Source organism: Pleuronectes platessa, chromosome 9 (assembly GCF_947347685.1).
Source record: "Pleuronectes platessa chromosome 9, fPlePla1.1, whole genome shotgun sequence".
Taxonomy (NCBI): Eukaryota; Metazoa; Chordata; class Actinopteri; order Pleuronectiformes; family Pleuronectidae; genus Pleuronectes; species Pleuronectes platessa.
The window spans coordinates 2,214,403-2,275,350 of NC_070634.1; the positions used below are offsets into that span (position 1 = coordinate 2,214,403).

A 60,948-nucleotide genomic window follows, 5' to 3' on the forward strand; every position below is an offset into this window, starting at 1 on the left:
ATGATTAACACCAAGCAGCAACGGTTATTAAAAGTAATTTGTGTGAAGGCCATATATCTGGCCAAAACTGCTCCTGCTCCCACCCTCCTTTCATTTGTTTAGAGTTTCAGTTCCATAAACATCTTCACAGACACAGACACAGAAAGAAGCTACAATTTAAAATCCCAACACAGCTCACTAATGAAGGGTGTGCTGACTTTTGTTGCAGTGGTTGTTTCTGTGGCTTTCACTGCCCTTGAATTTATGAGCTTCGGGTAAATAAGTTAAGAATTATCAGAGCTGAGCTGACAACAGTGCATTAACCAAGGATGTAAAACGCTGCTTTAGCTTTTTAGCATTGCTTTTGGTGTCATCAGTTCATCTTGAAGATACATCTTTAAACATTTCGACCAAGTCCTTCATTTCATTAAATAACATTTGGACCTTTATGTAAGAATAACACATGCTTCGAAGTTTTCGGTGCAGATTGTCAGACTACTTTCTTTTTCCTTTTATTGTTTTAAATAAGCTGGACATACCATTTGGATTTAAAAACAGCATTTGAGTTGGTACATTATTTTTACAAACAGAGATTAAACAACTATTCCTAATCCTTCAAAAAATCGTTCTTTTCAAAACACAGTTTTGGTGATTTTATCCGTAATGAACCAAAAGTACTTCCTCCTCGCCAGCAGGGGACACTGTTGTACACATTTAGCAGAAAAGTCTTCCGGGTCAGCTCGTGTATTACCCCGCCTCGCTCGTTCTGCAGTCCTTCCGGCCTGACCGCCATCACAGACAGCAGGTAGGATTGTAGTGTCGAGAACTATCTGCACAAACCCATCTTTAATCTCTGCCATCCGTTACTTTCTTCTTATTAAACTGAATGTATCGCAGCCTGTTAAGTTCGCTAAACGTATACCTCCAGTATTGTGGCACATAAGGTAACATAATAAATGAAAACATGTAGCTGCATTGGTGGCTAACCAGTACCTGGTCTGTTCGTGTGTAAAACGCTGCTTCAGTTATTATCAGCTGGGATTTGTTCCGGTCTTCACTTAGTCACAGAGCAGTTTATTCTGTAATGTTGAATACATGAACCAGAGCTTTAGTCTTTGTAGCATCACTGGTTTTGCATGTAGCATGAAGCTAAGCCAGTAGCTAGAAGCTGGACGCTGTCGGCGGCCATAGATTTACTGACACACTGTACGAGATCTCGGTCTCTACTTGTCTTTTCCTGAATAATTTCCACCAGCTGCAACTTCCCTATCCTACGTTGTTGGTGGGACCAAAGCAGCTCAGTGTAGCGTTGAAGCGGTCATTGGTGAACATCATCACGCCTTATTACAATTCAGTGTAATGAGCACTGCCAATGGATGTCTCCTGGAAACCCACAAGACTAATTTACTGGTTGGAAGTAAAACGGGCTTCGTCACTGGCAGGGTTCCAAGATAACTACTTAACACTGAGCAAAATGTGACCATGAAATGAATTGTTCAATAATAGCGACAGGTTTGTCTAACAAGTAAAAGTCTCAGTGGTCCAGTCAAACCTGCGCTTCCAGGCACAACTTTCTTATCAAGGGGGCGTGTTTGTATCTGAGTAGTTTAAACATGTCTGATAACTTGGTAGGGAGGTGGGAAGTCCCCACTGCATCTGGTTAAGCTTCTAAATTATAACATCGGTCGACTCTTGAACTAATTTGTGTGTGCTCTTTAACAGACATGGCTATTCGCTACCCTATGGCCGTTGGCCTGAACAAAGGCCACCCAGTTACCAAGAATGTAACTGCTCCAAAGCACAGCCGCCGGCGTGGGGTGAGTACCTGCTGTTGGGTGACCACAGTGAAAAGAAGTGTAGTACAACCATGGAGTATGTTTCTGAAGTATTAAATCAGTAAATATTGTTTGTTGACCTTTAGCCTAATACCACAAACATTGTTTACATGTTTCAGTATCATCTAATTTGTCTTATTAAAAATTGGTTTGACACACAACCAACTTGTAGTTTCTTGTTGTCATGTGATTCATTATATAATGTAGAACATGGTACAAACTTTGAACAGCTACAACATACGCCTAATTTCTTTTAAGCCAAAATGATCATGTCAGTCATTGTGTCATGTGAGAACTTTCACATATCATAGTTGAGTTTTGTTTCAAATCTGTTGTCAGGACTATTATAAAGTTAAAAAGTTTGGGCAAGGTCATCACGATGACCAGAATTTGTAATATCAAAGAATAAACGGCTGAGGCCTCTCAGACACGGTTACCATGTATGTAAGCTATGTTGTAACATTTGTCTTTCCTGTGCAGCGTCTGACCAAACACAGCAAGTTTGTTCGTGACATGATCCGCGAGGTGTGTGGTTTTGCTCCCTACGAGAGGAGAGCCATGGAGCTGCTGAAGGTGTCCAAGGACAAGAGAGCTCTCAAGTTTATCAAGAAGAGGGTGAGTATTTGATTTCTATCAGAACTCGCATCTCAACTGACAGTGGTGTTCCCCTCATTTGTTAACCATGAGAGTGGAAAATAGACTAGTGCATATGTACACAATTTGAGTTGTTTTGCTGTATACTCAACTATACACTTTTTTCAAGTGCAGATTGTGCATTTGTTTCTGCCTTTGTATCTAAAAAAAGTTGTAGCTGTCTGAGCCTGGCAGGTTTTTTTGAGTATCATTTTTAATGCTTTCACATCGACAACTGCTACGAGAGAAGGCTCAGTCTAAACATTGCTGAATTGAGTTTGTCTAATGCTGCTGTGTTTCCTCCTCAGATTGGCACTCACATTCGCGCCAAGAGAAAGAGAGAGGAGCTGAGCAACGTGCTGGCTGCCATGAGAAAGGCTGCTGCCAAGAAGGACTAATCCGTCATTCTAATAAACCTTTGATAAACTATAAAGTCAGACTCGTGGGTTATTTGTCTTTTATTTACGCGAATTTGGAGTTTAGGTGTGGTTCTCATGGTCCATTCGTATAAGATCCAACTCTGCTCCATTTTGAGTTGATGCTAGGCTTCATTTTTGTAAAAACGGCATGATGCACGGCAATCTGAGTGGGACGCTGAGATGCGATAAAAGTTGTAATATGTTTCATTACAGTAGTGCATTACATAGTATGTGTAAGTAAGGGATATGTAGCATGCTATTGATCTTTTGATGTATGTTTATAGATGCTTTTTTTACACATCTATCCCACCTAAGAATTTTCACCCACCTGGCCAACATGGAGGCAAAGGACTGTGAGCCTTGGTTGGAGTCAGGCGTGTCAACCTCTCCAGTGGGGATGAAAAGTGTGACCAGATGACTATGGACAGTTTGGAAGAGGTCCCTCCAATATTTTCCTTGTCTGGGACATGTCCAAAACGTGTATAAGGGAGGCCTCACCTGTTTTGCATTTTTCACAGTAGGGGTTCACATCTGGGTAGAAAAGAGACAATTTGGCTTTGGACATGTGGGCCTTGTGCACCCCCTTAAACTGTAGTAGCCAGTGATGGGTACAAAGGATGTTGAATTAACCAGTTTGAGGACTGTAACATACGTCTTCCAATATTGAAGAATTAAGATCCTGCTCCCAGGTGGTTTTAATTTTGTTAAGAGAACTTCTTCCCTTGTCAGCGTGTCATAAATAACGGAAATAAGACCTTTGTGCAGTGGGTGTAATATATAAACAAATCCTCAGCGGTGTTTGATTCAGGTGCCTCGGGAAAACTGGGAGTCCTAGAGTCTGCTATACCCAGGTCCCGTCAACCTTAATCATTATTGTGGAACAAAGCAAGATTGACATTTTAAAGGATCTTCGACAGTTTCTAAGTTTGGGTCCAGTGAGCTCACTCGCATCAAGTCCGCTCCACAACAATGGATGAGCTGGCACGACTTCAATACACAGACGCTAAAAGGAAGTAGTTTGATAATGAACTTAGAATCTCGGCTGTCTCTCAATATTATTAATCAGACCTAAAACAGGGTGTACAGAGCAGATTTTATACTTTATGAAAAACACCAACAGAATAAGCTCTGATTTGCTTTGCTTTTTTCCCCACTGAATGATGAATTGCTAGACCCCAGAGTAGTAGTAATACTTGTTTGCTCGATAGAAGTCTTAAGGTTGTTTCATATGAAATGTGTGATGTTGCTTAATTATACGTTTATTTCACATCTGCTAACCTATTAATCAACTTGTGTGGGGAACAATATATTCTGCGACCCACACCTGCAGCATCAGGGAGTAGTCGACTGCTTGTGTGATGTATTTTTGCTCATCTCTGTATTTCTGCTGCACAGGCTCTATACGTGCTCACACCGCAGGAGTGTGGAAGTATATTAGACCTGAACATACACACATGGGTATTCACTCAAGTACAGATTACATATGTGGTATGACACAATCCTGCTCAGATATTCGGTTGAAGCAAAACAATGGATTTACACTTACAGTCAAGTGACTATAAAAACCTTTAAGAGCTGAGATGAATGAATAAAGATCTTAGATCAGGTTACAGTTCATTCACTAAGAATTCAAACCCCTTCACTCCTCACAGTTTGTTAAAGTCTTATCCAAAACAAACAATCATAGTCCCTCATCAATCTATTCTCAATGACCCCACTATGGCAAGAATTTGTTCCTCAGTGGCACAAATTATTATTTACCTTTTGCTCTCGTCTATTCACAACAACTTCTCTACAATTTCGAAAGGTGTAAAATCTGTTGAGAACATGATTCAATGTCATCTGCCTCCACAAATAACAAAGACTGATATTAATTCTCATAGACTGTCCATGGTCACAGCTTTTAGTCCTTTTCTCTCCTGTGCTATTTTAATTAATGATGTGCCCTATGGGAGAAGTTTGCCGAAAGGCCTTCCTGACTTCTTTTCAGTCTTAGTTCAGTAATGTTTCGGCAACAAAATTACTTGGTTATAGCTTCAGTGTAATATTGGTCTTTGGTGGAAAATGTACTCTTTCCCAATGTTAAACACATGCAAATTCTCTGGCAGAAACCATTGAGGGCAAACTGGTATATGCGCCACCTGTCTGCGGTAGACAGTTTTGTCGTTTGTCCAGAAGAGGGAGTTCCAGTTGCCTCTTCTACTGTGGTAACCACTGCAGATTATCACTGAGCTCTGATGAGGTTGCTGCAATGTCAAACCACAGTTGAAGATCCTTAACTCGCTTTGTGTCTGTCTGTCCACACAGGAATAATTCCAGATTCACGTGAGAGTCCAACAGTAGTAACCCCGCACAAGGGTGGAGATACCGGTGAAGTCAACACCTACCATACAATATGTAAATCTGCTTTTTTAGCAGAATTCCTAGAGCCCTTGGTTAATATGACAATAACTATCAATAATATTGGATAAAAAAACTGTATAATAAACAGTCTGTGCTGCTCCTTTCATTGACATCTCAAAATCATTTATAACATCCATCCATCCATTATCTATACCGCTTATCCTTCTGAAGGTCGCGAAGGGGGGCTGGGCCCAATCCCAGTGAGATTGAGCGAGAGGCAGAGTTCAGCCTGTACGCCAGTCCATCAAAGGGCCATCAAAAAGAGGCAAACAAAGAATCACCTTCACATTCACCCCTACGGTCAATTTGGAGTCTCTGCATGTACCTGGAGAAAACCCACCCAGACACAGGGATTCAAACCTGCAACCTTCATGCTGTGGGTGCAGTGCTAACCAATGCCCCATTGTATATTTCTTACAGTTGATTGTATGACTACTCAAGTCCAGCCTGTATCTCCAGATAGTATGCCACTCACTTGTTACCATTGTCTTCCATTTGATTCCAGGGAGAACTCGGTCTGCTCTGGCTGACAGTGCCCAGTCAAGCTCTCCCACTATCAGTAAAAACCCTCAGATAGAGTCACAAAGAATATTTTAAGAAAGACGAAGAATAAGGTTTCCTGCAGCAGATGGTCTGGACCCCACAGAGACCGTGTCTCTGCACCATGGAGTCAGTCTGGGGTCAAAAGAGGAGACAGATTGTGGTGGTTCTCCAAGATACTTAGAACCACCTCCCTGCTGAGAAACTACCATATGTGTATGGAGGAGAACTGGTGTTGCAGGAAGGGGTTCTCACACCAAATACTGATTGATTAACTGATGAAACTAACTGAGAAACAAAAGGTATTAATGGCACCCAAGAATCCTCACTTTATTTTTAACCTTCCTACACTATAATTCACATCAAATGTCACTCTCTTCCTGACCCTAACTGGCAATGAAAAAAAAAAGAGTCAGAATCAGAAATTTATTTCCAATTGGGTTTACAAATACAAGGAACTTTCTGTGGTATTTTTGTGCATAAGCAGAAATATAAAAAGTGTGCAATATAAACATTAGATAGTCACAATATACAAATTATTTCTGGTCTATCAGTTGTCACAGGTCCAATAATTAAAATAAATGATGTTGTGCAATAGTAGTAGTAGATTTGACGTTGGCTAATTATTAATAATCATGAAATATGATTATTAAAATAACAATTATTTCTTAAAAATAATCAAAAATGATAAAGCTATTAATTAAGAAATGTAACACATTTAATTAGAAATGATACGGTTATCCATTAATAATAGTTAAAATAATTAATGAAAACAATAAAATTATCAATTAAGAATAATACAAATCTGTAATCATTGCTTATTGTCGCGGGGCACCACCCTGGTTACAGGGACCAACGATACAATCTATAAATATCAGTCTCATAATGATAAATGTCAAATCAATAATCTCAATATTTAATATTAATAATTATTTAATTAACAGTGAAGGCTTCTAAGTTCGAGCACAGGCAATCATAATCCAGCTGCAATCACATACATATGTACAAATAATCACAGACTACAGATACTTTAATTACAATAGCATTTATTAAAAAGGGGAAATAAAGTTATAATGTTATTCAATGATTCATCATTTTAACAAGCTCCGATATTTCAAAGATAAACACAGCAGCAGCACTTATCACACTTCAGAAAATACATGTAAAACCGGCGGTCTACCTATGTATGTCTGTCTCGGTGTGTGTGTGTGTGTCTGTGTCAAAGTGTCTCTCTGTGTGTGTGTGTCTATGTGTATGCATGTGAAATAAAGTTAGTGTTATTTAATGATTCATCATTTTAACAAACTCCCATATTTCAAAGATAACAACAGCAGCCGCTTATCACAATTTAGAAAAAAAAACACATGTATTCCTCTATGTGTATCTGTGTGTGTATCTGTCTGTGTCTATCAATGTGTGTCTGTGTGGGTGTGTCTGTGTGTGTGTGGGTGTGTGAGAGAGCGAGAGAGAGAGAGAGAGAAAAAGAAGGGGGCGTGGCGATGACGCAGTCACTTGGTGACGTCACATCTAAGATGGCGGCCGATCATGATTCGTGGAATCAAGGCCTAAAAACTCTCAAAATGGCGGATTGACTACAAAACAAGATGGCTGAGCCGTTATGAATTTAGAGCCAGAATGGGAGGAGAGGGAGAGAGGAGGCGTGGCAATAATAGATTCAAAATGGTGGTTTAACTTGCGTTATTCAAAATGGAGTCTATGTTAATGACACCATGTGGCCGGAGCTCACACTGGTGGTCGTCACATGAATTACACAAAGGGATTTTCAGACAAAGAGAATTCTTTGTCTCTGCTTTGGCGTTCGGCCGCATGGCTTCCAGACGTGTCCAGCCTCTCTGAATATAGATTTAACTATGTTACATGAACTGTATTCTAAATACAGATCGGATGTGTGTATAGGTCGGTTTAGAAGGAGAGAGAGAGAGAGCATACAAGGAGAGAGCAAAGCTCTTAAAAGCACCGTCAGAGACAAGTTACATTTACTTTACCACTCAGCACCCAAGTGGCGTTGTGTGCTGAGGTTTGAACGGTAAAGTCTCTTTAAAGTTGTTCAAACGGTCACAATGAGCTGGAGACGCTGCTCACGGCGCTTAAAAACTGTGGCACAAGGCCGTAACCGGAAACCGGAAGTGGCGAGTCGCCGCTAAACATTAGAGACTCGGCGGTCTCATACAAAACAAATACGTTCAAGTATTAAAACAATACGCTACGTATTAGATTAACATCTGCCCAGACAATAAAGCCTCTTACTGTACCACCCTCGCGGTGTGCGTGCGCGTCGGGCCAGTGAATCACGTGGTCTCTCAAGCGGTCTTCGGCCGCTGGACCGGACAAACAGCGGATTTGCTCGTGCTGCTTCGATGGGATGAACGTCGTCCTTCTTCTTCAGGGATGTGGAGCTCGTGCTCCTCAGCGGAATGAATCTCGCGCTTCTGCAGGGGACGGCTGTGGAAGCCGTTTGTAGATCGTTGGGAAAAGAAAAATAAGGTCCGTGGGGAAAGTGGAACAGTCTGAGATTGTTCCGCGTGCAATTTCCTGTTTGGTCTTTTCAAGTTAAAAGAGCAAAAGTCCTTTTGAAAATAAAAACGTCGACTGAGATAAAAGAAATAAAGAAATGAAAGAAATGGCTGATAAACTAAAAGTTAAGGTTGCCCCCTTTTAGCAACTAAATCAGCTGGGAGGCCCCGAAGGGGGCCTGGTGTTGTCTTCAGAGCAGGGTAAAATGGCAGCGATGTTTGGGGTCTCAGTGGTTTTGTTCTACCTGAGAGGTCCTCCTCCTTGAGGAGTTGGTCATAGGATGATGCTGGCTTTAAGCCAATTGAGTGTCAGAAATGGATCTGAGTGGGTGGGGCTTGGAATTGAGCAGGGGTTTCTGGGAAAACCCCAGGACATTTTTCCACCACCAGGGGGAGATTCTTGAGCCTGCAGGAGGATGTTTTCCCGCCCAAAGTTTAACAACCCTTTGTTCCTCTCGGCTCCAGTGTCTGGCGGCCCCCCGCTGGGCTCTGGCCCAACAGTCCCCCTTTTGGTCTGGAGAGTGGGCTGTGACCCCGGTCTCCAGGGCAAACTATGGTCGAGAGTCCAGTGATAATCCATGAGAGGTAATCCTTGAGTGGAGTTGAAGCAGTGAAAGTTAGTTCATTATGAGGCAGAGAGGCATAAATGTCTTCGAGGCATGAGTCTAAACAGAGAGAGGTAATTGTCTGGGCAGACAGGCTAAATAACATATATTCTAAAACACGGCACACACTTTCAATTTCACATAATGCTTATCGGCAGTTATTGTTAAAATACCAATGAATTTCGGTGAAGAGTGAAATGAAAGAAAAGTGGAAACACGAACAGAAGAAAATGTTTGAGTAGGTGGTGTTTTGAGGTAAACATGTGTGTTATCCTGTCAGACCAAAACATTTAGAGCGGCGAGTCACGTTCTGTTGTTCGCTAATCTGTGAATTTATGATAAATCCTATTTCTAGGTTTTCAGATCTACAGATATTGGAATTTCACTGCCAAGACTGAATTGCCAAGTGTACCCGTGAGGGCTGCACAACCGTAGTGGTAACGACTTCAAAATCCTCAACGAGGTCTAAGGAGGTTCACTACCTGAACTACGTTATACAATTTACTGACAGAGGGTCTAAAGCATGCAGCTATTGATGGAGTGAGTGGTTTGAGCGTTTTTTTGTTTTAAAGTTGGGATTTCTTCCCCCCCTTTTCAGATGTGGAGGTGAGAGGGGGTTTCTGGCAGCGCCTTGGTCCTTCCCCGTCATTGAAGTCATCTTTGGGAGTGGAGAAGGAGGGCGTCTGCTCCTAGTTTCGCCAACGGGGTTCAGTGTCTGGTCTCTCAGTGGAGCCTGGAGGAACACGTGGCACAATGTCTCTCATTGCTTCATCCACACATCTCCGTATTTACTCCTCTGTCCCAGGATGCATCCCATGTGTTGGATTTCGGTCACCACATCTATACTACTGGTACTGATAGGGTTTCCGTCTGTTCCAGCCCCTACTCCTCGGTTGAGAGGGATTCAGGTGCTGAGGTCGAAACAGTTTGTGGGGCTGGTTGAAATCCTCACCCCCTTGGTTTTGTGGGGCGCCCTGTTGGAAGGGTCGCTGTTCCTGGTTCTCTTTGCTGGGGTTCATCTTGGCGTGGGGAAAGTTGTCATCTTCCGGCGCCGGGTCCACATTTAGTTGGATTTGAACTGCCAGAACCACGGTGTCGTCTTCGTTGAACCCTCGGTTGTCTGGGTCGAAGCGATAAATGTCTTTTTTTTAAGGGGCTCTAGCTGCCGGGTGCAGATTTCCTCTCTTTGAGGGGGTGCTGAGTCATCAGGGTCTTCTGAATTGTGTGTGCCACAGTATTCATCTTTGTGGCCACCATCTCTTGCGCCGGGAGTGGAGGACCATCCAGGACGCAACCGTGAGTCATGGTGCGCCCCTGCCTGAGTGGCAGACTGGGAACTCTCCTTCAGCCCTCCAGGACGGATTCCTTCCGTCGTTGTGGTGTGGATCAGCATGGCTCCGTGCAGGATGTGTTCCTTCTGGCTGGAGTGGATGCTGTGTGTCCGCTGGAAAGGCATTTGGAGTGCCTCATAGCGGTCCCAGGTCACTGCACGTCTAGGGGTTGAGTCCGGCCCCCCCCTTTGGTGTTGAGGGGGTTGGAGCGGTCGACTGCTGGGTGTGTCTGGCTCTCCAGAGCAAAGCTTCCTCTGCAAGAGGGTTGCGTAGCTGTGCTCGCAGCTTTTCTCCCAGTGTCTCTGTTCCGCTGGCTCCACCGGGAATGACGTCAGCTCCTGGCCCTGTCATCAGGGATATCAGCTCGAGGGGGGGCAGCTCTGTTTGACTGTGCCCCCCTTTCTGCTGACCTTTGACCTTCGCGTGCAGAGCTTCGTGCTCCTGCACCGCCTGGTCCTGTTCTGTGCGGGTCTCGATGATATGCCGCAGGTGGGAGTTTTTTCTCCTGCTCCGCTCGACATGCTGCTTGCATGGCCTGGAGCTCCTTCGCATGTTCTTGGGCCTGCAGCTCGGCTCTCTGCTGGTAGAGGAGTGTCAGTTGACCCAGAGCATGGGGTATTTTTGGATGCGGGCCAGTGGGGTTGATCAGGTGAATGGACAGTTCTTTAATCTTACGATCGCAGGTACTTAAATCATACTCACTCAACTCACTCACTTCATCACTAGAAAAATTGATCAGACTGGCGACTGTCTCTGACAGGTCGTCTGGTCTTGAGGGAGCCCTGCCCCAGTGTGGTCCATGCTACTCATCTTCTGAGTGCGCAAACACCTGGTGGGCTGCTCAAGCTTGCTTAGATAAAAGCGGACTGTAGGGGCCAAAATGCATATTTGGTCTGTTTGTTTATTGTTTATTTTGAAAGGTTAGTCACACTGTTTTGGATCATGTCACTTCCGTTTGATTGACACATGGGTGTGGCTTAATCTATATACCTGGGCAGTCAGATCAGCGGAGGGGGAGAAAGGGGGTTAGTGGCGCACCTGATTATATTTTCTGTTTAGCGTCGTCGTCGTCGTCGTCGTCGTCATCGTCAAACAACCATGTTTGCATTCATCAATTGTCATTCGGTCTACAGCAATAAAATTCTCAAACTATATTCATCACCGGACTTGGATTCATTGTACGACGCGTAACAGCCTGGAGCCCACTTAAGCCTCTTAGCGGCCTTTTATAGGAAAACGGACGCTATATTTAGTAAACAGAAACAATCCAAAAACACCACGGGATTCAACGTTGCTCTTATCGCTTGGATCTCGATGTTTTGGACGGAACGAACTATGCAACAGGGGACTCTTCTGCGGACGCCTGGGATCAGAGACACATAATTGACTGCAGCAGCGGTGTAACGCGGAAGTGACAGCAGCGCATCACAGCCATCTGAATCGGTATGTTTGTTAATCCTTCTGTGTAGTTGTTTGAAGTTGAACACAGTTTGGAAAGGCTGCCGTTTTGTCCATTGGGGACTGTTTGTTTGGGCTTGTGTTGCGCGTGCTGGGTTTGTCGCGATCGGCAATTGTTTGGGCTGATTGGAGGACTGCGTGATGAGCAGTGGCCGCCGTTTGCTGTGCTGTGCTGTTGTGTTGAAAATCGCATTGTGACTGAATCAATGTCATTGCGGATTGCATTGTGTGTGTTGCTCTGTGCTTTGGTGAATTGTGCACGTTGAAAGTTCACATAATGAGTGACTCAAATGAAATGGAAATTACGGAGAAGAGAACGGTCAAGCTTACAGCCAAAGCGCTGGCTTGCAAAATGGAAACTCTTCAAAAGCAATGTCAATCTAATGTGAAAAAAATGAAAGAGCTCTCACGTGAAATTAAAGGGCTCATGCAAAATGATGAAAATGCAAAGAAAGTGCAATTCAAACTGAATGAACTCAAACAACTGTATGAAAATGCAAATGCAGCACATGAGTCAGTGATTGTTTTACTTCCCAAAGAGGAAAATGTAACACAAAAGGAGTGGTTTGGACGCATAATAAAACACAACACAGACTTCAGTGATGATGTAAAGACATGGCTCTCTGAGATTGAAAGACACTTTCAACAAGCAAGAAAGGTGACTGAAGATGTGTTTGCTGCACAATCAGTCATCTCTCCCATTCCACCTGAAGAGGGAGCACCTGTTGCACCTGTTGAATTAAAGGAAACAATACCACACTCTGATGTTCCAGCTGCCATTCCTTCCCAACAGAATAAAGCAATATCTGACATGCAGGATGAAATAAAGCCAAGCGACAGTGTGTCAAATATTACCAACAGGAGTCACAAATCACATTCTTCATGCTCGAGATTTTCCACCACCTCATCTGCATGCATCAAGGCTGAGGCTGAAATGGCTGCTCTTATTGTAATACAACAAATGCTAAAAGATAAACATGCCATAGAAGCACAAGAGGAGGAGCTAAGGAGGAAAAAAGAGCAACTGGAGCTGGATGGAAATCTTGCTGCTACAATGGCAAAAATGAAGATTCTTGGAGCCTCAAGTAGATCTGGTGTGCGTAGCCACAGATCAGGAGTGTCAGATGGTATGAACTCGTATATGGAGAAAAAACAACGTGAAAAGAAAACACAAATGATTGCCACTGCTGACGGAGACATTAATCAAACCCAATCTCTCTCCACAGTGCCAGTGACAATTCAGTCAAATACATTAACTATGGATGCACATGTTACAATACCAACAACATTGCCTGCTCCAAGCAATGGTGAACAGAGCAACATGCTTAACATCATGGAAAAGCAAAATGACATCACTGCATTAATGATTCAACAACAGTCTCTCTCTTTAATGCCCAAGAAGGAGATTCGTCGTTTTGATGGTGACCCACTTCAATTTCAAACATTCATAAAATCCTTTGAACACAACATCGAAAGCAAGAACCCAAACCCCACAGATTGTCTTTATTATCTGGAACAATATACCGAAGCACAACCAAGAGAAATGGTGAGGAGCTGCCTTCATATGACCGCAGATAGAGGATTCAGGAAGGCAAAATCCTTACTGCAGGAGCACTTTGGCAACGAGCATAAAATTGCTACAGCCTACATGGAGAAGGCTCTTTCATGGTCGTCAATTAAACCAGATGACACAAAAACACTACAAGCATACACTCTGTTTCTAAGAGGATGTTGCAATGCCATGGAAGATGTCAACAACTTGCAAGAGCTCAACATGTCTGCTAACCTGCTAATTATAATTAAGAAGCTGCCATATCGACTGAGGGATAAATGGAGATCTGTGGCATGTGATTTTCAGGAAAGGTACAACCAAAGAGCTACCTTCAGGGATCTGGTAAATTACCTTGAAAAACAGGTGAGGATTGCAACTGATCCAGTATTTGGAGACATCAGAGACACTCCCACACCAAGCAAGGATGGAAGAGGTTTTATGTCAAAACCACCTCATCCAAAAATCAAAGGAAGTACATTTGCAACCACTGTGACAGTTGCACATGAGAAAAATGGAAATGGACCTAGGAAAATGGAGAGTTGGCCGGCTGTAAAAAGGTGTTTGTTCTGTGGAGGTGGACATGCTTTAGAGGTGTGTTTCCTATTGGAAAAGAAAGCACATCATGAGAAAATCACTTTCCTTAAAGAAAATGGAGCCTGCTTTGGTTGTCTGCAGAAAGGACACATGAGCAAGGACTGCAGGAAGCGACTCAGCTGCAACATATGCAATTTGAAGCATCCTCAGATGCTGCATATCCACCAAAGAAGATTTGAAATGGACAAACATCATCCTCAAACAAAGGAAGAAGCTGACATCAGAGCCATAGCCTCGGTACAGACAAGTGGTCTTACTGGGGCCGGTGAAGACAATTGCAAACTCTCCATAGTGCCTGTGAAAGTAAAGGCCAAGAAGGGGAATACAACAGTGCATACATATGCATTCCTTGACCCGGGAAGCACTGCGTCATTTTGCACATTGGGGCTAATGAATAAGCTCAATCTCCACGGAAGAAAATCAAATATTCTTCTGAGAACAATGGGTCAAAGGAAGGTTGTTGAAACCAGCATTGTTTCAGGCCTAGAGGTTACAGGACTTCATGGCACTGATTTCTGTGATCTCCCATGTGTGTACACTCAGAAGACTATGCCTGTGCACAAAGGGAACATCCCACATCAAAATGACATCAATCAGTGGCATCATTTAAAGAATATTCACGTACCTGAACTTGACTGTGAGATTGAGTTGCTGATTGGCGCCGATGTACCAAAGGCTCTGGAACCACTTCAAGTCATCAGGAGTGTGGGAGATGGACCATATGCCGTCAAAACAATGCTCGGCTGGACAGTTAACGGACCTCTGGGAGGAAAAAGTGATTATGCTCAGGAGCAGTCAGAAATCAGTGTTAACAGGATATCAGTTGTTACACTTGATGAGCAATGGGAGCAGCAGTTCAAGATTGACTTTCCTGAGTGTGTCAAAGATGACCAAGAACCTTCAAAAGAATATCAGCAGTTCTTGGATTTGGTATCAACATCTGCAAAGCTAGTTAATGGACATTACTGCTTTGGTTTACCATTGAAGGACAGGGAAATCTGCTTGCCTGACAATAAGAACTGCGCTGAACAGAGGACACTAAACTTAAAAGGGCGTTTCCAGAGAGATCCATGCTATCACTTGGAGTACACCAACTTCATGTCTGACATGATATCCAAGGGCTATGCAGAGGAAGTACCAGAAGGAATCTTGGAACGTAGGGATGGCAGAAAATGGTATCTACCACACCATGGAGTTTTGCATCCACAAAAGAAAAAACTTAGAGTGGTGTTCGACTGTGGAGCAACATATCAGGGAGTTTCACTGAACTCTCAGCTCTTACAGGGACCAGACCTCACCAGCACCTTGATTGGAGTCATAGCTAGATTCCGTAAAGAACCTGTTGTCATCGCTGCGGATATCGAAGCAATGTTCCTCCAAGTACAAGTACCAAATGAAGATCGGGACCTGCTACGGTTCGTCTGGTGGCCTGATGGAGATTACAGTCAGAACATGGTGGAATACAGAATGACGGTGCATTTATTTGGAGCAACATCATCTCCAAGTTGTGCAAATTTTGCCCTGAGAAAATGTGCTGAAGACAACACTGGCCAGTTCAGCCCACAAGCTATCAACACCATCTTGAACAACTTTTATGTGGATGACTGCCTCGCTTCAGCAGCTTCAGAAGAGGACGCAATAGCTCTTTATCACGAGTTAAGAGCCATTTGCTTCAAGGGAGGCTTTGTACTCACCAAGTGGATAAGCAATAGTCGTCATGTATTGGCTGCCATACCTGAAACGGAAAGAGCAAAAGAAATGAAGGATCTGGATTTGGACCATGACAAACTACCTGTTGAGAGGATGTTAGGTGTACAATGGTGTGTTCAGTCTGACGTCTTCAAGTTCAAAATCATCCTCAAAGACAGACCACTCACAAGACGGGGGATTTTGTCGACTGTCAGTTCTGTATATGATCCCCTTGGAATGTTGGCACCAGTAGTCCTGACTGCAAAAAGGATCCTACAGGAATTGTGTCGGGAAAAGACTGGTTGGGATGATGTGATACCAGACTCTATTGTGAAAGAATGGATGAGCTGGATTCAGGAACTCCATAACCTGGAAGACTTCAAAGTCAACAGATGCTTCAAACCTACCATCTTCGGAGCGGTAACATCTGCCCAGCTACACCATTTTGCTGATGCATGTCAGGATGGTTATGGAACTGTGAGTTATTTGTTAATGCATAACAACCATGGCCAAACGCATTGTGCATTTGTGATGGGAAAGGCCAGAGTGGCTCCTTTGAAGCCAGTCACTATCCCTCGCATGGAGTTGACTGCTGCTACCATGGCGAGCAGAATGGACACAATATTGAGGAAAGAGCTGCAGATGGAACTAGCAGAATCTACATTTTGGACTGATAGCACCTCTGTGCTCAAGTACATAAAGAACAGGACCACACGATTTCGAACATTCGTGGCTAACAGAGTGACTGAAATTGCCAAAGCCTCAGATGAACATCAGTGGAGGTACGTCAACACAAATGACAATCCAGCAGACATGGCTTCCAGAGGTCTGAAAGTCAAAGCTTTCCTAAAGAAGAAAATGTGGGTGTACGGACCTCCGTTTCTTCATGGTCCTCAGGAAGAGTGGCCTCAGAACCCTGATGGATTGGATGCAATTTCACCGAAGGACTCTGAAGTCAAGAGCATAACCGTAAATGCTGCTCAAATAAGACCTGAGGCAGTGGATCCAACAACCAACTTCATCCATTACTTCTCATCCTGGAATCAGTTGAAAAGGGCAGTAGCATGGATGCTCAGAATCAAAGGAGTGCTTCTGCAACGAATCAGGAAGAGGAAAACAGCAAGCGGTGTTCTCTCTTTGCAAGGAAATCTTGACACTCAGGAAATCCGTCTCACAATCGGCGAATTGGAGAGTGCAGAGATGGAGATAATCCGCTTCTGCCAAAAGAAGAGATTTGGAGATGAAATCTCAAATCTGAAAAAGGGAATGAATGTTAAAAGGACAAGCCACATTCATAAACTCAACCCCATTCTGGACAAAGATGTGTTAAGAGTTGGTGGTCGCCTAAGCAGAGCAGCAATGCCAGAAGAAATGAAACATCCTGTCATTCTGGCCAAAGACTTTCACATTGCTGACCTCCTTTTACGACATATTCATGGGGAGGTGGGACATGGTGGTCGCAACCATATGCTATCTAGACTGCGTCAGAAATATTGGATTCCTGGCGCCACAGTATTGATCAGGAAAATCCTGTCTAAATGTGTTGTCTGTCGGCGTATAAATGCTATTCCTGGACAACAGCAGATGGCTGATCTACCCCTGGATAGAGTCTCTCCAGATGAACCACCATTCACAAACGTTGGAGTCGATTACTTTGGACCCTTTGGAGTGAAGCGTGGCAGAAGTGTCGTGAAGCGATATGGTGTTATTTTCACCTGTTTGGCTACAAGAGCAATTCACCTTGAAATGGCCTCATCGCTTGACACAGACTCTTTCATCCATGCCCTTCGGCGCTTCATAGCCAGACGAGGCCAAGTAAAGGAAATACGATCAGACAATGGAACCAATTTTGTGGGAGCACAGCGCGAGTTGAAGGAAGCTATTGAAGGATGGAATCAAGGTCAGATCCATGACATACTGCTTCAAAAGGGAATAAACTGGATATTCAATCCCCCTGCTGGCTCACACCATGGAGGTGTGTGGGAAAGATTAATCAGATCAGTGCGGAAGGTTCTCAACTCAACACTAAATGTGCAAAGTCTGGATGAGGAGGGACTCCACACAGTCTTATGTGAAGCCGAAGCTATTCTCAACAGTCGTCCAATCACAAAGGCTTCTACAGATCCCAACGACCTTGAAGCACTCACACCAAATCACCTTCTGCTTCTCAAAAGCACGCCATCCCTGCCACCAGGACAGTTTCAGAAGGAAGACCTATATGCTCGCCGCAGGTGGAGGCAAGTTCAATATATGTCTGACTTATTTTGGAAAAGGTGGATTAAGGAGTATCTTCCCCAACTGCAGGAACGACAGAAATGGTCCAACATAAGACGCAACTTCACACCAGGAGACATCGTCATCATTGTGGATGATTCAGCGCCTCGCAACTCCTGGTTGACTGGAAGGATTGTGGAGACCATTATGGACAAAAAGGGACTTGTACGTCAGCTTCGGATCAAGTCAAAGACCGGATTTCTGACCAGGCCCATCACCAAAGTCTGCCTACTACTGGAGGCAGCGGATCATTGACTGACGCAAACTGACTTTTGACCCCTTGACTTTGTTCCTGAACACTTGACTTTGATTAATCACTCTTTCCTTGGACAACGTATATCGGATTACAAATAATGAAGAAAGAAAATATATTTACATACTATGTTGATTGTTATGTCAAATTTGTAATTATTATTTGAAACATAATAATTAGGGGCCGGAATTGTAGGGGCCAAAATGCATATTTGGTCTGTTTGTTTATTGTTTATTTTGAAAGGTTAGTCACACTGTTTTGGATCATGTCACTTCCGTTTGATTGACACATGGGTGTGGCTTAATCTATATACCTGGGCAGTCAGATCAGCGGAGGGGGAGAAAGGGGGTTAGTGGCGCACCTGATTATATTTTCTGTTTAGCGTCGTCGTCGTCGTCGTCGTCGTCATCGTCAAACAACCATGTTTGCATTCATCAATTGTCATTCGGTCTACAGCAATAAAATTCTCAAACTATATTCATCACCGGACTTGGATTCATTGTACGACGCGTAACAGCCTGGAGCCCACTTAAGCCTCTTAGCGGCCTTTTATAGGAAAACGGACGCTATACGGACAAAAACTCAATTATAGCATTTCTATAAAAATTGCTCAGACTGGCGACTGTCTCTGACAGGTCGTCTGGCCTTGAGGGAGCCCTTGCCCCAGGATGGTCCATGCTACTCATCTTCTGAGTGCGAAAAGAGCCTGGTGGGCCGCTCAAGCTTGCTTAGGTTAAAAGCGGATAAAAATTTAATAAACACTACACAAGATGCACAGGTGAGCTTCACTCTGTGTCTATATAGTAGCGCTATGTAGGATAGCTCGATGGCTCAATCCTTTAGACCTAGTTGGTTAACAACTAGTCTACTCGTAACTAGTCTCTCAAATCTAGTTAGTCTCCTTGAAATTCAAAGCATGCAGAAATTCTCCAATAAAAATATTACTAACCTACTGAAACGTAGTCAGCAACCAACCATAGCTATACACAACGCCTGCTTAGCAAAGGGAATTAAGAATAAAGAAAATTCAAAAAGAGAAATAAATTTCCAAAATTATTTTTCTCTTAAGAAAATTAATTATAATTATTGTGCATTGATGTGACACAACCACTAATATGCAATAAGCAGCCAACCACGGATACACAAGGCAATAGTATACCTGCTTGGCAGAGGTGCAAAGGGATTACAAATAAAAATTCAAAGAGAAATAAATTTCCAAAATTATTTTTCTCTTTAAGAAATTAATCATAAATATTGTGCATCGCGAATACACAACCACCGATTGCACTCTGCAGCCAACCACAGATACGCAAGGCACGAGTATACCTGTGTTGCAAAGGTGCAGTGGAATTTTAAGGATTAAAAAAAAAAAATTATTTGCAGAGAAATAACTTTCAAAATTATTTCTGGATCATTGTACACAGTATTATGATACAGCTGGAGTTAGATAGCCTCACGCAGGGGCACCATTTATGTTGCATGCGTGAAGCGTTCCGCCCTCACACGGGGATCCATTTATGTTGTGAGGGATAAAAAAAAAAGTTTTGGAAGGAAAAAAAAAATTAATTAATATCTTTTTCTTCAAAAATTAATTTCTGGGGGAAAATGAATCTGGATTATTGTACAGTATTATGATACAGCTGGAGTTAGAATGCCTCACACGGGGCACCATTTATGTGGCACAAGGCCGTAACCGGAAGTGGCGAGTCGCCGCTAAACATTAGAGACTCGGCGGTCTCATACAAAACAAATACGTTCAAGTATTTAAACAATACGCTACGTATTAGATTAACATCTGCCCAGACAATAAAGCCTCTTACTGTACCACCCTCGCGGTGTGCGTGCGCGTCGGGCCAGTGAATCACGTGGTCTCTCAAGCGGTCTTCGGCCGCTGGACCGGACAAACAGCGGATTTGCTCGTGCTGCTTCGATGGGATGAACGTCGTCCTTCTTCTTCAGGGATGTGGAGCTCGTGCTCCTCAGCGGAATGAATCTCGCGCTTCTGCAGGGGACGGCTGTGGAAGCCGTTTGTAGATCGTTGGGAAAAGAAAAATAAGGTCCGTGGGGAAAGTGGAACAGTCTGAGATTGTTCCGCGTGCAATTTCCTGTTTGGTCTTTTCAAGTTAAAAGAGCAAAAGTCCTTTTGAAAATAAAAACGTCGACTGAGATAAAAGAAATAAAAGAAATGAAAGAAATGGCTGATAAACTAAAAGTTAAGGTTGCCCCCTTTTAGCAACTAAATCAGCTGGGAGGCCCCGAAGGGGGCCTGGTGTTGTCTTCAGAGCAGGGTAAAATGGCAGCGATGTTTGGGGTCTCAGTGGTTTTGTTCTACCTGAGAGGTCCTCCTCCTTGAGGAGTTGGTCATAGAATGATGCTGGCTTTAAGCCAATTGAGTGTCAGAAATGGATCTGAGTGGGCGGGGCTTGGAATTGAGCAGGGGTTTCTGGGAAAACCCCAGGACATTTTTCCACCACCAGGGGGAGATTCTTGAGCCTGCAGGAGGATGTTTTCCCGCCCAAAGTTTAACAACCCTTTGTTCCTCTCGGCTCCAGTGTCTGGCGGCCCCCCGCTGGGCTCTGGCCCAACAATGATTAACTAGAAAACTTTAATAAATCTTAATAAAACCATGTTGATGTAGTATCAGAATAGTCAGACCACCTGCAGGGTCCAGTCACTAACAGGAGTGGACCTCCAGTCTGGACCAGATGGATCCAGAACACCTACATGTCAAAGATGAGATCTGCATGGATCATCCCTATCTTCACAATATTCCATTGATGAAACTGAAGACAGTGATGATGGATGGGAGGAGATAAAAAAACAGTTTTAGGTTTAGTCATAACAAAAAAATTATTAAAACATGAGGAACAAAATGGAGCTGCTCAGACACTTGCATATGAAATTTGAGGAGACAAATTAGAGGCCCCACACACAGGGAAGAAAGAGATTTATTAACAGAGGTACACTTTCTTTACACAAACAAATCTATGCTGATAATGCACAAACACATAAACATGTGAAACCTTAGGAGACGTTAAAGGAGATTGAACTGTTTGTGAGTGAGTTTGAGAAAGGGAGGAATAGTTTCCGGACCTATTAGGGCTTTTTTACTGAGCCTTCCGTGGAGTATCTCAAATGTTCAAGCCTGGGAAGTGCCATAATTATTTTCACCCATTTACAGTGTGATGGTGGTAAAGCAGATTTCAATCAACACTAACAACCGTGCGAATAATGACAGAAAGGCATCATACCGTGCACCTGTAAGTGCAGACACTCCAGAAGCTATTCCAAATAATGCAATTCCTGGGTCTGGTCGTATTTTCTTTCCACAGCTATTTGAGAATTTCTCAAAGACTTTATAACAAATGGTACTGTGTGGCTTCATTCTGCTTCTGCTGAAATTTAGTTTATTAATTACCTTAAACTGCAACAAACCATGTCTAATACAAAATGATGTAGAACGAATTCTTGAAACTGCAGAATGCCATAATTCACCAGAAAAAGGGATTAGCCCACTGCATCCTTTCCTCCGATGAAAACAAATCCACTTGTGAGTGTGAGATGAACTGTCCTATATACCTCAGCTGTACAGTAGGGTTGTAGATTTGATCAAACAGCATGGCAGCCATAAACATCAGTCTAACAAAAAGCACAAAACATAAATTAATAATTGGGCTACATGGCTGACATGCTGAATGTTTATTGTTTGATAGTACCCTGAGCCCTGCTAACACAAACAAATACCACACATATAGCACTTTTCTCAACACCACTCAAAGTGCTTAACAGTACAGTTTATGCCACATAAACATTTCACACAAACATTCAATCAGGGCATCTATGTGCAACACTTGTGCAAAATGGAATGGGGAAGACTGGAATCTAACCGTTAGCCTTCTGGTTAGAGGATGACCCCTGATTTAATATCAAATAAGATAAAAAATCTGTGTAAATTAAAGTGCACAGAAAATGAACATAGTACCGATCTTCCCTACTACTACTTGAGTAGAATTGCAATTGGATGTGTTATGTATTTGTACATTAGTAAATGATATATACAAAGAGACATATACAAATGTATTACTATCTAGATTGTTAGTTAGTAAGTATAAAGGCAGTTATGGTATAAGAAATGAATATGAGTATTAAACAATATTTTAAGAGGAATACATATATGGAATAATATAAATGGTATATGTTATGCAGATAGAAATTCAAATTGGACAACAATAGTGTGCAAAAATTGTAATTGTTGTAGCAAAAAGGGCTATGAACATAAAAATCACCCAGGCAGGATTAGCCTTAACTTTGACAATCGACAAACCATCAGTCACATTTGACTGGTTGATAAAGTTGAGAAGTCCTGGAGTTAGAGTTTTGTCTCAGTCTAAATGAGCAACTGCTAAAGACCAGTGCTTTTAAGGACGAGAAATTATGACAATTAGCTTCAGATGAATCCACTTATCTGTATCCAAAATCGAGAGCACAATTTAAAGTAGTTTGCTGCCCAGTATGATTTGAAAGTCAATAGAAATCCTGTGACTTACACTTCTGGTGCAGAGATGATTAGGTTTTTACATACTAATAGAAAAGGAGACATTATTGAATCTTCCCCAAACATTTCATATTTCATTTTTGGGATATTGAGCCAGCCCGTGGTAGATGACCTGAGGGAACAGTTTGGAACATATTCATACAGAGATGTATGAGGGTTCAGTACATTTAAGAGACTTAAACTAAAATAATTTAAAATCATCACTCAGTAAAACTGGAAGCCAGTCTAAAGACGCTAAAACCAGAGAAATGTGATCTCTTCTCCTATTTCTCATTAAAACCCTGGCTACTGAATTTTGCACAAGCTGTAGTCGATAAATAGATTTTTGGAGTAATCCTAATTGTAGTGCATTACAGTAGTCCAGGCGAGAAAGTCTAAAAGCATGGGTGAACTTTTTGGCATCTTCCAGAGTGAGGTATGGTCTTACTCTTAATGATAAAAGGCAATCTTTGTGACATTCTTATTTAGAATTGTGAATTAAAATCTAGTTCTGAGTCAAGGGTAACACCCAGGTTCTTTACTTTTGATTTGTTGTGATGCACCAGACTTCCCGAGTTTGCTAATTATGTTTTGTTTCTGATGATCAGCACCAATTACAAGAATTTCTTTTTTATTTAATGTGAGAAAAATTGTTGCTCATCCATTGTTCCACGCTGGAAAGGCAGTTTATAACTTGATTATGAGCATCACAGTCATCTGGCGCTACGGACAGATATAATTGAGTTTCATTAGCATAACAATGATATTTCACACCATGGTCACTAATAATTCTTCCCAGTGGTATCATATATAAGCAAAATAGTAATGGACCAAGAATGGAACCCTGTGGAATGCTGAAAAGGTTATCATGCTTTTGTGAAATATGGTCACCGAGGCTAACGGAATATTGCCTGCCAGTAAGGTATCTTTGGACCAGTTCAGAGCTGTGCCTGTGAACCAATCCAACTTTCAAGTCTGTGTAAAAGGATTTTGTGATCTACTATGTCGAATGCAGCAGGTAAGTGGAGGAGCATCAGGATAGATGCATTATGTGTGTGAGTGAGGCACCGTTAGTGTGAGTCACACACATTGGTGTCAGGGACCAGCACATGAGTTGGATACTTGACTCGGTTGTGATAGCTAATCTCAACATGACAGCATCAGTGTGAAAATAAATCTGATTAGGCAAGACATACAACTGTCCACAGAGTAGGTATTAACTGATGAGGAGCATAACAAGCTCATGTTTTTGGATTGGGCCGTTACAAAAAAAGAAATGAAAGAAGTACATTCTGCAAACGTTGAATGAAAAAAGACACCTTTGGATGGAAAAACAAAGATCATAGGCAATAAGAGGCATAACGCAAGTGCTCTTGTGCTGTAGACACTCATTATCCTTGTATTGGAACTAGAACTTGTTTTTCTTTGTATACCACCACAGGTATAATGATAGGTTGAGAATAAGTTATGGTTTAAGATGAACATCTAAAGACAAGGACCATTTAATCACAAAAAGTCCCCTGATATTTAGAGCTTTTTAAGTATTTTCACGAACCACCACAAATTAAATGATAGTGTGCTAAAGTAATAAAGTAGGGATGCAGTCCTGTATTGAAACAGAGATACAAGTTACTTCATCTAGTCATGATGCAATTTGAAATTGTATCAGAAGTTGTCAGATGACTTTTACATGTAGAACCATCTAAATCAAGGTTGGTCATGTTGTTCTCTCCAAGATGTTTCTCCAGCCAGTCTGGCCATTCTCCTCGGACCACTTTCATTCGATTATTTCGTTTTCATTTTGCGCCATTTTGAGCAGCAGCAGTAGCAGCCATATCAGTGGTCTGTCTGTTCTGTCCACTGACCATGGTTCTGGCAATTATCCTTATGATTTACTGCCATCTGCTGACCACAGACAGACCATAAGGCCCAATTGGCTGAAGAACCATGGTCAGTGGAGAGACTGGACGGACCAGGGAAATGGTTACAACCAACTTTGACTCATTCAGAATATAAACTCTAGAGGTTCTTGTGTGTGGAAATTCAGGAAATCAGCAGTTTCCTGAAACACTCAAACCAATAATCATGTCAGTCATAGTCATAATGTTTTATATAAATAATATAAATTGAGCTCATCTTCTGTATTTACAAGACTAGAAAAGTGCTATATAAATGCAAACCATTTACCATTAAAGTAGATGTCCAGGTGTTCCTGATAATAATAATAATAACAACAACAACAACAACACAAATAATAACAATATGAATATCTGATAAGTGCTGTGGTTGAAGAGAACAAATTCTTGCAATAGAATATAAATGTGTACTTTTTAAATAAGGAGAGGGGTACGCGCACGGACTGCGCCGCCTTGGCCCGAACACCCTTCACAGTGGTGTGGCGTTGCCCCTGGTGACGCGTCTCTATCTATTTTCGATCCACCCATGCCCCCCGTTCTCAACCTGTGATTGGCTGATGGGAGGAACGCCTTGCCTCCGACTGGCCAAGGCGGCTGTCAGCTAGTTAGCTTGGTATATTTAGCTGATTGTATTATCGGATCAGATTGAACCTGTAGTCCAACGTTATAGAGTTAAGTACATATAGTTTACGCTGTTTTCAGGCAAACAACAGTTGCAGCGTAGTTAGCTAACTGGTGAAGCTAACACCAGCAGCAGCTCTGTTGTTCTAGCACATCCTGGGTTTTCTGAAAGGAGCCAACACAGACGAATTTCGAAATGTCTTCAGACGAAGACAGGGCCAAGGAAATTTTGAAGGGCTTCAAACTGTATCCTTTCTGCTGCTTTGTTGGTGATATCCTGCGAAGGTCAGACTCACAGCTTAATGGGCGTCCTGTTTAATGCTAGATAACGTCTTCTCACATTGGAACGGCTGTTGTGCAGGGACGCTAGCTGCTGCTTTGGCTAACTTGCTTGTCTCCCCGCGTATTTGAGAACGTCGGCTACATGGCTCATATTGGTTCTTATGTGATGTGGCTAAGTGATAACATTCCTGTGGTGACAGAGCTAGCTAGCTGACATGAGAGGGGCGGCCTGGTAGCTGGAAAAAGTGGCATATGTCTGTGGCTCACTTGCTGGCTAACTGCGGACGGTTGCTAAATATCCTATGAAGTGACGGGGGCACGGGACTGTGGTGGTTGTTAGATAGTTGTTCTTCGCTAGCTAAATGTTACCTGAGTTCAATGTAGTTTATGTTGGAAGTTGTCGAGCCCAGCTGCCTCCTCCTCTCGTGTGGAAATGATGCCAGACTTCATTACAAATATGCGACTGTCAGTGGTGCGCTGCTCAGCGCGCAAGTTGTCGGGTTTTGATTGTTAATGCTTCTCTCGCAGTGCCCATAACATCTGCTGTTATTTCTGTCAGAGCCTTTCCCATCTCACTCCTGATTCAGGATGTGTGTTGTGCAATGGACACCTTCACCTATTAGTTTGATACCAACAGTGAGTGAGATCACACTGAGTGTTGCTGCTTATATAACAAAGGTCCCAGGTTGGAATGAAAGCTGTGATGTTGTGGTGGTACAGTAAGCATCCCAGAGCACCAGGTCACCAGAACACCCTGGCCCTTGTGTTTACAATTATCTGATCCTCGCCTCTTGTACTGCTCTTTATTCAGGTTGTAGCACATATTTATTTATTTTGTAGCACAGAGAGAAGTGATGTTATTTTGTGATACAATGTAATTCTAAGTCGATTAGGATAAAAGCGTCCGCCAAATGACATGTAATGTAAAGTGGGTTGCCAGATACCTCAATTGACTTAATCCAAGAACATTTACCTTTTCAGTCTTTGATCTGGGTTAGAGAGTTATCATTGTCCCATTATAAGTTACCGGTCTGAGATCAACTTAGCCTTAAGATGCTTTTTAGTGTACAGGGCCCTCGTGGGAACTGACATAAAGAGTGGATACACTTAACCCTTGATGTCAGTATAGTGCTGTCTAATAGTGCCAGTGTGACGTGATGTGGGTTGTGGTGGAGTCAGGTTAATTCAATTGAGCAAAGTACCACCACAACTGTGCTGCCACCTCCAGTACATTCTGATAGGTGTGTCGTTATTGGAGTGGGATGTATATTTTATTATTGTGTAATATTTTGAAGAACAGGGATGAAGCTACCTATAGAATAAAAAAACATAGTTAAATCAAAATAGAATAGAGGCTTAAGCGAATTTCAGTAAAAATCTCATTAGTAGTGACTGTGCCATACCTCTTTGTAAACTCACCGAAATAGGGGAAATTCAAAGCTAAAATGCAAAATTGACTGCTAAGCTTCCTAAAAGGACAACCAATTTCTTAACAACAAATGCATTCAGTAGTCTGAAGCGCCAAGGTCCCAGAACCTGGAGAGCAGTTGTGACACACATTAGCCCTTATTATACTTTCTGTGCGGTCGCATGTGTCCATCTGTGCATGTTCGAAATTTATGAACATGCAGACCACATGTGGCAACAAGCACATGTGAATGCATCTGTTCATTGAGTCAGCTAAAGGTAGTCAGTGCCTGTGTCCGCTTTGGATTGTATCAGGCCATTAAAGCTGATTCACCTGATCTGAACATTTAAGCAGGAGGATACAAACGTGATCTATTGATAGTTCGAAGCACTAATCACGCCTAAAATATATAGTTTTATACCAGTTAAATTCTGAGTTCACCTCAACCTCGTTGTAATTCTGAAGTCCTGTGACTGATTCTCGCATTTAAAATGTAACCTGAGACCAGTAGTTCTAAGATACGAGTTGGCTCCTCAAAAATGTTTTTTGTCATAGTTTTTTCTTGTTGTTCATTAGAAGTTTACATCAAACGTGTGTCACAGTTTCATTTCCCCATAGCCATTAATTTGCCATTAATCTGTAAACCATGTATAAAAGCAAACTGGAGCTATATATATCTAGAATGAGATGGTCTTGGTGGAGCCAACATGGCAAGTCGATGCTTACCATATTACTGCCTGAACTTCACTTGACCACGTAGGACTGAATACTTATCCCCAGTAATACCTTCTAGAACAAGCAGTAGAGCGCTGCAGTTTTGTAGTCGCAACACACCAGGAAAACATGAGTGTATAACCTGTGTAGGTGAAACAAAAAACCTTTCATTTGATTTATTGGTGTGAAATTTGGCCCCCTCACTTATCCCAATCAGTACAAAAGGTGAATGTATGAATGTTTGTGTGTGTTTCCTGGTAAGGTAAATCCTCTGGCTGTAGTGTGGTAATGCCTAAATCCATGATCTAGTGGGGCAGGGATTTACTACCTTCTGTCCATAGAGCCTTATTAAAGCCAACACAGAAGCTAGCTTTTCTAGACTGTTAAGGTACAACATTAACCTCTGAAATACTTATAAATAACATATAACAGACAATTTTACAAGTGTGAATCTGGACCTTTCTACAACCTAAAGCAAAAGGGAGCTGTCTCACTTTGTTGGGGAGTGTGTCTCAAGAGTAGCACATGGAGAGCATTTCAAACAAAAGCCCTTGCTACTAGGCTACGGACATATTCGCCGTAGCTACTAGGCTACTGATAAATATTCTCAGTCAAAGTTTTGCTGAATTTATCATCATTCTTAGATAGATAGAAGAAAAAAGTGCTTCAGCTTTTTTACTTTATTTTTAAAGTATTGAGGTGTACACACCCCTCCAAACAAAATGAAAAATTAAAAATACCATTGTTTCAAGTATCTGCCCCCACCCAGGGCTCCTTTGCTGCCACAAATTCAATGCAACTGTGAAAAAAATAGTTGACCAGTATCTTTTGCCTGGAATTTCTACAATGTTTTCTTATCAATAGCATGCTTAGTCATCTTAAGTATGACCATTTTTCATTATTCTTTTTTTAAACAAAATGACAATGGAAATAATGCTATATCAAGCTATAGTGCCTTCTTAGGTGCCCTCTCCAAGAAGCAGGTTCACTAGGGACCTGTATAACTTATTTGTGTAAAACATCAATCCTCTCAAACCTGCAGAGTGGACTGCTCATTGCTAAGATCTGCAGATAATACTGTAAAAGCTCCTGTTGAATCAGGGCTCTGAGCTTCACTCACTATACAATAATTAATTTAATTATACATTTGCCCAAAATATTTACCAGTCTGAATTGTTTTTCCTCATTTATTAGCTTTAATACATAACATAATTCACGAAACATAAATGTGTTGTCTTAAAATAATGTGTCTAATGTAAAAAGACAGTTGTTAGACTTCTTTCTACTTTTTTTTTAAGGATAACTAATGTTACTGGTTGACTGGTCAGCTAACTGAGTAATGAACAGACTGGAAAATAATGACTCACAGTTATTTATGAATCATTTATCAAGTGCAAACGCCAAACATTTCATATCACTTCTGGAACAGTGTGGTCATTTGCATTTATATTATTTTTCCAATAGATAGTTTTATTACTTGAAAAAAGTGTTTTTGTTAAGACAGGGTGGCTGTGGCTGAGGGGTAAAGTGGTCGTCCTCCAACCTGAAAGTCGGCAGTTCGATCCCCAGTCTGAACCATCTGCATGCCGAAGTGTCCTTGGGCAAGATGCTGATATAGAATAACAAAGTGCTGCCATAGATGCACTGTATTTATGTGTGTGTGAATGGGTGAATGCAAAACTGTACTATAAAGAGCTTTGTGTGGTCATCAAGACTAGAAAAGCGCTATATAAATACAAAACCATTTACCATTTACATTGTCATTGTAGTTCAACATGAGCTGCAGTTTAGTTATACTAAAGGTATGAATTGAATCTTAAAGCAAGACTGAAAACGTAAATACAAACAATCTGGTATCATGTTACAGCACAAGTGAACCAAGACACCTAAATCTGATGCCACTGCAAGTACAGCCTGTGGAACACTTTACTAATGTGACAACAGTTGTTTTTTATTTCCCAATTCAAATCAAACCACTAAAACCAGTAAATCACAAAATTCTCCTTATTTTCTTTAACTCTTAGCAAGTTGTAAATATGACACATTACACCTATTTTATTCATCAGTCATGAACAAGTGATCAAGACTACAATAACAGTTTTGATTTGCAAATGATGGATAGCAATAAAATAACCCATGGTTCAAAAATCAGGGTCTGTACTGAACTGAGGATTTGAGAATGGTCACTCTTCAAAATAGAATGATTCTAAGTATATCACACACACACTGACCAACCCCTGCAGTTCATTAATATTCGATCAAGATTCCCCCAATTTTACACCCTCATAGATATCATTCCCCTTAATGTGTCTGATTCTTTTCCCGCCATCAAGATATCTGCATTATTCTCTGTGCGAAAGGTTTTTTAAAGTTCTTGGATCTGACCCCTGATCTGGAACCATTTCCATGTGAATCTGTTCTGTTGTTTTTGTAGAATCTTGCTTAAAAACAAACAAGCAAATGAACAGTGGTGAAAATATAACTTTCATGGCAAAGGAAATGGTGACAACCTGTAAAAGTGGAAATGTGGAAACAATGTTTGTTGGTGATCAGACTGGATTGTGTTCATCTTCTCCCAGCCTTCTTTTTTACGCCGAGGAGGTTATGTCTTCACCTGTGTCTGTTCTTGGTTGGTTTTGACGTTCAAAGAATTAGACAAAAACTACTAAATGTGATTGGGCCTCTGACTAAGCTTTTTCACTTTCTTTTCACTATGTTTAATGATAAATAAATGATAGGTTATCAAACAGCTTCCTTTTTTCTTGTATATTTTTACCATGAGAACAAAAAAATCCTTTATCACCTCATGAATTCATCATATTGAAGGTTGGGAAACCATATGAATAATGGAGGAGTGTATAGATGCTCACTGAGTTTATGGACCAAGTCTTGCTGAGTTGTTGAAGTATGAATAGACTGAATTGAAATGTTGTATCAGTCGTGTAGATGTGTTTTCTGCTGTTGGGTTTAGTGAAGGTCGTGGTGAGGAGTAGTTTGAGCTATTAAAGCATCTTTAAAAATAAATGCAGACTAAACACCGACAGCAGCTTTTCACTGGGGGCTCATTAGTGTGTGTGTGTGTGTGTGTGTGTGTGTGTGTGTGTGTGTGTGTGTGTGTGTGTGTGTGTGTGTGTGTGTGTGTGTGTGTGTGTGTGTGTGTGTGTGTGTGTGTGTGTGTGTGTGTGTGTGTGTGTGTGTGTGTGTGTGTGTGTGTGTGTGTGTGTGTGTGTGTGTGTGTGTGTGTGTGTGTGTGTGTGTGTGTGTGTGTTTTCTGACACCCTGGTGGTTTACACACACACACTTGCCACCGCCTGCAGATGGCCCTGGGGAAACAATAGTATTATCATGTATTCTGTTGTTGGAGCTTAAATCCAGTGCTGAAATGATATTCCTTTTGTTTGTGAGCATGTGATCTGGGGGTTTACACCATCAGTGTGTGTGTTTTCTAGCTGAACAGGCTGCCCACTTGTTAGGCCACTGTCTCGTCATAGTCTTTACTGAAATAACGTGTGCTTTATTTTACTATGTTTAGAAACTACAGTGAAACCTGGTAAAAGAGCATCAATGAGAATGACTTTATAGCCAGGCCTGGATTATTGTGGAGGATGATGAGTTTGATGTGGGAGATTGGATTTACTTATACTTGAGAGGATTAGAGAAACCATTGAATTTAGCACACTTTACTGAAGAGCCAGTGGAAGAGGTAGGGGTTGGTGGAAATGGTGGAGGTCTGTGACCTTTACAGGTCTCTGAAGGCCAGTACAACCCCAATAAACATGGACTGAATTTTCTTGCAGGTAATATCAGATGAGTAGTATACAATATGATCATTTTCAAATTGGTCATTGAATTATGATTCCATAAAACTTTGCTATAATTAGAAATTTACATTAATGTGGCGATAATAGAACAGTGATTTGAATAAAAGAAAAATCAACTGATTAATGGAACTTAAAGAAATCCGTGAGAAGTTTGAGTATTTTGAGGTTCTGTTTCACAAGTCAGATTAATTTTGAAAACAAACAACTAAACACAAAGACAAATGCAGGAAAATGAAGAACACATCTTTACCCAATGAATAACCTGCATAAGCGGCTGTGGCTGAGGGATAAAGCGGTCGTCCTCCAACCTGAAGGTCGGCAGTTCGATCCCCAGTCTTCCCCCTTGGGCAAGATGCTGAACCTTGAATTGTCCCTCATAGAACAACACAGTGCTGCTAGTAGATGCAATGTATAAATGTGTGTGTGAATGGGTGAAAGTAAAACTGTACTGTAAACAGCTTTGAGACATCAATACTAGATAAGCGTTATATAAATACCAAACTATTTACCATTTACCATAACAAACTTAGGTTAGGAAACTGGTCGTCCTTACATTGGCAATAATGCGCCTTCTCAGTAACATGTGCAGGAGAAAGGGTGTAGTTTACTCTGTCAGTAATGTGAATGCAGCTCACATGTGAAACAGTATGTTTGCTGCCATGGACGGTGAGAGACGTGGTGCTGTAGAAGCTGTGTGAGACGGCTGTGGTGGGATGAAGGGCTTCACAGATGGTACGGAGTTGACTGTGTGTGTGTGACACTAAGTAGTGTCTGAGTGTGACAGGGGGTTGAGGGGAGAATCTTCTAAAACAGAAGGACGATGATGGCACGCTTCAATGGATTGATGTTATTGCTGGGTTGTTGAGCCTGCACACAGGTATTGTTCTTTATTTAAAAGAAACAAACCAGCAACATATTAGTCATTACTGCTCCCTTTTCTTATGTATAAACATTGACACACTTTCCATTATGCTTAATGTTCTTATCAATGTTGGACATTTTTTAATTTTTCACTTCTGTCCGTCGTGAGACGAGTCCCTAACATGTGACTCTCTCTGAAGGTTCTATGGTTTTTCCCCCTGTTAATTTTTTTTTTTTTTTTACTCACTCCTGTCGAGGGTCAGGACAGAGTGTGTGTATGTGTGTGTTAGCAGTTGGTAAATAATGCATGAGCTGTATTGCAGAGTAGAGCAACTGACTGGGTGCGCACAGGCTGTGATTGATGGTTGTAGCATTAGTGGAGGTCAAGAACAGCTGACCAGCTGACAGCCTGATGGGACAGCTAACAGCCAGCTAAACAAAGCCTTCTTCAGCTTCCTCATTTCCACACCTCAATATTGGGCTTCAAGCAATTCTAGTCAAATACTAGTGGTTGATAATACTGGTTTTCTTTTAATCTTAAAGTACAACACCATTAGGACAAGTGTAAAATTAAAATAATAAAGCAGCAAAATCAGTTTCCCAGGTTTTTTTAAAACACAGGATCCATTTTCAGAAGCAGTTCAAGGGACTTGAACTTTTTGTTGGTGATGTTGTTAACAGTTGTTATGTTTTAGAGGCGTTCCTCTCTCTCTTATTACTGTGGCCCTGAGAGCTCAACGAACAGCAACTTAAGAAAACACATGCAAGTTGACAAAACAACTGTGTGGAACCGAATTTTTTTTTAGATGTATTGGATGTTTTTGTGTCTCCTGTGGCAGCAGTGCCCATCACTTTTAGCTGTCCTCTGGAAACACTTCCGTTGTGGTTTCTCCTCTATTTGCAGCGCTTTTTTCTATTTGCAGCGCGTTTCTCTATTTGCTGCGCGTTTCTGTAATGTGTTGTGTTGTGTTGTGAAATTGATGAAGATGTTTTCTTACTTTGCTTGTGTTTTGTCAACGTGCATGTGTTTTCTTAAATGTCTCTTTGTTGAGCTCTCAGGGCCGTACTCTCTTCTAGTGTTCGTCACCAGCACAGGGAAGTTGTGAAGTATTTTGATAAATAATGCCAGACTAAGTTTAGCAGGAAAACAACAGGGACAGAAAACCAGACACTAAAGCTGAGGGACACTAGCGAACATAACCAGGTAGAAAAACAGATGGTTTGACAAAGAATAAAAATGGGGATGAACTGGGAGCCGATGAGGGAAATTGGAACGTGTGTTCAGGCATGAATGGTGGACAGGTGGTTATGGGGAGTAAGGAGACTAGGAGAGGAGGGGAAGTTTGGGGACATCTGGTGGCTGGATGTTTAAATGGAAGGAGATGCGGCCAAAATGGCCAAAGTTAACGGACCTTGGCCTTGAATAATGAATATCATTATACAGTATATAAAAATATACCAAATCCTATTTGATATGAAGGAACTGTAGCCACTCAATTGCATTTTAAAATTGAGTCCCACTGAGACACGGATTTGGGATTGGGGATATGATCGCTGTTGAGTGCTAGTCTGCACATTTTTTTTGTGTTATTTAAAACTTGAGGTTATTCATTAAAGTCATTAAAGTTGTTGTAGTCATTAGGCTGTGTAGTATGGTAATGGAATACTTCTCTCATGGTAAATGGTCTGTATTTATATAATGCTTTTCTAGTCTCGATGACCACTCAAAGTGCTTTACAGGAGAGGTTCTTTTTGCCTTCCACTAATTCACACACATTCTACAGTGCATCTAGTGGCAGCCTTTTTTTCCTATGCTTTATAATGCAGCAAAGACGATTGACTCCTGCTTTGGAAATTGTAGATGACAAAATGCAATATGTCAAATGTTACAGAATCACTTGTATAGAGATTAGTGATGCAGTTTCTATAAATGGGGAGAATATTGGTATGTTATTGCTGAGTGAGTATTAGACTTAATCTCCATCCTCTTCCTGTTAACCTGAACAAAGGTTCTATCCACTCTGAGCTGATCCATATTCCACCACAGCCTGGTTGTCTTAGTGTCAAAGGTGTTAAAGATTGTTGAGACTGTGTTGAAGCTAGAGGAGCCTGCCATTCCCTCTGGTGTGTATGGATATTTCAGTTCACTTTGTACATTCTTTAGTTGTTGTCACTTAACCTTTTCCTGACAGAAACTGGATGAATCTCCGAGATGCAGAAACAGGCAAAGTGCTGTGGCAGGGAACTGAAGACCTCTCTGTACCAGGAGTAGAACATGAAGGTACATTCACAAACTTAGCCTAACAATGCACTGCATGTATGATCGCAAATCAGGTTAAAGGATTTTTAAACTTTTATTTTCACTATTCTAGCCCTTTTAACTACACCAAGGAGTTTATGTTTTCAACCATGACTTGTGCCATATCCCTTCCTGTGTGGAGGGATCTGGCATGGGTGAGGGAAGAAACCATCAAGTGTTTGGTGCAGATTTGGTGAATGAGACTGATCCAAAAATGTTTTGGTTAATTTCCCTCACATTGCGAGATCGGTTATTTTCCGATATTTTCAATAGTTTCACAGTGATAGCATTCATTCCTGAGGTTTGCTTATCAGTTACATTAGAAAGAGCTGTGGTTGTGACAAACAGCTTTACAGCGGAGTGAACAGGGCAGCCATATGAGCCACATTGGTTTACCTGAATCCAGTGTACTGCAGTTTGTTAGAAATGAAAATAAACCAGAATTTTATCACCCAGTCACCTTTTATCCACAGTTGTTAATGTCACGCAGAAGGATTCAAGGTTTATTTGTCACATACAAAAACAATGTGTCTTAAAATTCAAAATCTATAAAATAGTATATATATATATATATATAGTTTTATATATACCTCTATTATTTCAGATATGATGACGGGGCAGACATCGCTCTGTGTCAGCATTTTTTTTCATGATTGTCAATTAACATGAATCCAGTGGTATGTCATTCAGGTTAATTCTGTAAAAAAGCTGTTTGTAGGACATATGGACATATGGAAGTTTAGTATGTGTTAAAATAGGGCTAGCATTGATGGGGTTGATATCACACACTTTCTCAGTTTAATGGAAGCCGGCAAGGCTTAAAAACAAAACTGTGGCTGGTATTGGTGACTTTTACAACCAAGCAAGTTGAAAGCCTTGAATCCATGGCTCTGGCAGTGAATCTCTGTTCTACACTTTTTTTCAATTTTTCAGCACAGTTAATAAAAATTTCCCATTGTCTCTCTAGCTCGTGTCCCAAAGAAGATCCTGAAGTGTAAAGCAGTGTCCAGAGAACTGAACTTTTCCTCCTCTGAGAAATTGGAGAAGTTCAGGCTGGAGCAGAAAGTCTTCTTCAAAGGGCAGTGTCTAGAAGGTAATTTCCAAAAAGCTGGACTGCAGGGACAAGAACCTGGAGGAATCTAAACACATCATTAAAAGCAGACAAGCAAGCATTTATTTTGTCAAAATCCAAACTATCTTTTGGCAGTTTTAATGGTGGACAACAATGTCACAATGATTCTCGGCAGAGGAAATGTATCTGTTTAAACAGCCATGATTCATATAATTAGACATGTTCATTCATCAATACTGCTGCACGTCCAAGTGTGTGTAGCACTTGGACGTGCACCTGCCGATTTTGGAACCCTTCACAAGAAGTTTCCATATAAACTCATTTATTTAATTTAAGGCAGCAATATTGCACCACCGACCAGGATTTTGTTGGTCAGTCATCACACATTCACAATGCACTGTCAAGATAACAATGCTCCAACATTGTATCTGCTCAGCAGACCCATGGATGCTAGGTTGGGTATATTCTGGACAAGAAAAGAATTACTGCACTGCACTGAAACTCCCTTGTGCTTGGCACAGGGGGTAGGTTAGGACTAGTAGTGTCAGCTCAGCTGCAGAGCTGCCACCCTCACATTATTTTCCTGTAAATGACTCATGGTTCGCATAAATACTCTGTTTTAGTCTTTGTTCATCGTCTGGGATGTACAAACATGAGACAGTTTGAGTCTTGGTCAGAGATCAGATAAGGCAGCACAGAGCATCTCTTTTTTCACACAGAGCTGTCACCTGGCCACCAGAGCAGGGAGGATCAGAGCAGACAACAAAAATTAGTCTTACTGTCCGGTGTTCTGCTGTCCTGCATTTCCTCTCTTCTTCAGTCACTGCTAATGACTTTTATACTGTGACGCTACTAAAAACTACTCCAAATACAGTGAGTTAATCTTGGCTTCTCTTATCTAACATATCCACTCATCTACTTTAAAGGGAAAGTTGTCTGATCATCTGAAATAATGTCAAGAAAACCTGGATAGAGATGAATGGCATTGGCTATTGAGTTTGTCAATACTGTTAAATATACACTAAACTGGTACTGATTAAGAGCTGTGTTTTTATGGAGCAATTTTGGCTGAAACATGGGTTATTGTGTTTTTAAGATACTTTATATTATGTTCCTTTAAATGTCACAAGATACATCCCTCAGTTATTTTCTAAATCCTGTCCTCCTGGTAATATTTCAGAGCTGCCCTGTGCAGAGCGAAGCATCAACTGTAGTCACCTCAGTAGGCAGCTCAGTTAGCTGTGTATCTTATGTTGTCAGTGTTGTCACTCCTGTGTTGTGTGTGTGTTTGAAATGTTGTCCCAGGGGCGCTGCAGTACAGAGGTGAGACTACAGAGAGTCCCAGGGGACGACACACAATCCTCACCTACACAACATGTTTATGTCACTGGTATCTACAGGAGGAAACGTATTTTCTCCATTGCAGTCCACTAACCTGCGTGGCTAACAGTTTGTTGAGTGAACAAACTGACATGCAGGCAGAAGAAACAAGAAAAAACACACTGGTTGCAGGACCACACGGAAAACACAAGCAGGAATATGAGCAGATGATCTGACAATGGTGTGGTGCAAACTGGCAGGTTTATCTGGTGGATGAGCTGATGCTGGAACTGGGTTCAAAAAGTAAAGGAAGGAAGTTTTACATTTATACAGAGGGATCAATACAAAGAAAATTAATATAGTAATGTAATGTGAAAACAAACAAAACTAATATGTTTAAATAATAAAACAACATGGGAGAAATTTCCATTCTTAGAAATAAGCCAAATAAATAATGATTAACTGAAAATAAAGAATTCAATTGAGTAAATTATGTTTAAACTTATAGAGTTGTCAGAAGAGTAAAAAAAGGCTGCTCTGTTATTTCTATATTTATGTTGGTCTAGTAGTTTAAATGTTGTTGCTGCAAGGAATTGTGGGAAGGGATTATCTTTCCTTATTTAAAATATGTTCCAGTATATCCTATGCTATAGGAGAGAGGAAAGGAAACACTGAAGCTTCTTTCTTCAGCATTTACAGAATTGGATCAGTGCTTATCATGGCTGACACTTAGATTCTTCTAGGTCATTTCACTTAATTAGGAACCTGCAGTCGTGGAGACAGGCCAAGGAGACCTGAGGAAGTGGATGGTGACAGATGGCTCTGTGTTATAGTGGATGTGGATGTGTGTGAACAATATAGGGGGAGCTGTTGTCCAAGTGTAAAAAAAAAAGGCCAAACTTATTTCCAGAAGCTCCATATCTAACTGGGCATCATAATCAGGCTCCTCTGACATGTAATAATGCACACCCACCAAACACACACCCATGTAGGCTGGGCAGAGGCCTCATCAGTCCTCTTTCATCTCCCAGAAGCACAACAGCACCTGCACCTTCCTTGCTGTACCTCTAGTCTACCTGGAGCATCAACCCCTTATCCTAATGATTCCTGGCTTTGTCTGCAAGACCAAGGAGATGATCGTGGACTTCAGGAAGCTGCAGAGGGGGGGTCACTTTCCGATACACATTGATGGAGCTGTAGTGGAGAGAGTCTCCGAGTTCAAGTTCCTCGGTGTGTTCATCACAGATGACCTTACCTTGTCCAAACAAGCGGACTCGGTGGTAAAAACTGCACAAAAGCGCCTATACTTCCAGGTCCAACTTTTACAGGTGCACCATTGAGAGCATCCTCTCAGGCTGCACTACTGCCTGGTATGGTAGCTGCTCCGCTGCTGAACGCAAGGCCCTGCAGAGGGTGGTGAAGACAGCGGAGCGCATCATCGGCTGCCATCTCCCTTCTGTGCAAGGCATCTACAACACAAGATGCCTGAGAAAAGCACGGAAGATCATCAAGGACCAAAGCCACCCAGGCTGTGGACTTCTCACACTGCTGCCGTCTGGCAGACGTTTCCGGAGCATCCGAGCACGGACTACCAGACTCAAAAACAGCTTTTCCCCCAGGCCGTAAGGCTTCTGAACAATCAACACTGACCCTCTGAACAGTCACCATGTACATTCTGCTCCCCCACTCATACAAATACACTTACTTCACATATATTCATATTATTTAATTTAATATTCCCCACTCCTTCACCCTGTAAACTGCTGCTTCATTTGACTATGTTATATGTTATACATATATTCATATTATTTAATTTAATAATCCGCACTCCTTCACCCTGTTAACTGCTGCTTCATTTGACTATGTTATATGTTACGATGTTACGATGTTATATGTTATATGTTGTATGTTATATAGTATGTTATTTTTCTATTTTGTAAAGTCGTCTACTGCTTAGATTTTGCCTGCCATGTCACAAGAATTTCACTGCTCCGATGATGCTGTCATTGGTGCATGTGACAATAAAAAAACTTTGAACTTTGAACTTTTGATAATAACAATGATGAAGATGTATTTTGTGAAGATGGCACTGAAATCTCTTCTCTTCTTTTGTCTTTGTCCAGAATGGTTCTTTGAGTTTGGCTTTGTTATCCCCAACTCCACCAACACATGGCAGTCTCTGATAGAAGCAGCTCCAGAGTCCCAGATGATGCCGGCCAATGTTTTAACGTGAGTCTCCTCTAAGATGTGCAAATTTTTTCTCCGTTTTATGTTTCCATACTGCTGACACAGGCAGTATATGGGTTAGGGTTTGGGGTCCGACTGTCAAAGATATTCATCTCAGTCATAGCAGCAACATTCATAGAATCACTTCCTTATCAGCAAATTGTCTTCAAAGTAAAAGCACAAAGTTCATTTTAATGTTGCAATGCGTTATATCAAGCTGAACAGGGCAGCTTTTATTTTGAAAAGTTGTGAACTGAAGATTGTTTTGGCTGCTTAACAGACCTCTGAAATAGCTGACATGCAATCTATGAAAAAATAACATCAGATAAGTAAATCATTCAAACTTATACATAAACCACACATCTCTAACTTCACTCAGTACCATAGACTATTTATTTAAAGCTCTGCACACAATGTCCAGGAGACCAACAATAACGAAAGTCTTCTGTAGAACTGTTTGAGGAGTATTCACAAGGAATAATTCTAAGGTAGCTCCGGAGCAAGACCAGCGGCCAGTTTGACCCAGAAATGAGGTTGGTTTGTTTCGAACATGTCTGGTCATGGGACTTCTCCTTCCTTAGTAACGTCATCATGTTATCAGATCTCTTCAGCAATTTGCTGTTTACAGAGAAATATACTGTTATAGCTGAAGAACTGAAGTTCATGTGTCTCTGTGTTCCAGTGGTAATGTGATCATCGAGACTAAGTTCTATGATGATGACCTCCATGTCAGCACCTCCAGGGTACGACTTTTCTACGTCTGACCACTGACCCACCTACCTTCCAAAATGCTGACGTCCTGCCAAGGTCTACACATTTCCAAGGTTACCCACCATTTGCACCAGTAAACCGATCCTTGCTGAATTTGGATCAGCACATTTGGGTGAAACCCAGCTGTGGTCCCACGGTCAGTGCAGTAAGCTTTGTGTTTGGTTATTTTCATGTTTTGCGTTTACCTGAAAACTTCTTAGACCTTGGGTGGAGAGGGAAGAGGTGGCGTGAGGACTCAGTTGTTCCCCTTGCTTCAAAATTATCTCTCTCTTCACCTCCCCTCCTCAGACTGTTCTCTTGTAAATACATCACCACTGATTTCAAATCAGCAGGGAAGCTACTCTGAAATGATACAGTTGTGTGTGTGTGTTTGTGTTGTTTTTTTTCTATTCTACCCTTCCTCTCCAAGGTTGCATTTACTCAGGAACAGAACATTAGACTTGTAACCTTCTGTGATCTGATCTTCTTTCTGTCTGAACATGGAAATACTGCTCGCCATTGTGTCATCCATTTAAACAGGAGCTACATACTCGAGGGACGATGAAGCTCAGTGTCTCACCTGAGCCCAACAACTCTTCATCATAGAACCCCAGACATAATTTCCTCTAGCTGTGTCCCAGTCCAGAGGCTTCCTCCTGTGACCCTTTCATTTCCTGACAGAGAATATAATCATGGGTAAATAAGGCTTTTCCGTCTTAAAAGTCCAGTGGAATGTGATTTCATTTGTTAACATTTACAGGAGAAAAAAAGAGATATTAAACAGATATATCTTAAAAGCCTTTGCACTGGTCAGTTTGTCAACTTGTCAAGTCAGAAAATTATTCTGTTACCAGAGCAAAGGAAATGATGTGGATGTATTTGGCCATATTTGCTTTGTCAGCCATCCCCTCAACTTGATAAGTACTGTTTGAATGCACTGTTAAGGGCGGTCTCTGTGAGGCCAAGTACCGAAACTGCTAATGTAGCTTTATTCTGAAGGGCACAAATTTAAGGCAGCCTCTGAAGTCGGACACAACTTCTACAACCAAACCTGTCCATTGTTCTGTACACACCAAACAGTGCAGAACAGTGGTTTTCAGTGTAGAGTAATGGAGGCCCAAGCGCCTGTTCTTATTCCTGTTCAGCACAAGGAGCCACTGGCTTAACTGGACTGCTTCTAGTCTGTACTGTACCATTGTTTGAACTGAGAACCTGCACATTGTCAAGCATTCATCAACACAAGGAGTTTCTCTGAGAACATCTATGTGCTGGTTGTTTACTTTCAGAGGTACACTTCCTTAAATTGTTTAACTTTCCACTAAAATCATCATCAGGTGTTGACAGAGTCGCAATGAGTCGCATCCTTTGTTCTCAGTAGTTCACCTGTTTTATAGTTTAATCTGAGCTTGAACCTGAGGTTAACAGCTGCTTATAGTGTTTAACACAGCTCTGCTCCGTACATCATGGTAAGGTTTGAACTTCGAGGTTCCTGTCCACTTCACTGCATTCATGTCATTGTTTGTTTTTACTTTAGCTGCTAACTGAGATTTGTAAAATAGATTTGTTTTAATATGACAGGGGTAGTGAATTAAAGTCATCCAATGTTGTAATAACGTGTGTGGTCTTTATTGCATTTCTTTCAAATAAGGTAACATGCTCCTCATTTGAAAGCATGTGTTGCAGCTTTCTTAACACTTAAAATTGTAATATAATATATTTTTAATATTTAATTAGTGAAGCAGCTAATATGTCTATGACACTGGTTAAGTGAAATTGCCACCTTCAGGAACTGAAATGCAGTTGCAGTGTGTGTAAACATTAATTATCTTTAGGTTCAGCTGAATTTTGAAGGCTTATCTGTACAGATGATGACTGACATCTGTTGACATGTATCATGGTAACATTGTTAATCACCTTTTTTGTCATGCCTTTGACAACAGCTCAAGTCTGCATCCCATAGTCACTCTGCTCCAGCTTTCCAATATATGTTTAACCATTTTCTTTATAAGATAGCATTACTTTTCTGTCCATTATGAGCAGCCTTTACTTTTTAATCCATGATGATGGGAATATTGAGCATATTCAGCATATACAGAACATAACAGCATATACAGTATGTGACCGCTGTAGTTAGTTTCTTTTATACATTAAGATTTGAACTAAGAAAACAGAAACAGGCACAGTGGTGTAAATATTTCCACTCAACATTGTATTCAATTGTAATTAGTTTCAGCTCAGCCAGCCCCTAAAACCTACACATGTAAATGTATTAGTAATGATATGATGAATAAAGATTGATGCAAAGTATAATTTTCCAAATTAACATAATTAACAGCATATACAGTATGTGACCGCTGTAGTTAGCGGTCACATACACAATACACAATAATTAAATGTATTGTTGACTGTTGTACGGCGACCTTGAGTATCCTGAAAGGCGCCTTATAAATAAAATGTATTATTATTATTATTATTATTATTATTAATTATAGTAATGATATGTTTTTTCTTATCTCATTAATTTATACCAAATATTTCTAATACCCACTTTATGCTGATCACCTACTGTAGAAAGAAGTGAGAAATGTATATGAAATGTGTTTAGAACTGGACGTCAGTACAGTCTTTGACCTTGTGTTGGACTTCAGCCATGTTGTTAAAAGTAAACATATATCAGCCTAAATGAAAGCAATAGTATCTGCTACTGTGTTGTGTCTCCCACTGATTATCTTAATGTTATACAATATAAAGTAAATATAAGAATAATGTGTCCATACATCAATCAATTTCTCGAACAAACAATGTGAGGCCTGTTCAAGTGATGCAGGAGGAACACATGGTGTTTGACCTGGTATTTTCTAATTTCACCAGACTAAAATCTAAAATGTGAACAGTTCTTAAAATAATATAACAGACATTCAGAAATTAACAGAAGAAAAAGACCTGGACTGAGTCTGTGCATCCGCCGCTCTGCTGGTGCTCTGGCGTGATACCCAAGACTGCAGCTGAACTGATCTGTACTCTCAGCCGTCAACTTCACTGATGAGCTTCTGTTCCTGCCTTTTGGACAGGCGGCACCACCTGCAAGAGTGCAAGACGAGCAAATGTTGACATACTGATCAACAAAACATCACATTAAAGATTTTAATTTAGAAACAAATACAATGTATGATTCGGGAGCAATCTCTAGCTCCACTTAGATAGAAATACATGAATATGTAAGTGGTTCGTTGAGATTATTCCCCAGACAATGACCAATGACCCTTAATGTTCTCTGTACACAAAATGCTTGTCACAGACCTTTTTTGTGTATTAGGTTTGTGGAGTTATGTCAAGCAGAGCATTTGACGACCTTGGCTCAATTGTCTGAGTTTCTATAATCATGACTGCATAGGTATCCGGACACTGATCAAAACCCAGTAAGTGAAGGGGTGTCTTTTTCCAAGCTGCGTCGGACCCTGGACCTGACCTATAACCTGCAGGTAACATGAACTGTAGCTCATGCAAGCATTTAGGACACTGACATACAATCAATAGAATAACTTGACCAGAGTATACTTCTAAATGTATTTAGCAAGTATTGAACAGTGTGTAAATGAGGACAGTATGCATACTGAAATTACTCATAAAGGTGTTTACTATATTAAGATGAAAACAATTTTTCTCTTAAGTTTAAAAAACAGACATGGCTTGTTTCAGACATTTACACTTAAATGTTGCTCTGAATGCCCACAGAATCCCCTAAGACTACACTCTGGATAAAGTTATTCATATTATAAACACACACCCGGGTTTTTCAAACATGGTCTTTCAAAGAAACAAATGGGAACTTGAGTGTGTGCAATAAAACCCATACACTCACTGTTCACTTAACCTCACTCAAACTTAAAAGCACTGATTTGATTTCTTGCTGATTCGGCACAAGTCAGTATTTTCCCTCTGCCTTCATAATCTGAACTCTACCTCATCAAGTATGATCCCTTGTTAAACATCCATTCCACGTGCCGAAGTGCTCCTGGGCAACACACTGAACCCCAAGTTGTCCCTGATGGCTGTAGGCAGTGTGTGAGTAATATATCATAGAGAATTGATGACGGCAAAATCTGCAATGCTTTGGAAAGAGTTATATAAATACGGACCATATACCAGTTCTTTTGAGTTTCAGTTTATTTCCTTTTAAAAAAAGTTTTTTAATTAAAATACCCAAATATAAAGGGAATTATTCACTGGATCATTGTAAGTAGCAAATCCAGTACATAACTTGATAACCATGATGTGACAGTTCATAATTTTTAGATAGAAACCTGATGCCCTTATTGGAATATTTTGTGACTGCTTTGGGTTTTCTGATCTTTAAATCGGAGAGATTTATCATCTGCATGCTGATTCATTCAATTACAGAGTTACCTTTGTTATCAGCTGCGAGCTAAACACTCATGAAAATCACAACCGTTTGCTGTCCTGGCTCCTAAATGGTGGAATGAGCTCCCCATGAACATCCGGATATCAGAAGGTTTACACATATTCCGCCGCAAACTAAAAATACACCTCTATACCTTGAATACAATTTTCAAACTAACAATTTAGTAGCACTTAAATGGCACTTACTTATAGCACTTTGTAGTTCTGCTTGTTTTGAAGAGATTGTACTTTCTTGATTCTTGTTGTTCTGGGTTTGTATGGGTTGAATGCACTTATTGTAAGTTGCTTTGGATAAAAACATCAGCTAAAAAAATTTAATAAAATAAAATGAATCAGCTGAAGTTTTACAGTCAGTAGATTCTAAGACAAGTTAGCAGATGTCTGGTAAAATAAATAAAACCGATCAGTTGAAACATAAAAAACAGTAACTGGTTTGAAACCACTGAAATTGACATTTTGTGAGAATTTTCTCTCATATGGATCATCCGTTTACTTGGACTCAACAGAGAAATAAACTAGATTTTGGTGCTGCTCATACATGTCGTTATGACGAATTCCATTTGACCAAAAGGCTAATTATTTTAAAGTCAAATACCATAACATCACATGAGTCAAACGTGAATGTAAACTGCATCGAGACTGGTAGGCGGAGACATACAACTGGGCGGTCATTCGACCTTTGTGTTTGTCACTGGTGACTTTGTAAAAATTAGACAACCCAGAGGAAGGAATGTGCCTGTTCTTTCCTTTCTTATGTCCAGTACCGAACCTGGTAAATCCAATGTAACAGTAAAACACTACAATACAAAACCTTTGAAAAGTTCATCCCTTTTGCTTGGATTCTGAATTGATCTCGCACCAACATTTAAATGCTGAACGAGACATTTGCTCTGGCTGTGGGCAAAATGAGGACTACATATCCCACGGTGCATTGCGCTTGATGAGTCTTATGGGGCGGAGTTTAGTGTCGACCTTGTAGTTTGACGTACGGCAGCATGGCGAGCAAGGAGCCTAATGTAAGTGTTTTAAAAGCTGAATGACATTTATTCACCAGTTTTGTCGTCCGACTGAGTAGCATGTGTACCTGTCCTTAAAGGCATTAATGGTGTGGTCGTGAGTTCTCGTTAACACTGTCAACCAGCTAGCTGTTAGCAGAAGAAGCGTCTGGAACTCACGTTAGGTCAGCTAGCATGGCGCAGTAGTTAGCTGCTCGTGCACGGTGCTTGTTAGGAAGGTCGTGTGTGCTGAGCTGTGACTGTAGATGGGTAATGTGCCAATATACAGTCTCTTGTGATAACACACCACGAGCTAGGAGCTGCTCCGGTGACCTTTTCTTCTCCATTCACTTTGCTTCATCAGAGTTAATGTGGAGTTCGCCTTGAGTCTGAAAGGTCGTGTCCCTCTCTGTGCGTGTTGTAACTAACTGATTCCGAGATCAGCTGATGGTGTGATCTGTGTCAGTGGCTGATCATTGTGCGGCTTCTCTCTGTTACACCGGTACATAAAGTTTACTCAGCACAGGTGCTGCTCCACTGGTCTACAGGCCACGGGCTCCCTGTCACCGCCTGCTGATGGATGTCACATTGAGCAAGTTTCCTAACAGCCACCACCGAAAAGGTCTTCGTTAGGACATTATACTTCTTTAAATACTCAAAGCAAATATATAGATTTAGAAACGATGAACCAGAATCGTTTACACCCTTATCTTGTATCCATTCAATAACTTTCAACCCGATTGGTGAGTAATGTATTGTGTAAATCTTAAAGTAAAATTGTTAAGACACATTGTAAGATGAGAATTATGACATTGATCTAAAGATTCCCTATGTAGTATCTCACATCCATGAATGCAGAATGGTAAACAACGCCCCTCATGTCACAATATGTGAATTTAAAGAAATATCAAAAACTCTACAGTTTGACACCAAATTAAGCAACACAACGGTGCCTGCTGGTCAGTCTTTAGTTTATCATGGCTTTGTGTCATAGTCAGAGGTTGTCATTGGTTATATATTAATTGTTTCCAACCTCAGGGAGCAGTTCTTATTATTTATCTAAGTAGGGGTTGGTGTTAGGGCAGAGAACCGAAATGCATCAAAGTTCCAAAATAAAGCTGCCTAATTCAACCACACAGTTTGGTGTCTGACATTTTCCTGTAGATGGCACTAAGGTATTCAGGTTATGTTGGCAGATGATCCAACCATGAGGTGCTAAGTTAATTAAATTCCCCAAAACCTAATAAATAATTTTACCAGAACTATTCACTTAAGATACTTAAAGGAGTGTGTGTCTTGCGTACATTTCAGCGCTTATTCCAGCAGCTGAGGGATGTGGCAGGTCGGATGTCTTCAACTGGTGGACGAGGAGCAGGATTAGGACTGAAGCTGCTGCTTGGAGCTGGTGCTTTGGCATATGGCGTCAAAGAAGCCACCTACACAGGTAAACACAACTCTACAGGACTTTCCCATAAAGCTCTCACCATGTGGCAGGTCATGCTCACAGATGGCACCAAGAGATGCGGATGTCTAGAAAGCATCACATACAACTGGCTGTTGTATGTGCTTCTTCGTGCAGAGTCAGATTTCCAGCCTGCAGTATTTCAGCTACTAGAGAGGACATGGTGCTGAAATCCCCTTCTTCATTTACCTAAATCCTTGAGATAACAGCAGGGACACCTTTTTTAGCTTATAAACCTGTAAACTAAGACACGAGTTAGTTAGTTTGACAATGCTCACACAAAATAAAGAACTGCATCGCCGACAGAGAAACACAAGCAAATGAAGACGCATTCCAAGCCATTTTTCCTCAGAATGTTGAACATTGTCCATTTTCCAAACACAGACCTGAGTATTTCTTTCTCACTGGGTTTTTTACATTCTCTTCTCAGTCATGGCCTTATTAGATCATTCTCAAATTGTAATAGGAGGTAGTATCTTTAAGGTCACGAGGCAGACACTTTAACACCAGTTGGTTACATCTTGATTATAAATAATAGCTGACATTCTCAGCAAAATGTCAAAACTGTTCCATTTCTTACGTGTGTGTGTTTGTGTGTGTGGACACAGTGGAAGGTGGTCACAGAGCCATCGTCTTCAACAGGGTTGGAGGCATGCAGATGGACACTGTTCTGGCTGAGGGGCTGCATTTCAGGTAGGATCTGTTGATAAACTCACTCACTTGATACTAGGGCTGGGCAATATGACTTCAAATCAATATCAATAACTTTTTACTAGGGATGCACCGATATGGAAATTCTTGGCCGATACCGATATTTAAAATAACAATCTGGCCGATAGCCGATACCGATATTTGTTTATTTTCTTTTTGTTGTTATTCATTCACCCTTTTGTGCCAGAAAAATAATTAAATCATTATTTAAAAAGCACTATTCATCACTCTTATCTTTTAATGAGCACAAATTGAATCAGATTTATGAAACAATCTCTGATTTAACTAAACTTTATTTAACAGAGACATATTAGGCCCATTTTACCGCAAGTTGAAATGGTTCCTTGGGATCTTAATGAAATGTCTGTAACATATTTTGGTCAAGGATAATTTAAAACAGCACCTTTTTACCCTGTCTAAAACAGCCCTGTTAAAGTATCATTATAGAGAACGCTCTTCTCATTGATTTACGGTAGCAGTATTGCCCGTTTATTAGATGTGTTACGGCTTCTGTGTGTATAACGTATGTTGTCAATTCCCTTGTTACCTGTGCATGAGACGGATGAATAGAGCCGGTGCACATGAGAATAAAGTACTTCAACAGACGCTACGCTCATACTTTTTACGCCAAGTTACACTGCGTGAGTCAAGATAACTTAACAAGCCCTCCTCAGTTTTACCTGTTTTGAGTGTCGGGCAGAAATCACATCGCGTCAACACCCACCGTGGCCCTTTGCGATGCTTGTTTTAATTAAACAGTCGGATTCCCCTGGTCCGCACCAGTTCTCAGTCAGCTGCTAGGCGCCAGCCCGAGGGTTCTTCCAGCGGTCGCCTTAGCTGAGATGATCCGCGAGAAGGGCCCGACACGCGTGCAGAGTGGCCGCCGCTGACCGCACCCAGTCCCCTCCCCGCCTTCCGCGCCGGCGCCGTTAGGCGCCACCGGATGAGGACCTCCCGGTGCCGCACACTGAGCCTCCGGCGGCGCGGAGAGGAGGGCGACGGAGCGACTGCTCCCCCAGCCGCGGCACGTGCCCAGCGGTTTTACCACAAATATGAACATCGGCCAATGATATCGGTGAAAGTCAAGTTTATTACCGATAAGCCGATATCAGTAAACGAGGCGAATATCGGCCGCTACCGATGTTCGGCCGATATATCGGTGCATCCCTACTTTTTACTCAAATTATCTACACTAGGGCTGCAACTAACGACTATTCTGATAGTCGATTAGTCAAAGATTATTATAACGATTAATCGGATTATGAATGACACAAATTCTCAATTGCTCTTATTTACCCAACAGCTTTTAATTTTAGCTTGAGGTTGTTCGAGGCATGTGATGACTGAAAATAAAGATCGATACTTCATTCAATAAAAATTTCTTTTAATATACTTTGGTTACTGTTGACACAAAAGCAAGGAAAAATCAAGTTTTTGTCCATTTAAAACCAATGACAGGCAAAGTGCTACTAAAAAATAAATAAAAATGAAATTCAAGTTTCCCTTTTTCCTGTGAACCAAGAACAGGCCAAGTGCCGATACTAAAAACAATTTATAAAGCAAGTATCCATATTTCCTGTTAACAAAAGGGACAGGGAAAGTAGCAGCAATAAAAACATCAACAAATGAAACCACAGTCTTCTTCGGACTGCATAATGGTAATTAAAAAAGACGTTTGTCAGGCAATAGGATAACTTTATGCTTTAAGGGTGAAATTCTCCCGAACTATTGACTTTCTGGTACGTGATGCTGCTGCAACTGACCTTGACATTGATCCATGTTTTGTCGCTTTTGCATACACGCGACTTTCAGAGATAGGAAGGAAGCGAGATGGCTCAACTCCTCAGATACTTCCATCAGCTTCATCGACGAATAAATTCATCGACGACGACGTCGAATAATCGTTGCACCCCTAATCTACACACACATCTGTTTGTAGTTGCAAATGTGGGTATAGTGGTCGCACTGTTAAATCTTCACTGGTGGAAAAGATCACTCAATCATGACAATCAAACTTTTACTTCAAAACACACCCAGAGAATGGTTCATCAAAAGACAGATCATCCTGACAAAGACTGTTGCATTTAGATCTCCTCCTAGAGCACAAAAAATGGGGACATTTAATAATGAGAGGAAAATCGGGGAAATCTAAACTCAAGGACAACAAAAGGGAAATCCAAAGTATGGGATGCATATTTGATCATTTATATAATATCAAATATATAATTTATATCGTTTAAAATGATTTTTCTGAGTGTTTCCTCGCGCGATTCTCAGTAACAAAGTGTTTTTTTTGGAAAGAAATACTGAATAAATGCATCATGTTTTCAAACTCAAAGGTAATCCTTTGAATAATCAGCCACTTCTGAACCCTGAATGACAAACTATTTCCCTGTGGAAGGAGGTATGAGCTCACCATGTTCAAATAGGCCTTTTACCTTTTTTCTCATTGGCAGTCAAGGCATTCAGCTTATATTATATCCAGTCAGCAGCTGGAAGTGATTGGATCCTCTAAACCTGAAACCGATAATTTTACTGTAACTTCAGGTAACATGAAATCAATGCCTGTGTTGCAGGATCCCCTGGTTCCAGTACCCTATTATCTATGATATCAGAGCCAAACCCAGGAAGATCTCCTCTTTGACTGGCAGCAAAGGTATCACTTGCACGCACACACACACGCACGCACGCACGCACACACACACAGAGCCCACTTAGACTCAAGGATGAACTAAATTCATGCATCAACATACAATAATCCTGTTAAATCATCCCTCCTATGTAATTTACACACCACAAGGCGGTTAAGGTCTTGAATAATATAAAAATCTTGTAATATAGTGCCATAACTTTTTAAGCTCTAAAATATAAGATAAGATATAAGCATTGTTTTTTCACCAGAAGAGGGCACTAATATGTAAAGAAACAGCTAATGGAGTCATGCAATTTAAAAAAAAAAACACACAAGACACATTAATGAAAAATAACAGACATAATGGATGTCATGCACATTCTTTATTAACTGCTTTTCAGCTTTCATGTTTAAGTAAGCGTATTATACTAAATATATAAAATTATTTTAGTATAAAAGATACTTTTTACAGACTTTCTGTATAATATATTATTCTCAGTTTTCTAATATCTGTGTATGTCTCTGTAGATCTGCAGATGGTGAGCATAGCAGTGCGTGTGTTGTCCAGGCCCATGGCGTCCAACCTGCCGATCATGTACCAGCAGTTGGGGAAGGACTACGACGAGCGAGTCCTGCCCTCCATTGTCAACGAGGTCCTGAAGTCCGTGGTGGCAAAGTTTAACGCCTCACAGCTCATCACACAGAGAGCACAGGTACTGTTGCTACCACAGCCTTACATCTCTTCAAGCTGCTGCAATGATGCTGTTCTGTAACATTGTTTCATCCTATTTACAGTTAACTTTTCCCTTGGTGAATGTGTTGTCCAGGTGTCCCTGCTGGTGCGCAGGGAGCTGTATGACAGAGCCAAAGACTTCAACATCATTCTTGACGATGTATCCATCACTGAGCTGAGCTTCAGCAGCCAGTACACTGCTGCTGTGGAGGCAAAGCAAGTTGGTAAGGCTCAGCGTACCACACTCGTGTTGCCAGTCATGTTGTAATGTTGCTCACCTGCCTCATTAGTCTTGAGTTGTTTCAGACATGCGCTGAGATTTCTGGACTTTTTCCAAAGGGGTAGGGCCCCTGTGTGAACGCAAATGTCCGACTGAGAACCTCTAGAGTTTCTGTAGACTTTCTCCATCCGGCCCGCTCGTATAAAGTCTGCAGAAGGTTTGGAGGATTTATGTGAGACAACGGCAGGATTCACTGCGAGCGAGTGTGTCTGTCGATGACGTTTCATTCACGGGGCAGATGTGGAAAATGAAATGAAACAAAAAGAAAACTTAAATCCAGATGAAAATGTGGAGCCATACAACATTTCAGAAATGTTAATTGCATATCAAGGAAAGCTGCTGATCATCACAATAGACTTAATTTAATAAAGGTTCTGTTTTAATGTGCAGAGGAGTTTTAACTGATGCTTTGCTCTCTAAATGAGCTAGTTTAGAAAGACATAACACTTAAAAAATACAAAGCAAGGAAACTGAAGTCAGCTGTTTACATCTGGTATTAACGAAATAGAGGTGATTTGATCAAAAGTAGAAAGCTCTAAGTTCAGTAAGAAAAACCATCCGAGTCACATTGAGGACACATGTGAGATCTGATTACTCAGACCACATTGGGAGGTACTCTGTGATCTCATTCAGACCCGATATTTACATTCAAGTGATCGATGTCAGAGCAGGTCTGAAGGAATTCACACCTGTGAACAGCGCTTCCTGAGATTCAATCACTGTGTGAACACAAATGCATCCTGGGCCACAATCACATATGAAGCATCACTTACTCCTCTGATGTCCTCTGACCTGCTACAGTTTCATAATGAACCTAAAATCATTTTACACATTTAGTGTTTCACATACACTGAATTATTTCTACCTACAATATTAACACTGAACACCAAATTAATGTTTCATTTTATTTTTTACTATTTTGAATGAAAAAGAGCTCCTTGCCTCTCTTTCTCACACACATATGCCAACGACTCACACGTTGTCAATGTACACAGCCAGTTTGGCTAATAGCATCATGTAGTCTTTGTGAACAGAAAGAAATGGTGAAGTGAGATCTGATCATGTTGGTTACAGGAGACACATTCCTAACACCAGGCATGAACTACCAGACTTAGATCTGTCCGGTTGAGAGGGGTATTCTCAGAACTGAGGTTAAAGGAATAGTTCACAGAACATTTTTCGGTAAACTATCCCTTTAATACCGGGTGTGAACAAGGCCTCACATCATGTCAGCTGCTGCTTGACTGGTTCTTCTCACCACAGCTGCTACACTGGCTGTAACCTGTAGTCCGTATTTGCAGGAATGAGAGTATTCACTAAATAAATTAAGTAAAAATATTTGTTTATAAAAATGTTTCTTGCCTCTGAAATAATTTCCTTTTGCTTTGCACATTTTTGAATAATCAGTTTGTACATAGAATTGTATCAGTTATTCTGTTCTTGTGTGTTTAGCCCAGCAAGAGGCCCAGAGAGCTCAGTTCTATGTGGAGAAAGCCAAACAGGATCAGAGACAGAAGATCATCCAGGCTGAGGGAGAGGCTGAAGCTGCCAAAATGGTGACTGACTGATCACATGACTAACCTGCTTCTCCTAGTTAGTGACGCGTCACATCTGTCACATCCGCGGCCCAATTTGAAAACGGAAAAAATGTGTGCGGCCCACGCACACCTTTAATCACAACCATATGATCCACACACAGGACTAGAATCATACATATTATAAATTTTATAGCAAAAATAATTGTATATGAACACAGGCATATGCAATGCAAATCCAACATCAACATTTAAGCGTAACAATTTGCAAAGCAACCAATCTAAAATACATAAAGTGCAAATAGGGTATTGTTAAAAATATATTCGTATTGTTTGTATAACCGAGCACAACAATAATATCCGGGAGAAGACAAACACATTTGAGGCGTAATCAAATATACTTAAGGCGTTTAATCCCCCCAACCCCCCACAAAAAAAAACTTGCTATCACGTGTCCAAAACTGACATTAACACTGGAATTCCTCTAGTCTGACACTTCAACCTATCGGTATACTTGATTTTGAATCACACATCGCGTAAAGTGACAGTAAAGTGACAGTCACCTGTAACTCACTCGATGAGAGGGGTGATTTTGCCTCGTAGCTGGCTCCGATTCTCTCAGCGTATTTTTATAAGATGCTCGAAGTTTGGATAAATATTGTTCCTGTTTAGTTTCTATATGGCGGCGGCGCAGTTTACACATTACTTGTGAACAGCACACACACAGGCTTGGGGGTTGTCCTCTGGGCCTGCGACAGGGACACACTTGAGTCCTTTCCGCGAGTCCTCTTTTTAGTTTTGAATGATTCAGTTGAAGTTTCTGATTCCCCTGAGTCATTAGCAGCTTTCCTCTGCTCCATCTTGCTCGACCCAGCACACAACAAGGTTCTCCCTCACCTATGATTCCCCCGCTAAGGATGCATTCAAGTGTTAATGTGACGGTCAGGAAATACAACGAAACCTGCTCTATAGGTCAGATAAAGAAGAACAACGTGGAATTTAAATCTCGTGTCTGTTTCATTACCTGTGATGATAACTTAAAAAAAAATCAATTATAAATGTTTGGTGGTAATCAACGCTTACTTACAAATCTGAAACTTTTGTATCTATTTATTTTCCGATGACTTCTCACGGCCCACCTGCAGTGGCTTCATGGCCCACCAGGGGGCTGCGGCCCACACTTTGGGAGTGACTGGTCTAGATCAATGCCATTGCTGACTTTGCATATCATTTTTCCTGTGTCTATTTGTGTATGTCAGTTGGGACAAGCAGTGACCAAGAACCCGGGTTACCTGAAGCTGAGGAGAATTAGAGCGGCACAGAACATCGCTAAGTCTGTGAGTAATACTATTTATCTCCTGCAACATAATTTCTGTCTGATCCCAATGATACTGCATGAAACGTGCAAGATTTAAATTGTGTTAATATTACAGGATTCCAGAATGAGCAGCTACATAGAAAAATGATCAATGGTGATGATGAGGTAAATGGCTGTTGTGTGTTTTTGCAGGTGGCAACCTCTCAGAACAAGGTGTACCTTAATGCTGACAGTTTGATCCTGAACCTACAAGACAAGGCATCTTTTAACAAGTAGGTTTCACGGACTTGCTCCAAAAACATTGCATAACATGTGACGTCAGGGCAGCTGCTCTTAAGTCATTAATCTCTGGGCCAGGTTTTTTCTTGGTGATGTTTTTGACATCGCTGGTAATTTGATTATTTGTATGTCATGGTATTGGACTGACACAGACAGCACACAGGGATTTCAATCACTCCCCAGTAATTTTTCTTCAAAGTATAATCACAGTGTTTGCTGTTTTCCTGTAATGCTTTATATTGAGCTGAATTACAGACCTTTCATTTTGAAAAGTTGTGATTTTGGGTCACATCAGCAGTTGAGTCAGTCTTTCAAACCTATAACCAACTGTTCGAACAGTAATAAAGCAAATGCAGTTTCACTTAATGAAAACACTGACTATACAATCATCATGGCAGATAAACCAGGTAAGGTATCAACACAATGTTTTCTAATTTCACTCTGCAATGTTTATAAAAAGCTCTGCACACAAACGATAACAAGTGACAGTATATTGTAGAAGTGTTTGAGGAGGACTCACTAATGACAAGAAATAATTCTGAAGTAGCTCCTGAGCAAGTGTTTAGAACAGGCACTGCACTAGTTCTGTTTAATCCAGTGTCCCTGTCACCTTGTGTGAGTTCTTCTTGCATTAGGCCCAGTGTTTTGAATCTCTGGCAATTGCGTAAGTTGGTGGCTCAGAGTAAACTGTCATTCCTGTAAACTGTCATTCCTGCAAGGGAAAATAGTCAATGCACTCTGAGCTATCAAAGTAATATTTCAGACTTTAGAGTTTAAACAAAAGCCTGGAAGTTGCAGTTAACAATTTTTCTGCCATTTCTGTTGGTGTGACACTGCTGATTTAATAAATGACTGTTTTTCAGCTTGTCACTGGACTAAAAGATGTGATGAAGTCGACGTGTAGAGAGGAAGCAGAACTTTCTCCGTGGTCAGTTTCATCCAAACAGTCTCGCATTTGCTTTTAGGCACAGAGAATCAACACGAGACTGGACAAGTCTGAAAGTGGACAACAAGAAAGAAGCTATTTTGTTTTGTCCTGTATTTTTTTTTTTTTTACCTCCCTAAGACTTTTGCAAGCACCCTGCATTATATTTCAAGTTCTGTCCATTAATTATTTAACTGAAATTACACCATTATATCATTTTTTTTTTTTCATTCTTCAAAGTGATCAATTCAGACATTTGTTTGGCAAAAACAGGTTGTCCTTCTCATCGTCTGATAATCGCTAATTGATCAAGTGATTTTCAGTAGAAGTGCAACAATTATTAAAAATAATAAAGGAGATCAGTGTCTTCTCTTAGTAAGAACTTGTGTCCAAAATGACAAAGGGTCCGATGAGTTCCTTCTCTCCTGTTTTCATCTGCCACAGCTAGTCCTGAACTGGCTGCCAGTCTTTCTCTGCTCTACACATCTCATCAGAAATGTTCCAGTCTTCTTCCTGTAAGTCTTTGCAGCCCTGACACTGTTTGTCAGGGCTCCTCATCTCCACATTGGTGGAGCAGGTGTTCCAGATGTTGTAAACCTGATCATATACAGCCACCAGTGTTGGCAGACAAGTCAATGCTAATTTATCTGTTAATAAACTTTTGTTTTAGGTACACTGTACTCGTATCTTGTCAATTTGATGTGATTGACTTTTACTCAAAACATCAGGTTAAATAGGTTTTTGCATTTGAAAAATCTCACCTTCAGCTGGTTTTCTTGGAGTTCCAAGGTGCCATCAACATAAAGTGTTAAGTCAGTCACTCTGTTAACACACACTGTCACATCTTTTATGTGTTTATAAAGATCATGGCCATGTGATTATTCTCCTAAACTTCAAATGTTAGTTGGCACAATTGACTTAAGATTTTGAGTCTCTGTAAGGCACATTGAGGACACACACACTAGTAAAGAGTAAAAAAGCAGCCTTGTATAATAATAGCAAAACTTTATTTATACAGCACTTTTCAAAAACAAGTTTACAAAGTGCTTTACAAACACAGAAATGGAAAAATAAAGGCAGAGACATAAGAAATCTAGTTTAAAAGCCTTTTATTTTATCTTTTTAATGAGTCTCTAAATGAGTTTTAGAAGAGGGGAACAAGGTAGATTGTCTGATTCCCAGTGGAAGGTCTATAGTCGTGGAGCCCTTACTGTGAAAGCTATACCGCACTCACGCCTTTACCCTAAGAACCAAAAGCAACAGTTGACGAGCTGATATATACTGGTATGTTAAAGAAAGTGAAAAATAATTGTTGGATCAGCAACACATTTAATGGGTTCTTCCCTGACCCATGCCACATCCTCTCATTACGTTTCATGGTCATTTGTTCTGTAGTTTTCAGGTGATGCTGCCCACCAACAGACAAAAAAAAAAATAAACACAGATGAAGGCCCTCTTTGTACTTCTTGTTAATGTCCATGCAGACGGAGTCTAAACACAAACAGCATCAGAAAACAGAAGTTTGAAATGAGTCAGGCTTGAACTACTCTGTGTTCCCAGACATGTATTGGCCTTTGTTTCAAGTGCGTAAATGGATGGCAAAAGACAAGTTCAGCTTTCTTGTGCCGTGACCAGGAAGATGTCTGCAAAACCTTTGGTGTTTTCTCAGAGTCCTTAGGACTGGCATGTCTTACACGGTCTGCTTTAGAATGAGATCCTGTTTTTGTACTCACTGAAGTATTTTCGATAATATAATCTTGACTACGTGACTACGAGTATTTTACAGTATTGATTTTTCATTTACCCATTCACACACACATTCATACAGGTCATCTACTGTATGTGCAGCACTTTCTCTATCATACATCCCTCACACAGGGCCGCCAGGGACAATTAGGTTCAGTATCTTGCCCGAGGATACTCTGGCAGACAGGAAGGGGGAGCTGGGGATCAAACTGCCACCCTTCAGTTTAGTGGATGACCTGCTCTACCTCCTGAGCCACAGCCTCCTCTCAGGTATCTCCAAGTCATCCTCATGGACCTATCAACTGGGAGTCTGCATGAGCGGTTGATAGAAGAGATAAAACTGTTTTGGTTGAAGATGGTTTTGAGTCGTTAGCTGCTATCAACCATGTGGAAGCTGGCTATCACTGGTGAATTTTCATACGCAGTTTTAACACTGACACAGTTGTACTGGTTGTGTCCTAAGGTCTCCACGGTGTTGTCAGTGTTCATGTCAATGACTGATGAATTTCACATTGTCCAGCTCCTGAAGAGGGAGACAGCTACCGGTTAAGAAACCACGTGATGGCATATGGCCTTAGCACAAGTGCAGATTTCACTCCATGCTCACGGCCGGTGGATTTGGTGCTGTTGGCCAATGTGTGGAGGCATCAATAGCAAGAATATTAGCTGGTTAAAACCTATACTAATGGCATATTCTAGTTCTATCAACACAGATAAGTGAATAAATTAGGTAATTAAAACTATTCAAAATGTTCACTGGTAGAAGACAGTATTAGTCTAGTTTAGAGTTACTGAGCTGAGTCAATTCAGCAGGCAGACCAGGGCTTAGATCCCATTAATTTAGATGGTCTTATTCTATTCAATCTATCAATCATATTTTATATGTGTAGCCCATAATCACAAATCACAATTTGCCAAATTAGCAATGAACGACATCCTGTGTCCTTAACCCGCAACATGAGCCTGGAAAAACGACCAAAAAAAATATTTTTTCAGGGGAAAAAAAAAACCGAACCCTGAGAGAGCTGCTAGTGGAGATCCCTCTTCCAGCTCAGACAGATGTAATATGTGACCGAATACATCGACAAAATACATGCACTAAGACAGTGTCTAAGATAACTGGAGGAGTGTATCAATGTTTAGCGTATTTATGCAAAAGAAAATTAATGGATAAAATAGGGAATCATACCTGTCTCACGTCCTGCTGTAAGTGGAATCTGCCTCCGTCTTGTTTCCATGGTAACAGTGACATCAGAGCAGGCGGTTGGCTTGTTTCTGTAAATGAGCGCCGCAGCTGATGGAGCACCAGTTGTGATAACTTGACAACTTCATGTCTGACATGGTAATACCCCAACCAGCTGCTTTGTTCTCATTAGACACAGAGGACATCCACTGAACATACTGAAGGTGGTGCTGACAGCCTGATAATGTCAACTGCTGAACTCTGGGTCACTGACTGTGAAGGTCTTTACACAACTACTTCGATGGGACATTTTCACACCAGCTGTCCCCGCTGACCAGGCTGCATCTCTCCCGGGAGCACTTTTTACTTCAGAAGAGTGGGGTTATTCCTAATACAAAGATTAATATGATAGCTTCCTTTGTTTTGGATTAAGATTCCCTTATTGTACTCACAAGCACTATACATGCAATGGGGAAAACCTTGTTCTGTGTGTCACGGACCACACAGAGCAGTGGGCATCTATGGAAAGTGCCTGGGAAGAAGATGTAAGGGGAGTAAGGTGCCTTGCTCATGGGCACTTAGACAGTGAAATAGGGGGTCCATCTGTCTTCTTGGACTCAAACAGATACAGGTCTGGTCAAACCTCCGGTCCAGGTAGTTTTGCCAGTCCGTGGCCTCGAACCAGCAACCTTCCAGTCTGATATACCTTTTTCTAACCACTAGTCCAACGCTGCTCCATCCTTTCATAGATTAACAATTTCAAGACTCAAGCTGTATTTTACAAAATGTTCACTTCAGCTAAATGACTTTGCCTCTGCAGGTGAGTCCAATGTTGTCAGATCTTTCAAATTGGTATAAATGCGTGACCAAGCCCCACATTCACAAATCACTATTAATAACCCGTGTTTCTGTTATACTTACTTTAGGAACTCATATATGACTAGAATAGCACCCAGCAGAGCACATATGTATTTCCCCTTCATATGCCACATGTTGTTTCTTCAACATTCAGGCTTTATAAGCTGGGAAATTGGTTAAAATGTAAAAACGTTAAAGTAAATGATAAAAATATTCAGGGATCCGCTCCTTTGTCTGGATCTGCACAAGATTATATCGAATAAATTGAAAGGTAGGTGCGTCATCTAACCAAGTTCGGTGGTTCGATCCCGGCCTTCCCCCATCTGCATGCAAAAGTGTCCTTGGGCAAGATGATGAACGAATTGCCCCTCATAGACAAAGTGCTGCACATAGATGCACTGTATGAATTTGTGTGTGAATGGGTGAATGGCAAACTGTACTGTTAAGCACTTTGAGTGGTCATTAAGACTAGAAAATGGCTATATAAACACAGACCATTTACTGTTCTCTTGGCTAATATCCAATCCTCCCATCAAGAATCAAGAAAATTATTTTGGTAATTTTTACAAAATCTTGCTGACAATCAAACAAACCGATATAACCTTCTTGGTGAAGGTCAGAACAGCATATTAAAAAAAAAGAGTATGACAGGGATATATATATATATATCGGTATATATATATGAACATATAAAAAAAGAGAAAATAAATGGTATTAAAATTTTTAAACATTTAAAAACATAGTTAAATTATCATAATACAAATTCAAACTTAAAAAATAATAATGATAATAATAATAATCTGTAGGGGAGAGCGGGGTAATGTGTGACATCGGGTAATGTGAGAAACCCCCTGTATCTAGGCAACGGAACACATTTGTGGTCATTTGACCATTATGTTTTCAAGCCCCTCCCATTCCCCCCTTGCCATGAAGGGGAAGTTGGTGCTGGTGCTGTGGAAAGTATTTTTTTTCACAAAAATTTTTTTTTTGCTTTGAACTTAATCAACTGTTGTGTCAAAACAAATTGAATCAGGTAGAAAAACTTATATCATACATGTTGGTGAACTTCAAACATATAAAACCATGTGATTGATGCTAGCTGAAGATTAGTCTGAATTGCTAAGAGATGTTGTTTATTCTAAAACGGTGGCTGTGGGGTAAGTGAGACACTGTCTCACTTTAGACACTGTCTCACTTTACCCCACCATGAAGCACAAGTTAAGTTTATTCTTAAACATATTTTAGTGTTATATTACATTATATATGTTTTATTTTTAATGTCATAAACATTGTAGAAAAGCCATCATGCCAAGAAACTATACACCAGGAAGACAACCTGGGGCCAAACACCCATCGCAGAGATGGAGAGTGCAGCCGCTGAGGTCATGCAACGAAAGAAGTCCTTAAGAAAAGCTGGAAGTGATAGAAATATTGACAAGATAACCCTCAAAAGATTCATAAAGAAAAAAAAAAGTAAAATCAGTAGCCTTGGGTGCAGTAGCTGAGGTAAAGAGAATATTCACAGATGAGATGGAGGAGGAGCTTGCCAAACACTTGAAACAACTAGCTGACCAGTTCCATGGCCTTGCTCCAGTTAAGTGCCGTGAACTCGTATTTGAATACGCAAAGAAAAACAATATCCCTGTCCCTGCCAATTGGACAGAGAAACCATGTGCAGGTAAGCTAGGGTGTGCAAGAGATCACATGAATCATAATAATCATAAATGTGCTTAATTGACCAATCCCCATGATTCTGTTACTAGTCCGATATTAGTGGTTGTCAATCTAGCTGTCGGGATTTGAACTATTACAACATGTGTTGTTATCGTAGTTTTAAAGTGGAAAAAGTAAGTGGACCACTTTACCCCATAGCTGGGGTAAAGTGGGACACAAGACCACTTTTTTAAAAACAATCATAATTTCACTGCCCTTTGTCCTGAAGACAT

The 60,948-nt window shown here is 40.9% G+C and overlaps 3 protein-coding genes across 3 annotated transcripts; all 3 read left to right on the forward strand.

Annotated features, from left to right (window-relative positions):
* Positions 1-718: 718 nt before the first annotated feature.
* On the forward strand, positions 719-2,880 carry rpl36 (ribosomal protein L36). Its single transcript, XM_053429930.1, has 4 exons — positions 719-784; positions 1,702-1,796; positions 2,295-2,429; positions 2,756-2,880. Exons 2-4 carry the CDS (start codon positions 1,704-1,706, stop codon positions 2,843-2,845), a joined length of 318 nt encoding a protein of 105 aa, XP_053285905.1. The 5' UTR covers positions 719-784; positions 1,702-1,703; the 3' UTR covers positions 2,846-2,880.
* A 22,234-nt stretch (positions 2,881-25,114) lies between these two features.
* pde6d (phosphodiesterase 6D, cGMP-specific, rod, delta) lies at positions 25,115-41,536 on the forward strand. Its single transcript, XM_053429931.1, has 5 exons — positions 25,115-25,416; positions 34,449-34,537; positions 35,523-35,648; positions 39,071-39,176; positions 39,856-41,536. The coding sequence occupies exons 1-5, from the start codon at positions 25,367-25,369 to the stop codon at positions 39,935-39,937; spliced, it is 453 nt and encodes a 150-aa protein (XP_053285906.1). The 5' UTR covers positions 25,115-25,366; the 3' UTR covers positions 39,938-41,536.
* Positions 41,537-45,222: 3,686 nt separating this feature from the next.
* On the forward strand, positions 45,223-55,895 carry phb2b (prohibitin 2b). The gene is made up of 10 exons (XM_053429932.1): positions 45,223-45,361; positions 46,652-46,784; positions 47,411-47,495; positions 50,090-50,169; positions 50,674-50,858; positions 50,973-51,102; positions 52,611-52,714; positions 53,953-54,030; positions 54,204-54,283; positions 55,154-55,895. Exons 1-10 carry the CDS (start codon positions 45,341-45,343, stop codon positions 55,167-55,169), a joined length of 912 nt encoding a protein of 303 aa, XP_053285907.1. The 5' UTR covers positions 45,223-45,340; the 3' UTR covers positions 55,170-55,895.
* Positions 55,896-60,948: the final 5,053 nt, after the last annotated feature.

Coding starts and splice junctions, on each gene's coding strand:
- phb2b (XM_053429932.1), top strand. CDS start 45,341: ATGGCGAGCAAGGAGCCTAAT. Junction 50,859..50,972: donor TCATCACACAGAGAGCACAG/GTACTGTTGCTA, acceptor TGTGTTGTCCAG/GTGTCCCTGCTGGTGCGCAG. Junction 51,103..52,610: donor TGTGGAGGCAAAGCAAGTTG/GTAAGGCTCAGC, acceptor TTGTGTGTTTAG/CCCAGCAAGAGGCCCAGAGA.
- pde6d (XM_053429931.1), top strand. CDS start 25,367: ATGTCTTCAGACGAAGACAGGGCCAAGGAAATTTTGAAGGGCTTCAAA. Junction 35,649..39,070: donor CAAAGGGCAGTGTCTAGAAG/GTAATTTCCAAA, acceptor GTCTTTGTCCAG/AATGGTTCTTTGAGTTTGGC. Junction 39,177..39,855: donor ATGCCGGCCAATGTTTTAAC/GTGAGTCTCCTC, acceptor TCTGTGTTCCAG/TGGTAATGTGATCATCGAGA.
- rpl36 (XM_053429930.1), top strand. CDS start 1,704: ATGGCTATTCGCTACCCTATGGCCGTTGGCCTGAACAAAGGCCACCCA. Junction 1,797..2,294: donor AGCACAGCCGCCGGCGTGGG/GTGAGTACCTGC, acceptor TTTCCTGTGCAG/CGTCTGACCAAACACAGCAA. Junction 2,430..2,755: donor TCAAGTTTATCAAGAAGAGG/GTGAGTATTTGA, acceptor TTTCCTCCTCAG/ATTGGCACTCACATTCGCGC.